Source organism: Nasonia vitripennis (assembly GCF_009193385.2).
Source record: "Nasonia vitripennis strain AsymCx chromosome 3 unlocalized genomic scaffold, Nvit_psr_1.1 chr3_random0004, whole genome shotgun sequence".
Classification (NCBI taxonomy): domain Eukaryota; kingdom Metazoa; phylum Arthropoda; class Insecta; order Hymenoptera; family Pteromalidae; genus Nasonia; species Nasonia vitripennis.
The window spans coordinates 2,323,290-2,395,378 of record NW_022279623.1 but is presented as its reverse complement, the minus strand read 5'-3'; the positions used below and the strand labels follow the sequence as shown (position 1 = coordinate 2,395,378).

The window sequence follows — 72,089 nt, the reverse complement described above, 5'->3', positions numbered from 1 at the left end:
CAGGCATTCAAGAAATAAAGTTCCGGTGTGCGCGCACGATTTTTCTGGGAAGCGATCGCAGTGGGTGTCTCACACCACCTGTATACACACGCATAAGCGGCCCGGAATGCGCACGCGCGCGAGCGATCCTTTCGTCGTGCAGCCACTCTCACTCTCTATCGCTAATTTTCCAAGAAGGTCCACCTCTTATAATCGGCTCGCTCGCTCATTCTTACCTGCGACCCCTGCCGCGCGCGCGGCGGCTTTATCTACGCGTATATACGCGGCGCCTTCTTCATCTCTCTGTCTCTCTCTCTCTCTCTCTCTCTCTCTCTCTCTCTCTCTCTCTCTCCTCTCTCTCTCTCTCGGGCGATGCAAAAGAAAGAGAAATGAATGCACGCACGCGCACGCTCGAGATCCGGAGGCTTTTATCCGGTTTTGTGTGTAACTTCTTTTTTCGGCTATTTTCTTCTAAAGGGATCGGGGCCCGTGCATGAGTCCTCGGAGGAACCGGCGGTTGGGCTTTTTATACGTATATAGTATCCATGCGAGATCTCGCTCGTGCGCCCCTTTTTATAATGCCGCGTAGCGTGACTAAGGAGGAAGGAACTCTAGGGCACTGATTCACGAAGGATTCTACGAGAGGAGGAAGAGGTACAAGTTGTGTGTCGCGGCTATTGTATTGTGCATACGGGATGAATCAAAGGCCTTTTTCTTAATACAACCTTTTGTTTTCGCGTGCGGCGCTGAACGAGTTGTCGTTCTCGTGAATGCGCGAAATTCTAGACCCGCACTTTTATCGGATTCTCTTGTAGATGAAGTGCATTTATCGGGAATAATGCTATTCTACGGTTGGCTAGAAGAGAGTCTAGGAATAATATTTCGAGTTTTTTGCGGATTAGAAAAAACGTGGTTCACTATGTGCGTTTTGTTTCCTGTACTGCCGGGAATAGCAAGGGTCAGAGTACTATAATTTGAATGTAAAAAGGACGGAACGGAACGCCCTTTCTTACTATAAATTTTTTTTTTTAATATTTTGAGAACAAAGTAAAATTTTACAAAATTTATCTTATCTGCGACTATAACTATAGTCTCATCAAAGATCTCATTTTTGTTTGAACAACCAAGCATCCGTCTGCAAGCACATGCTGAGCTTTCGATTTAGCTTAAATGCGGTGACGGTAAAAATCCAGAAAAATAAGAGTCCAAAGAGTGTCGGATTCAGAAGCCGCTTAGCCGGAGAATTCGGCGTTTTTGTAGATTTGGCAAAAGAGCTCAGACATCGCTTATCTCGGCTCTGAAAACAGCATGAGATACCTATTTCTAATATATCTGCAAGATCGGACGCGTCAAACTTCGCACACGCACGTGCGTTATTTTGGACGCCCGACGAGAAAGACGAACGATGGCTCAAAGCCGAGCGAGAGGAAAGAACGTTTCGCGTTTCCGAGAAAATCCGATCCTCTAGACGATTTTTGAGATAGTGCAGAGCGAACGGTTGCGTGTCGCTTTATCGCATCGGCCGTACGTTTCCGCTTCCTCTCAAGCTACACTCGCGCGTATACGTGCGTCCACGCAATACTTACTTCGCGGCCGGTTTCGTCTTTTTGGCCTTATTGTCGCGATCTAGACCAGGGAGGCCTTGACAGTGAACTGAATGTATGGATATGTTTGTGTACATGTGCTTCATGTGGCTTTTTATTGTGTTAAGAGATGTGATAAGGAGTCGATGATGAAAGGGTACATCGATTTGCTGTTCATTTATAAATGATTTGCTGGGTTTGCAGTTTAAGAAAGAAAATTCTTACGATCGTGTCTGTTCGCAACTTTTTTCTTTACGGGTACGATATACCTGGGATGTTTGCATGATCTGAAAATGAATATTAGGCTTATTTATTATACTGTTCACGTACATGTTTTTACCTCGTATTTATTGCCAAAATTGCTTGCAGAATATAATAACAATAATAGTTTCCTTACGAATGTAAATAAGTGCTCAGGTAATACAACGAATACCTGTTGTTCTTATTTCTTTTGATCAGAATCACACTAACAGTGTACTCTGTAAAAAGAACACATTGAAAAAATGAAACACACATCACTGGCTGATGTAATACTCGATTTAATTTCAGAATACGGTTAAAAGTAAGAGAGAAACAATTTGTTGTATGCGTTAGCGTTGCGTAAGCGAATTATTATCATTCATATGTATAAAGAGTGTAGTTACGCATTTTATAAAGTTTTGCATTCCAAGTCGTGTATTTTCACTTTTCAAAAGTTCTGGCATGGAAACATTTTTTTTTCACTCGGTAGAATTTATCTTCGGCATTTTTCGTGAGCACCGCAAGGATAACCGTATTTTTTGATACAGCAAGGCACGAAATCCGGTCCATATTTAACGCCTTGCACGACGAGCACGTTGCGCGGCGAAACTGGAGGACACTTCGGTTTCGGTGGACAAGGTTTTTCCTGTGTACAGTAGACGATATTTGGGCAGCCGCCACACACATAGCAGATTGCTTGATTCTGCGCGTAAACAAACGCAATGTCTTAGACTTGACCCACAATATTCATGGCTGATTATTTTATAACGGATTCGTATAATTGTACAAAATATTACAAACCATTTTTTTTATAATTTTGTTGACGGGGAATTGAAAAACAATCACGTAGAATTTTGATTTTGGAAATTCATTTTGTTGTTGTAACCGCAAATATAATCTATTACATTTGCGAACTTAGTCATAGTTCGTTTACTGTCATTTTTTACATCCAAAATATTCTTTTATGCTCTTCTTTCGCGAATTATTGTAAAAATTTAAAAATTGATCACGTTTCAAAATCGGCTTACGCGATTATTATTATTTACTGTAGCAAGTCTATCACTGATCAACGCACATAAAAAATCGTATTCACTGTTTCAAAGTATGATTAATATTTAAATAACTGTATGATAACCGTTATAAGAGCTTTTTTTAAACTAGCAAGATCAATGCTCGCTCCGCGCGCTCTGCTTTATATTAAACATTTTTATAGGTTAAAAACAAACTATCACGCGCGTCCCGCGTTCAAATTTCATTTTGCATAACTGTTTCTGTCAAAAGCCGAAAATAAGTAATTAAAATTACAGATAAAAAATTAGGTAAAAACAAGATTTAAGTAAAATTATTTCGTTTTTTCGGGTAACCGATTTTTCAGTTTTCAACCGCAAAAGCATCAGTATGTAAGAGGTAGATCCTGCAAGTGGGCGAAAGCCCACAACCTGCATTAACATTCTGCTCGGTTTATTTGTACACGACTGGTGGCAATATTCGGCGGTGTGTACTTATCCAGTCAGAAATGGGCCTTGGCTTCGAAACACAGATTCCGCGACGATGCGCCGGCTACTATTTCTCCTTTCGCACCTTGTTTCTTTATCTTCGCGTGCTCCACGACGTGCTGTTACGAAACGACCAATATCATAAATTGCGCGAGTGGATTTCGTTTCATTTGCTCGGGATAAGCGAGAATCAACTGAAAAGTCATTTTTTAAATTCAGTTCTGTTTGTATTTAATTGCGTACTTTAAATTTGAAGAAAAAACCCTTGCGTAAGCAAGCGATCAGTGATTCACGAAAAAGAAAATCGATGTTCACCGTTTGGTCATCTACCTTTTCTCTCCATCAGAGCCGAACGCATGAAATCAAGTGCAAATTTCAGCAGTGCGTTTAGCAAACCAGTTTGATCAATCGGAACGGAATCTCGAATATCCTCACTTTCATTCTCCTTTCCTTGTTCGATGCGCATTTACAAAAAAATCCCAAAACGTCCGCGTGTGTCGTAAATACGTTACCCAAGTACGCTAAATTAACAGAAATATATTCAACACGAGTTGTGAGAGAGAAGCAGAGAAAAAAGAGAGAGGCGAGAGAGGGGAAAAGTAACAGATGCTTTCGCAACAAACTGGCTACTTGCGACTTTAGTCTGAATCGAACTGTCTTGTGACACTGTCTATTCGGGATATTTTGCTCATAATGTTCTGGGCACAATTGAAAGTTGGTCAAATTTCCATCGTCAAAAAGAAAATTTATTAATTTTAAGAGCTGAGGAAATCATTCGGAATTATTAAAAATCACGTCAATCAAATTAGTTTTGCAGTATTTTAGTACTTTTGCTGTCAAAATACAATACCATACATATTTTACAAGACAGAGCAGAATATAGTTGTTCGGCAAAGGGCGTGAAGGTACATGAGACGCGAAGCGACACGCGGGTATAGCCGCTTATACGCACGCGTGCGTTTTACGTTCACACGGGCGTAAATGAAATTGGGCTCAAGGTTATACACTGCGATGATCCGGCGCCCAAATACCCACTTACATATAATTAAGTCGCATTATTTTTCTTTTTCCATGTAATGTATTGTCGCACACCCGTTGGCAGATCGTGTATTCGCAGGTATTACGAATAACTGGCAGCGATTTCCAGGAAGGCAGGAATAGAGATGAGAATTCGGACGGGTGTATTTTGCAATTTCTCGATGATTCCGCGACATTTTTCGGCCGTCGATTAGATAACGCGCATTTTAATTAGGATGTTCGCCATGCTAATTTAATCGAGCTTTCTTATTTCGAGACACGTATTGATGTGTTTGTTTGTGAAATGGCAATCTTTAATAGTATCTGAAAGTAATTTTTTTTCTGCATGATCAGCTGATTCGCACTCGAATTTTCAAGATCGTACTTTGTACTTATCTTTATCACGGAGAAGCGTACTGCAACGTTGCGTAATCGTTCAATTTTAACATGTCAGATTTTACCGTTTCTCATCCAAGGTTACGAGCTTCATATAATATAAGCAAGCCAAAATTTTCGATCAGAATTTCTGATTGAATTAAAAAAAACAAAACATGCGATTTGAAAGAATTTTAGCATGCACCGTTACGCAACTAAAACACTGTGAATCTGCGCAGTTCAAAAATATATTATACCCAATCAGTATTATTGGAAACACGGTAACTTAACGCCCTTTAAAAATACAATGTTTATAGTTCAAAGACCGCGCAGCATTCCAAAATTGTGTTCACTTTACTTAGAATATGACTCGTCCACCGCATATACATACCGTCACTTTTTTCTCTTTATTTCGCTGCGAGTATACATCTTGCAGAATAAGCATACGTATACGCATCGCGAGTTTATGGCATGTCCATTGAGACGCGAAGCTTCGCTTATCATCCCTTCCAGAAAGTACGTGCACCGGTGTCAAGTTAACGCGTGATAGCCGCCGGACACCACACCTTGTATTAGCTTGTCTACTCGCGAGACGTGTTCCGCGGGGATTACGTAGCCTGGCGCGTGCTTCGCCCTTCTCTGCATTAGTTACTTGTTTATTTTTTTAGAATCGAGAGATGTGTCGCCGGGAAGTGCTGATATCGGTCGATAAGTGTAATACCCACACGCATACCTTGCGCTAAAAGAGAACGAATATTATCACTACTGTTTCGTATAATTTGCTATTGCTTATTCGCTTGCAATGATGAGTAATTTCAGATATCATAACGCGAAGGGGTTTCAAAATTTCCCAAAGCGTAATGAATCAGAGAAGAGTGTCAAAAAAGGACGCGAAAAACAGCGCGTAAGAAAGTGATAAACCGATAAGTGCGCGGGTGCAATGAGCAGCCGTATATCCATTAGCGGGCAATGATGGGAAGCTGTTTTCTCAGTATCTCCTAGTGTGAGGAAAAGAGAGAGAGAGAGAGAGAGAGAGAGAGAGAGAGAGAGAGAGAGAGAGAGAGAGAGAGAGAACCTCCTGTCGTGATCCGTGGTGTCGCTGGCCGCGCTCGAGGTCTCCGCTCGGATTCCAAAGCGTGCGTCACACACGTGCGCCAACGACTTGCGGCTAATAATCGCAGCGACGACGCGCACATACGCATAATACACCGAGAACACGCGCACTTGTGTTGAGATTCCGCAATGGGGTGCGAGACACTGCTAATTCACTATATCGACGTTTTGATACCAGTTGTATTACGCTTGTTTGGCTTTCTCGCTATATTCAGGGGGTAGGAAGGCACTTTTAGGGATTGTGATGGATTCGGCTGCACTTTGAAATTCAAGTTCATGGCAGGGATATGCTGTATGTTTTGGTAAAGTATTGAGGTTTGAAATGAAACGTCAACGAAACTGAATCTGTTTAAGAAAATCGAAAGCTCGTACGCAGAATCTGAGTCATCAATGAATTTACATCGATTATAATGCGGTACCTTACAGTTTATTTTCAAAGCGATTGAGTTGTAGATCAGTACAAATGGAATTTCATAAGATGAATGAGTCATTGCGCAAATGATGCTACAATGCTCATTTCAACTAATTAGGATGCGTTCAAAGAAATTCAGACGATTCGCATAAATTGTTGCAGCTTATACATTGAAGATATTTTCAGTTTATTATTAAATTAATTGGATGAAATTAGATCGTAATGAAAGGCATTTCTACAATGATAAAAGCACTAATTAGCAAAGCGATTTTAGACACAATTAAAATTTGTTAATAACCATTACTTGAATATTTTTAATTGTCCCTTATACAATTGTATATTTCCTTTATTGAAGTAATAAATCGAGGATGACTTTTAGTAAACAAATATATTATAAAGTATCGATAAAGTATTAATACCTATTGTACACGAAATAAAAAGATTAATAGCTAGTGTATAAATATGTAGTGGACAGATTCCGAGACGAAAACAAAAAAACAGCTATTCGGGCTTGTAAAATAAGATACGCTTACCCCCGTCGACAGCATGTCTTCGAGAACTAATGAAAATCTAATTAGAATTTCTGAGAACGGGTTATATTTCGTAATTAGACTATATTTGGACAAGGTCTCTAGCTTTTCGAAATCACCACCAAAGGATTTGCTGTTTTGGCAGTCAGCTCTCATCTCGATGAACATTGTCAACAAAAGCAATTTTTGTAATAAACAGATGCTTGACAAAGTTTTTGCATTATCGTCGGCAAATTATTTAGAAAAATTGAATGTATACTCTGTTACGAAGCTCTGTGTACCACTATGCTGGCTATACGCGAAGTGTGCAAGTATATTCATGTACCTTAACGAGTTGGCACGCTATAATATAGACGTAATTAATTATAGTGAATTTCTTCCATCTAAGAGTGCAGCAACATAAGTACGTCAATTAATTAACCCAGCAGCGATTTCGGTTAATTTATATACAAATAGCTGTTCCTGTTCCAAATCAAACTCGGTTTCAGTTTTTTGAAAATCGCATACCCCGATGTTATTTGTGTGGAGGATTCCGATCGAGAGTCGAGTATATTCGATTTTCTAAAAATATATGAAAAATACCTGTCGATGCCCTCGTTAAATCTCTTAAAAAGTCGAACAAGGCCTTGGGACGCGTGCGCGTGCCGGCTTATCGCCGATCGAAAACAAATACAGCGAAGCGGTGCTTAAATCCCCCGGGCAGACAGTCGGAATAGTGTAACTCACAAAAAACGTTCGCAGAAGAACCCAAAAACGTCACAGCGTGCCGCGGCGACGGGAGTGGGTGGTGGCGTGCGATGACGACAATGATGCATACGAGGAAAGTCTGAAGGTCCAACGGACTAAACGTCGGCACGCGTCGGGAAGGAGGAAGGCTATAGCGTACAGCATATACAGGATTCGAGCGCGCGCACGAGCGCACGAGTCGCGGCTGAGGTCAAACCTCCTGCGCTCTTAGCTGCATCTCTTCTTTGGCGCGACGCACGTCTCTCGCGGTTGCACGTGTGACCCTGCGCCTCTCGCATCGCAGGATCCACCATCGGCCAACCCGTTCGCAGCACGTATGCCTACAGCAAGCAGCGACGAGTCTCGCGGCTCGTCCTTCGTCCTTGAGATTTGTTAACGCCTTTAATGCTATTATATTCTTTCGCCTCCAGCGTTCAGCCAACACGTGGCTTCCGAGCGAACCCTTTTGGAGCGCGCGTGCTGCTGCAGTTGAGCTTATTTTTGCGCGCGGTTCCTTTTTATTTTTTCACTGTTTCTCGACTCCATCCAACCGTTCGTTCTCCGGCAACGTAAACACATTGATTCTCCGATTACATCACCCGAGAGTTAGAAACGCAGAAGGAAACACCAGTGAAGGCACTTTTTTATCCCTCGACCGATCGCTTGGCTCTCTTTGGAAGCGATTTTTAAACATATAGTAGACGCAACGGCTTTTACCTACGACGTAGCGATTCTGGTCAATTCACTTTGGTGGAATGTTATTTAATTTCGCGTGACTATAGTGATATGATGTAAGTGGTATTATCTTTGGGAGAGATTGATGGTGCTGTTGATCCTCTGGAGAATTATTTTACCTTGCATTATATTCTACCTAAATGACTCTTTATTGAACTATACGATCCTGATGGAAGATAGGATTGAAGTAAAATCTGAGCTTTAGTTTTGAATGTCAAAGGGTTGCCTATGACGTGAAGAGCTTCCATTAGTATGGCTATACTCGCAACCAGCAACAAATAATACTTGCATTTTTAGACAAGCTGTTTGAAGCTTAATCTTTCAAATTTTAGCATATGAAACAACTTGCATTTATGGTTTATCGAGTCTATCTTTGCTCATGAATATTGGAAATTGTTAAAACTATTTGAATTATGAGATATATTTGGGTCGTTAGATATTGTTTTTTTTCCGTTGGACATTTTTATTCCATTATTTAATATCATTAGCGCTTTATAGCATAGCTTTTTTCTGTTATTTATAAATTAACGATAACCATAAATGCAAGCTGTTTCATATCATAAAATTTGAAAGATTAAGCTTCAAACAGCTTGTCTAAAAATGCAAGTATTATTCGATCCAGACAAGGTAAGGGTGGGTTATTTATTGCTGGCTGCAAGTATGGCCACACTAATGGAAGCTGTTTACGTCATAGGCAACCCTTTGACATTCAAAACTAAAGCTCAGATTTTACTTCAATCCTATCTTCCATAAAGACGTTCAATAAAGGAAAGAAGGTTGAAATTTCTGCCGTTATTTTGAGAAGATGTCTGAGTAAAACCATACTGGAATCATATGTATATATGGCAATGAAAGAGGTCATAAAACAGCTATAATTAATAGGCAAATATATATATTTGCCTATTAATTATAGCTGTTTATATATTCGCGCCGCTCGCCAAGCCTTAATTTAATTTTCTGTTGAACATGTGTAACATAGTTATTTATTGCGACATAATAGTATATTGTGCAACTAGGGGGGAAAATTGGCTTTTTCTAGCGAGTCTGAAATAACCACTACTCACGTGTTGCACACCGTACTTTTTATGATAAGTGCACGAATAGGCCACTTATCATGCATATGAAAGGAATGGGAAATTCAAGGACTTTTCAAAGTAAAACAATATAATATATTGAAAATTTTGAAAATTTTGAAAATTTTGAAAATTTTGAAAATTTTGAAAATATTTATATAGACACACATCCATCGTATAGGCTGCAGAGTGAGGAAAAAACTACTCCCTTGGGAGGAAAAGATTTTTTCCTGCTGCTAAGACAAACTCGATTTTCCATTCATTTGACATGCATGGAAAGTGGCCTTTTCGTGCACGTATTATGAAAAATTATTTATTATGTAATGTTTTATTGCGCAGGTGTATAATAATTTCATAATAAATATTTTATAACATAAACATGAATAACAAAGGTTTTATGTATTAGCATGCGATCTGAGCATTCTTTGTTCCCGGCCGTGGTGTGTATACGATTTTACATGGCCCAGCGGGCAGACGGGAAATGTCACTTCCCGGCCGATGGCATGTAAATTACTTTACGAAAAATTCAAATTGTTAACCATCTCAAACAACAAATGCGAACCTAAATAATCTTGAAATTCGGAAAATCCTCCACAATGGACCTTCCGACCAGGTAGCGAGGGGGGGGGGGGGGGAGAGTAGTGGGGAAGTGATGAAGGGAACTTTGAGATTTTCAAAAAACACAAAAATGAACGATTTTTACTTTATATGGTGTGAGGTTATGGTGAGGTGGTGGTGGAGGCCAAATGGGGGGGGGGGGGTGGTTAGTGAGAGAGTGAATTTTTAAGATTATAAAAAATAACGTAAAATAAACGAATTTCACGATATTTGAGTATTGCAAAAAAACTATATTACAAATTCCCCCTCTCACTACCCCCCTCCCCTCTGCTTGGCCTAAGTTAAGTAGTTGTATAGGTTCCAAAATATCAACAAATCACAAATTTTTCGATTTTTCGCGATAATTAGCAATTTTTCTCTTTTTTAAAATCCTTATTACTTTTGATCCAAGCGGTCGATTTAAACCATCTGGGGCTCAGGTGGAGCTTTAATTTTAGCAACCAGCCTTTTAAATCGAAGCTTTTTTCTGATACTTTGATCTTAGTAATATACATTTTTTAATACTATAGGAAATCTGAGTGCGCTTCAATTACTCCTCATCAAGTCTTCAATTACATCTTTTCAGAAAGATTTTAAATTTTGCCGCCTGCGGAGGACTAACAGTTTGAAAAGTTTATAGGTTATGTAATGAAATTCGCGTTTCTAAATTCCATAACTATTTTAAGATAGGGTAAAAACAATTCAAAGTAGCTGAATTAAAAACTAAATATAATTATATTTGTTTAATAACTGATAATCCATCTCTTAACATACATTCTTACCATAGAATATAATAAAAAAAGTAAATTATGTATTACAATCAAAATTTGCGCGTTCCTCAATGCAACAAATCATACTGACCAAATACGTTCTCTTAGCAACCAATCAGAATCATCTTATTTATCTCTCACAACCCAGTTCATCATTTTTTAAAGAGAGGAATGCCTCGAGACACTGAGTAGATAAAGTTGAATCGTGGCTAGTTTTCGCTCATTTTCCCCATGTCGATATCCCATCCTGGTAGAATCGGTAACCCATTTAATGATCAGTTTTTGTATGTGAATCTAAGAATCAACTCACCAGCCTGCAAACTAAAGCTTCTGATACTTCGATCCTAATAATACACATTTTTGGATTATGCCTTAAGACACTGAGTGGGTAAAGATTAATGATTTTCACAAAAAGTAACTTATCTCGTTTCGTCTGTTAGCCACAGAGCTAATTAGTCGATGTTGAGCACATTGATTCAATAGATTTTATCTTTTCTAAAACAGAACTGATCGTATTTATAAAATATTTGTTTTGTTAAGACGTTTGATTTTGCAGATCTAGTTTTTTATTACAAAATGAAGAGGAAATTTAATTAGACAGAGAAAGAACATGTAAAAATGTTCAACAAGTCAAAAACCTTTTTTTAAGAATGAGCCGAAGTAATGAAGTACTAGAATTGCTGACAAGTTGTTTTTGCTTCTGCGTCGCGACGTTACGTGTCAAGTTCGCATCGCTATACAAGTATACAGCTGGTGATGACCCAAGTACAAGGAAGAAGAACTATGAATGATATAAGCCAATGCTAAAGTTTCTGAGTAAAAGTTCAATTACCTTTGAATCATATTTCATCAACTTGGACATATCTGATATATTTACGATTTGCGGCAAAATTAAATTAGAGACCTACGATTATTCAAACCTTTATGCAAGAATCTAATTACTTTAATTTACAATTTCGTTATATATATATATATATATATATATATATATATATATATATATATATATATATATATATATATAACGAAATTGTAAATTAAAGGGAATATATATATATATATATATATATATATATTCCCTTACTCGAGTACCTATACGGCATATGGAAAACTCAAATTATATTTTATCCGACATATACTAGAGTTTAGAAAAATAAATGTAGCAGAATTGCATTTCACGGTAATCCAATTCTGCTACATTTATTTTTCTAAACTCTAGTATATGTCGGATAAAATATAATTTGAGTTTTCCATATGCCGTATAGGTACTCGAGTAAGGGAAAAATTCTCAACTATAAAAATATCGATTAACCTCACACTTAGCTAGTCGTCGTATAGAAATCAAAGAATATTAGAAAAGCATGTGATAATATTAGGAAATGGGAAAGAGTTCTATGACCCGTGTTTATCACTCATCATGGTCGTTTATAGACTTGCGGGCATTGACCAATACTTATACGTAGAAACGTTTTGTACGAGCGTTGATATAAGAATCATTTAATCATCGAGTGTAGGAAATAGAAAAGAAGTGTTCCTGTATTATAAATCAAGTGGCGTCAATTTTATGATATCGTTTGAGATCTATATCAACGCAAGGATACAATTTATCGCTCCAAACTTCAATAATAGCAATAATAAAATAGTACATATATTTTCAGTTGCGTTTGAAATCATTGAACGTTCGTCTGCTCGCACTAAGATCAGAAACCCCCACGGCAAAGCAGCATGGTTCATTGAACCATGCTAAAAATGCGCGTATAGCGTGTATGGAAGCGTAAACAACACGCGCGGTTATTTCCCAGGGTTGGTTTTTCTTAAAAATTACTTGTTGACGAGGCCTATGCTTCCTCACGAGGGGTCCTTGCATCCACTATACAGTCATCGCGTCGTAAGGATGCGCTGTTTTGTTTCTAGTCGCGTTACTCCATACACACGGGGAAAGTCCCCGTACAAGCGGGGGGACAACGTCCTTGGGAGCGGAAGCGCTAGGACACGAGGTATGTAGAGAAAGAGAGAATGCGAGACTCGCCTGGACACATCTTCGTGCAGTCTGCGGCTACTGATTGTATTTATGATGCGCATTCCTACTGGTACAGCATCCGGCATATCAAAACGATGAAAGGAAAAAGAGCTAACTCTGACAGCAAGCGTGTATAGACTCAGATAGTTGTAGCTTGAACAGCCCAAGCAGCAGGCCAAACGAGGCTGTTTTGGCACAGATGACACATCGTTAATATAAAGTTCATGGGCACATAACGTTCATGAAAATGTAAAGAGCCTAGGCGCCACCTGTCTTCGATTTTTCATAGACTAGGGAGCCACAAAGTTCAAGCGACGTGAAAAAGGTGCTAGTCTAAAACTCGTTTGCCTTACGTAAGGTAAGTACGCCTGCACTTGAGTTTGGCACGATGTATAGATCGTCAAAACAGGTGATCTGTTTTTCTCCCTGTATTTACAGCAGTTGAATATTATTGAATAATGCATTTACTTTAAAATTAATCTAAGTAAAGATATTTTATTGAATAAAAAAAACCAGCAAGAATTAAAATCGAACAACCCAGTTTTATTAAACTAGAACACAGAAAAGAGATGTTAGCTAGTCAATCGCGTATTTCATACTAATTTTTCTTCGCACTTTCTTTCTTCTTGCGTTACATCGAGCGTTACATAGAAACTAAGAAATAGAAAATATCACGAGTTCAAAGTATTTTATTTTTAAATCTTGAATTTAAAATGTTTTTTTTTTTAATAATCTTACCTTTCTAATATTTTCTGTTTGAAAATTTTACTTCTCATCATAAATCAATGCGTAATTTTCTCATTTCAAATCTTTGTTTCAAAATTTTTACCCTCACCCTTGTACACGTACTATAGATTGTCTCGGTGAATACTTTAAATGCCTCGATACTGAGATGTAACGTAATTTAATTTAATTTAAATTAGCCGAATCAAAGCGTTATCTTTTTCAAATTAAGGCTGAAATTAGTGCTGTAATTAAGTTTCACCCTAGCAGGTGAAGCGTGCACGTAACGACTTAATTGTGTTCGAAAGATAACTCCCGCTGAAAGTGAGTGAGTACATGTTGATGTTCGATGAGTCGTCGAAAGTGTTTCTTATTTTTAATATTATGAAATCAGTTCTATATTTATATTTCCTAAAGTCTTGATTGCCCGCACCGACTGAAGCACGCCACGAAATTTCGGAGCTGATTTTCGGATGTAAACAATAACATTACCTCAAACGATGCGCTTGACGTCACGGTGTCACGAAGCGAAAACTTCCACAATTGTAACTAATTAGTAAAACCCAGTCGTCGTACCCACAGCTCAAATAGCGAGAAGCTAATTTTCTCGACGAATCTCGGGTAAACACACGCTTCCGTACGAGCGCCATACGCCGAAAGTTTCATTGAATGAAAGGGCTCCAGCGTTCGATGACTCTTGAGAGCGACAGAAAAAAAAACATGCAAAGCAGCCCGACTCTCGTAAATATCTAAATTAGCTTGTATAGTGTCTCGAGAGAGACGGCTACACACAGAGAGTCGCAGCGACGAAGTCACAGTATCGCGTATGACATAATTTACACAAAGTTTCAGCGCGTCGGCTACTTTGAGACTCTCTTTCTCGTCGATCGTTTTATGTTAATGACACACGCAGCGGGATTAACGTACCTTTAACCGAGCCTTTAATGAAAAGCCACACATACGGAAAGGCAAATAAAACAGGCGGCGCGAGCTGCCCGACGCGATATCATCAATTTGAATAAAAGAGTAAGTGAGATCGCGCCAGAGAAGAGGCGACGACACGGTGCGCGCGTGGCGAGACGTCACGCTTTTTTAAAAGAGACGAAGGCGTCAAATACCTCATCGGGAAAGAACGACGACACGCGCTCGTAAACTATGACCGGCGTTTTGTCGAGATTTTTCAGCGTACTTATTCGCGGAACGTGTGTGTATACACTCGTTTGAGCCAGTGATGCGTACATTATATATACATATGTACGACGGAGACGAGGAGAGCCGCTAAGAAGCCGAGAGAGCGAGGAAAAAAAGGGAGAGTAAACTTTTGAGCGATGAGGTTCACGACCTCGGGTCAATGTTTCAGAGGCTCCTGCGCGCGCGAGCGCGTGAACACGTTTAAGTGCGCGAAACTACGCGCCGGATTAATGTTTTATTCGAGCAATTATATTGAAGGAGATTCTGATGGCTATCAGGAGTTGCTGTGAGCATTGATCGTAGGATGCGGAGTAGAGAGTTTCAAAAATGAATCTGAAAACTTTGTTTATGGGAAAGTTTTTTTTTTCGTTACCAATTGAGTGATGCGGTATTTTATTCATTTTCTTTCGTCAGCCAAAACGATCGCTGATAGATGGCGCGGATGTGTAAAGTTAAGAGCAGTGATATTTATTTTTACGCACAGTAGATCGAGTATTTTGAGTATATACACAAAACTACTACGTAATAATAGCTTTAGTTTCATAAAAAACACTGCAGAAACGTGTAAAATATACGCAGGCATTAGCGTCTTCCCGCGATGCTCTGTCGCAATTTATATGGAAGTTCAAGCTATGCGACGGCTTTTCCGTCTTTCACATGCAGACATAAGCGTCGGCCGCTACGTTGATCATATAACTGCAGCGACGACTCGAAAGAAAGAAATCAGTCATTGTTAGGCGAAACCCGAGACGAATAGGAAGCGCCGGCGTCGCTTTTTTTCTCTTTCACGCTGCCAATTTACCGAACGCGTTAACATTTTTGCCAGTTTCACTCATTTTACTGCGGACGTTGGTTTAGTTACGAAATCGTCGCGCCGCCGCAACACACGGAGAGCGCGCTGCGCGAACCGAATCCTGAAAGTGCCGAGGAAAATAACAACGACGTAATTATTACGCCGTGTGATGATATGCTTAATGAACCTAAAAAGCATCATGCATGTTAATTACCTTTTCTCATTTTACGAAAAGCGTGATTAAATTCATGTTGTCACATGGTTAAGAATTATTTTAATACGAAGCGAAAATGCACGAATTAGGGTTTTGAAAAATATCGTTGCGAGTGTTTTCAAAGTTAAAATTTAATCCATTAATGTATATATTTTCATCCCTGGAGATGTTAGAATGAATTGAATAGATCTTTTTAAGTACATAGCGACCATCGGTTGCAATAAAGAAAATTTTATAACGCTAATAAAATTTATAACGACCAAAGTCAACCGAGTAAAAATTATGCAACGGAGTGGCATTGTAAATTTTCCTTGCAGTCGTGACACAATAACATTTTTTTGCGATCCCATCAACTTTTCTTATATAGCGACAAAACATCAATATCATCCGTGAAATTAAAACAAATTTTGATTGCAACACTGCGTACGTCAGTTACGTAATGCACCTGAAAAAAATACTTAGCACATAAAAAATCGATCAACATCGATTTGAACCGAACACAACACAGAAAATAAATAATAACGAGTGATACGCAAAGCTCGAAAGTGCATTAAGCAGTGGTGCAGTGATTATCAGAGAGTGCACGCGACTCTCGCGACGATTGGGAGTTGCATCACGACTCGGCTGTGCACACGGTTGCAGCAGAGAATGAGGGACGACGGGGAGTAGATGTACGTGCGGTACACGGGACGTCCGGTGAGCCTCTGCTCCCGCGCGCGATAATTATTAATTAATTAAAATAATAGGCACGACGCAGCGGCGCAGTATAGCAGCAGCGCTTTTGTTTGGCATCGGACAGCTCGCCGGGAGAAAGAGACTGCGTGTTTTATATACAACGCCGCGCGCACAAGACACAACGAGCGAGTATAAGCGAGCTGTGTGCACTTACCGGTCAACGTCCTTTGCGAAGGTTTGGATCGCGCCGCCGGCCGGCGCGCGACTTGCATACCGATTCTCCAGATATGGCACGTATACATATCAGCTGTCTATGCTGCCCGTAATACGTGCCTCTATGCGCGGTGCTACTGCTGCTGCTGTTGCTGCTGCTCCTTCGGGCGGGATCACGCGAATATACCGTCGCAGTCACTATTATTTTTGACCGATCGCATATGAATATAAAGAAATCGGTGAAGAGTTGCGCTGTTCCCCGAATTTTTCATCCGGGGATAACCTGCTGTTTTTGTCTTATGTGCCTCTGATGGCATGTGATTGTTTACTATGCGTGAAATAAGCATTTTTAATAATTTTACTTGAATAAAACGATACAAGTATGTAAGTAATATTAAGAAAATTTACGTTTCACCAATTTTTCTTTATAATATAGTTACAAAGTGATTGCAGATATGAGGTAATTTATTATTGATATCATATCAGTTACTTTTTACATCATATGTCTCTGAAAGACATAAGAATAAACAGTAGAAAACGATCGAACATGGGATCTCCCCTATGTTTTATTTCTCTATCCTTGAAGAAACCTCAAAAAGTGAAAATTGAGATATTATGATAACTAGGGGAGTTTGCATGTTATTGTCGTGGGAATATCGACCACTTGAATACAAAATATGAAGCTAGTAAGTATGTAAGCACAAAGTATTTTTATTTTTAGAACGTGGTTGCAAGTTCAACCTTAACTTAATTTTATATGTGTGGACCGCTATAGAGCGATAGTAATTATGAAAACAAACTAATATTGAACTGGCCCTATTTCGTCACTGTCTAAATAGGTGGCGCCTAGGCGCTTGTCCATTTCGCTTATAACAATATGTGCGTCGAGTCTACACCCAAAAAATGTCCTCTTGGATCAAGAGGAAATAATCTTAATTTAGGAGCCAAAATTAAAATCATTTTGAAGTAAAGGGATTCCGTTTGATTCAATAGGAATCCTTTTGCTTCAAAAAAAATTTTTTTTAGAACAATTTTGAGGCAAAAGGTTTCCTATTGAATCCATTTGAATCAAACGGAATCCCTTTACTTCAAAATGATTTTAATTTTGGGTCCTAAATTAAGATTATTTACTCTTGATCCAAGAGGACATTTTTTTGGGTGTATATATAGTAATGCGCCACCAATGTTACTAAAACTGTTTTGTTTGGTCTACTACTTTGGTCGCTCAAGTATAGACTGCTCAAGACTCTTTTTATACATTAACTTTTAAATTCTTGTGTTTGACCTGGGCTACATTCATACAAAAACTGTACATCACCCTCATCAGCACAACTTACCTTTCTTTTCAATAAGTCAGTCGAATTGTGCCTTTAAGGAGGTACTACCGGTAATATATTGATGGTTCAGAAAATGATAAAATTTGACGTATATAGGTAGATTTTACTATAAAAAAGATTGAGTTAAAGTTTGGTGAAGCTTTTGGAGCCAAAGACAAAAGTTATAAACATTTTGAGTTTCACAAATCCGCACATTTTGCTTTAACTCTTAATTGTATGAGACTGACGGTTCAGAATTTACTCAAAATTTGCAGAACGTTAGTTAAACAACTAACGAATAACTTAAGTGCTTGAAAACGTGGTTTGGAACTTGTGGGCGTAGTAATAAACAAATAAAAAGTCAAAAATGTATACTTAACCTCAAAAAAATGAGTCAAATCAGCTTCCGTGTGAAACTTTTTATTCATAATAATTATGTTAAATAGAATCGCTTATAATGTGAATCTAAAATTATTATTTGTTGTATCTTGACTTATGCAATCTCTATTATTAAGTATATCCCAAAAATAATTAAGAAATAAAACGTGGACTCTGTTTTGGACTAGCTACCTACCGGTAGTACTACTACCTTAAGGTTCATATAGAAATTCAAATGAGATCTAAAACGCAGTAAATCTCATTCGTAATAATCAAATTCAACTTTTTTGATACTTTTTTTATTGTACTTATCTTTAAACCTGTATATAATTCATCATCGGTATGTATCAATGCAGCGAGACGAAATTGATGTTTAGAAAGTTGAAAAAAAAAAATGTAAAAGCGCAAGGATCAGACACAGTGATCAAACATGAAATGGAAGTATTCAGTACGCGTACGGATTGAACAGCAGGTTCGTGTGTCACTTTTACTGTTGTTGGGGTCACTCGAGCATTGACCGCTCGCCAATTTCTGATTGTAACATTATGTACGTCAGTAATACTTGGTACGTTCTTAAACGGTACACTGCGGGCTCATCAGTTTTTACCATTTTGTTTGTGCATTTAGCGTTTTCTTTTTTTAAATCGCCGCCGCCGCGCACGCATCCAATCGATGAGACAATGAAATATTGATCGCTGAACACGTGTCGGATGTCGAAAACGAGATTCTTCGAACTGAAAACTCAGTAATGTAGCACTTTGAAAGAGTTGCATTCGCGCGATTGCACGGGACCGTCTCTTCGACACCAAACTACGTGCGATTTATAAAATAAAATTCCTGATCGCACTTCCTTGCGGATCCAAGGCCCAGTTTCAGCAATGCAATGAATTTTACGGATAATTTCTCAATAATATGCAAAAAGCGTTTAAAATGCCGAAACAGAAAGATAAAAATTGCGGACTGCACTTGTGCGCGCAAAACGTGAGATAATCGTTATCTGATTGTACTTGTTTTTCGAGCTCTACGAGGCAAAAGTTAGAGCCAGACTCAGCTCTATAGGTATACTATTCCGCGATTTAAAAATAAACCAAAGACGCAGGCAAGTGCGTCGACGAAGAGAAAAACGAGACTGAAAAAGGAAAAATGCGCAAATGTAATCGGACAAATAAGTCGTGACAAGAACGTAAATCCTTTATCATTATATTCGCCCGCGGTAGTGGGTCTATCGGCAATCTCATTAGGAATCTCGATTGACGGGTTTACTAGCTCTTATAAGGGGGCGTAGGTGCGAGTTGTTTGACCGGAATTGAGTCTGTGTGTATACTCGTGGACAGACAGCTATCTATCAGCTGCATTTTTCTTTTTTTATAAAATTCTATTTCTTGAATGAGTTCATTAATTAAATCCATAAATATATGAGCGAACCTCTTTTGTATCGAAAAAAAGAGAACGTTCTCGACTGAATTTTTGATGGACGCAATCGAGCTATTGGGAAATACGGCGAATCGATTGTTACACACCGATGCCAGATTACAAACAGCCGAGATCATTTTTTAAGCTAAAGCAGATATCGAGATAATATTCTTTCGCGCATGCGTGTGCGTGTGTGTCTTTGCAATACTGCAAAAAGAATCGGTAGAGTTCATCGACCCAAATTTGTTGCATGACGTGCATACGTAACATTCGAATTTGCATAAAGAAATGCATGATTCATTTCGACAACTACGAGATAACGCTATGTCTATGACTTCTACGCTGACAGCGCAGATTACAAGTGGTAAAGACCGTGATATGCTCAGACACATAGTAATGCGTGGTCGCGAAAATAAGGACTTCATTTTGCGATAACTATATACGCAGTGTTGCTCGTAATAGCACTCGCAGTTCATCACTTTATTAGATCCGTATAATACAGCTGTGACTTTATCGTTCCACTTGTAATCTCGTAACATCCATCAATGCGACGCTAAAAACGCTTCGTCGACTTTCCTCCAAGAAGCATTTCCCGCATACGTCACATACTGCAACGATTAATTATGCTTCTAAAACCAAAAGTACGCGAAACTCTCGCATACAGCGTTAACCGTTTTGCACGACCGAATTCAGTTAGAAGCAGCTACATGCACGTACGGCTCTAAGTCTCTCGTCGGCTGCGCGCCAATTTCTCGTACGTATGCGCGAGGTAAATACATGCATACGAGAGATCGCGGGGAGATCGTTAAAAGCCGTTGTTGTTATTGTCGTCTCCAGGTGCATTGCCCCGCGAACTCTGCCGGTCTCTCTCTCTCTCTCTCTTTCTCGCTCTCCCATGCAGGCTGCGCCGCGTCGTCGCCTTTCTCTCGTCTATAAACGTGTCCGCATACGTGCAAGCGACATTTCGCGTTAGCACACATTGCAGATTTTGAGCCGCGAAATCGTTCGTTCGCTCGATTCCTTATTCTTGCTTGCGTTGCAGTCACCTCTCTCGATGACCCTCGTGGGAACGGGATGCGATAGCGCAGACTTTGAGGATAATGCCCCATTAGGCTTTTCCTTACGCTTCGGTGATAGCAGCTGTGCGCGCTCGATTTGCTGAGTTATTACTATGCTGACTTCGATATCGCATCGCGAATGCTGATTGAGATTGCTTTGCGAGGAAAATTAACGAGCTTGATTAGTAATAACGGTGTTTTAGCAGAATTTTATTTAATTGCAAATTGATTCGCTTCGCGTGAAAATGGTCAATGAACTTTCAATGCTCATCGCGCGAAAATGATCGGAATCGCGATTTGAGATAACGAATTTTGCCGTCGCGACAAGTATGATTTATGTAAGAGATTTTGTCAGTACATAAAAACTGATGAGTTATGTGTCCATACAGTGAAGGTATGTCGGTTTAATTGACGCTTTAAAAAATAAATTTTTATTGCTGGGCAAAAATTATCTGCAATTTTCAAGAAATAAATTGAATCACTTTGGACAATAGCAAACATACCTAAAAATTCGATAAATCCTCATGATTTTTATTTGTCATTGCTCGCGGTTGACGTAAGGTAGGTTAATGAACTTGCGCTACGTGCGCTATCGATGCATACTTTTTTTTAAGTTCCAAGGATCATCGTTACAACAATATTATATCAATAGCAACTTCCAAGTGTGTTCATGTTTGCGGTGTCTTTTATCGTCGTTCTTCAAAGCGAGTTAACTTCGGATAACGTCATAAAGACTTACTTCAATATGTATTCCAATACCAATTGTATTTGTTATTTAAGTTTTTTTTAATATAAAATCAACTAAACACCATCATCTAGTAAAATCGAAGACGCTTGTCGGAGTTAATCACGAGTGACACGAGCGACAAATCGTATAATTACATTGAAAACTAAAGTGCATCTCGTTATCGGAACATCATTCGAAAATCTTTTGCGTCAGCAAATCTTGGTTGAATAACCACGCGCGTCACGTCGCACATAGCATCGCGAGGATAAATAAAGTTTGCGACGAAGATTCCTCCGCAAATTGCGAAAAGATTCGGAAGCTCGGCATAAAATAAAGCCGTAAAACGCAACTCTCGAGGCACACACGCGCGTATAATATATCAGAGGTGAGTAAATAACGCCGTAATTACGGAGTACAGTCGATATCTTTTGCGCCTACTCGACTCGGAGAAGTGGCACTCCTCTCCGAATTTCCAATTTTCTGCAAAGCGTTCATTAGCCTCGCTGCGGAGCTGTATATACCTGCACAGGCTGAGCTCGAGAGAGCGCCGGATATAAGGAGGTCAAAGAATGGCTCAAAGTACGCGCGCATGCGAGCTGAATCGGCCGCGCGCGCACGATAACGCGAGCCGCCCGCAGGCGTTTATATATGTGTGTGCGTGTGTGCGTGTGTGTGCAGCGATGCAGCTTTCAGTATGGGCGCGCGAGCTGCTCACCTGTCGCGATATACTCCCAACTTCGTCAGCCTCGATTCAGTCGCTCTCTGATGGACCGGACCTCGTAAAGTTCCTGTTATAGTTGTACTTTACGGTACCAGCCACGTGTTCCTGATTCGCTCTTTATGTTTTTAATTTTTTATACATCTGCGAAAAAAATTTCCTCCCGGTGTATTATAAGCTCCTGCGGGCGTTTCAATACGAGATTCGTCGTTTCTTTTCTGTGTCTGCGCGTAGTAGTTTTCATACAGTTTTTCCTCGCGGAATCATTCAACGTCAGACTGTCAATTGAGTCCGTAACTTATCCCACATAAATCGAGGTGAGAAAAATCATCCGTGGAATACACCTGATTTGCATAATACACGCACGGAGGAAAAAAGAAGCGTAAAAAAAGCTCTTAATATGCCCATTAAGATCAAGCGGTGTAAAATTAGAATACGACAGACACTTGAGCTTGACGACGCGAGGAGAAAAAAGAAATCAACTCGCAGCGTTTCAGCATGTAATTACGATAACACGAAAAATTCCTTTCCGGTCGTTGTCATTGATCACGCATAGCGCGCTGCGCTTTATATGTTTTTTCTCCCCCTTTTTCCGCGCAGAGAAATACGAGAGAAAGAAAGTCGCATGTATTATATACTACACGCAAACATTTACGCATACTTATAGCTCGAGAGTCGCCAGACTGTCTTGCGCGTTTATACGCCGCACATATAGAGAGAACCGTAAAAACAAACACACGTGCGCGCACATGTGCCGCTGCCTGGAACTGCCTCGTGTGAATGTATATATATAGTTGGATACAGAAAATATAGGAGTCGGTGCAGGCGTAGCAAAACTGCCGCGTGACACTTGGCGAATTTCGCGAAGGGGAGAGAATTCGTTGTACGTGTGTATGTGACATAACGCCGCCGCGCTATTCTACCCTTTCTCAGGTGACTCTCGGTATATAATACTGCGCACGTGTTGAGTTTTCACCGCGAGCGCGACGTGTCGCGCTACTGCGGTATAGGAATGTTTACGAAGCACTCTATACGGGCTGTTTGCGCGGAGAGACTGGAGAAAAAAGTTGTTTGCCTGTGGATATTTTTTATTCGAGCTTCTCGATGTGAATAGTTTTGCAAACTGAAGTGTAAGCGTTATCGGCTGCGGAACGGGTTATGCAATTTATGCGGCGTTGGATAATGTTTGTATGGATTTGGCTTGTTGTGATGACTGACCGCTGCTGTATACGGATATCATATTTTAATCGGCTATGATGCGGAGATACGTGTCGCACGCGGAGCTATCGCTTCTTTTCGACTCGGTTCGCGCTCCATTCTGCGGCGTCTCTTAGCATCAAGTACCGCTCGTTCCACTATACGCGCGCAGCATTGCAGGCTGCAACCTGGCCGAGATTCGGTGCGCTTGTTACGTAATTGACAGCTTCCGCGGCTCTCGTTGTGTACGTTTTTTTTTAACGCGCAATTATCCAGTGCTCACCTCTTGAGCTACGTCGGTAAATCAAAACTCAGCATTCGGTTATCGTTGACTGTATAATGTGTATCGTTCTCAGTGTAGACTTTCGAATCTTAAGCGCAAAATTAGTCGATTCCCTTTAGGTGATGCAATTTTATTACATTTATCCAAGCAAACAGTTGGCAGAGTGTATACAAAATACACTTGATAAGCCTTGCAGAGGTAAACACAGTTACCTATTCGCGAGTTTGACATGGCAAAATGAAAAAAGAAAATTTTATAAACCCAAAGAATATTTAATACTAAAGTAATTGCCATTAATACAATAATTAATAATATACATTATTATGTAATGTTTATAGACTTTAACGTCAGTAACTCTAAGTGCATAAAACTTATGCATACTTATACTATCATACACTTTGGCATTTCGCTTTATATCTAAGACTTTTAGTTTATTTTATAGCGAATTATAGGTTAAAATAGCTTTATTATAGTTATTTTTGTCTCTGACTCTTTTCTTATTTTTTGGAAGTGATGACCCTTTTTTTCTAGTGCCACTCGTTGAACTTTGGTATTGTGTCTTAAGATTAAAATAGTGGATTTTTAGCGCTTAAAATAATTTTTGTTGATAATCTTTCAACTTTTTAGGTGGTGTTAGAAAATATCAACACATTTTTTCTTCTTTCGACGTTTCGGCGATCAATGCCACTCACATCAGGAAAACTGGAGAAATGTTTATTAGATATACAATTATGGAAATGTCAGCAGTACTATAAAAGAATGCGTAGTATTGTATCTTTGTCAGTGTTTCAGTGACAAGGGTGGCTCAGCACTGTTTATATAAATGGGCTCAGTCCACAGTGATAAGAGAAATAAGAAAGTGTGTGTGCGCCACCTATCGTCGACAACGTAGAGCCACGGCGAGTTCAACTAGTTGGGAAGAGGGCCAGTCTAAAACTGCTTTCTTCTACGCAGCTATAGGCTGCACAAGTCGAATTAAGTTCATATCAGACTGGCAACAGTTTTTAACAAAGTTTTTTTAGTGATAAAAGCTTAAAATTTTTTATTTTTAAATAACAATAACAAAACAAGAACACGCTAACAAATCCAGCTTCAGAGCAAAGCCCAGTGTGTGCACCAATAAAATTAAGCGTTCAATTTGCGAGAGCAGCGGAACCGCGCGCACATTACAAAATGCATTCGCACCGCAAAGACCGTCCGTCGCGTCGCAGACTTATATCCAATTTCGAGCACGAGGAGAAAAAAATCACGAAAACATCTCTCTCGGAGGGCATAGAGTTTCGCCTTCGACCGGAGCACGTAATCCCGCATGTATATCGCAGTGCGCACACTCCGGGCCACCCGCGCACGCTCGTAAAAGCCCAATTGTCGCTCGGCGAGGCGTAACACACGCGCGGACACGAGCGAAATTAGTAACCGGCGGCCCCGCACCACGAGAACGAAATCATCGGCTGCAAGCGCCTGTATTGCACGTATCATGTGTGTCGCTCCTAAACACATACACGCACACACCCACACACACACAAACACAGGAGAGCAGAGGAAAGGTGAACGACCGGCAAAGTGGTGTGCCTAAGAGAGCGCTCGCTCGCTTGCGCGCCTTCAATCTCCAGCGCAGCAGCAGCCGCAGTAACAGCAGCAGCAGCAACTCTCCTTTGGTACATACGAGCCGTTGGTGGCATGCTAAAAACCTTGAGCGTGTGGTAGGAGCGAAGGAACGGGCGGCGCGCGCACGCGGTTCACGATGTCGTAGCCGACTGACCGAAAACTCAATTAGCCTCGACACACACACGAGGAAGGGAATTCAAGCCAATTCTAGGCCGTTGAACCCGCAGCACTGCCGTCGCGCTGCCCCCGCGGGTGCAATCGCCGTGGTGTGTCTCGCGAGAGTATATGTGTGCAGGATGCGCCGCTGCGGATTCGCGAGGCGCACCTCTCGTCGCGACCGCGAGTTTTATTACCGATTTTTTGCCGATCTACTGTCGCCCGGATGGGGTGGTAAGTTATTGCTCTTGCGCGATAACTGCAGATGTTACTCAACATATATATGTGTCGAGTCTTTTTCTCAACGATCAGGAAGTAAAGATTTCGTGAGGATTCGTAAAATAAAGGCGCTCGCGCATCCTCCGAAAATCGCTCTAAAACGTGCGCACCGCGTAGGAGATAAGCGGTGCGGATCGTTTACGAGTTTCCTCACGCTCGGTAATCACCTGTTTAGATTCGATTACATCCGTGTTTGCGAACGAGTTTCCGGGAAGACGAGACACGACTAATTCCAGCGCGTATAAAACCCTCGATATCGATGGATCCTCCGCACACATATATTCCAAAGCGAACTGCGCGAAAGCCACAGACGAATCTTGGAACGAGAAGAAAAACGCCGAGCAGGCTCGACGTGTCGTCGCGGAATGTGCGTAACCGGCGTAACGACACACTGCTCGATCAAGCGATTTCCTCTAGAAGAAACGCCAGCTCAGCTGTGCGCAGCGGGACGCGCGGGCAGACGGTCGAGGGGGAAAAAAGAAGAGCGAAAGGATGTCACACGGCTAATAGCCGAAATTGATTTTAGATCGAGCTCGCGCAAGAGTTACATAATTTGACCCATTATTCGGTTACTTGGAAGCCGAGCGAACGTCGGCACGTGCGCTCTCCGAACTTATCGCCTGCTGCTGCATTGTTGTGTGCTGATCGTGTCCCGCACGCGCTCTTTTATTCGCAACGGTCGTTTTGTAATTGGATTTGTATCGGCGAAGAGGAGTAGATATGGGCTAGGGTGATAGATGGGCGGTTGGTGTATAATGACGGGATTCCCGTGTTTCGTTTCATTGTTGCCCGCGCGCTGTCCACTATGATATCGTTGTCGCAATTGCGTTTATTGCTTGGGACATATTTTATACACGATTATCCACGTTGGGCCTATAATTTTCTGTCGCAACATTATCGGATTTTCGTAGTTCGTCAAAGATTGATTTAGCACGTACCTTGCTATGCTTTCACAGAGCGAGCAAACGAACGAACAAACGACCCGTCGACAACGGCGTCCTCTCTTTTTCCCAATCACACCGTTCCTCTCTCGAGTCAATCGGAGAAGTAAATGAGGAAACGGTCTTCAAAGTATTAAATAGCTGGGTGATGCGAGAGGGCCGAAGATTTCGGGCTGCAGCAGAACAGCACCGGCCGACGACACGACACATCGGGCTCTCCGCTCGCAGGTCGGCGACCCATTGCCGTTGGTCAGTGATGCTAACGGCTGCTCTCTTAACTTTTCTTTCTCAGCCAGTTATGCGTGCACGTTATACGCGCGTATGTAAAGCCGCACAGCGGCTTGCGCTTCGGATTTATGGCCTTATGGGCAACGCTGCACACGCACACGCACACGTACGCGTATGTGGAGCGCATGCATAAGCTCGGACATAAGCAGGCGTTGTCTCTCGCGGTCCTTCACCCGAACGCATTATTATCCACGAGTCTCTCTTTCTCTCTCGCACAAGTGCGCGCACGTATGAGGCGGCGAGTAGCACGTGTGCGATATGCATTCAATGAGTCCTGCGCGCCGCATGCTGCCTGCGAGCCCCGCGAGAGAAGCGGGGAGAGAAAATCGCGCGCGCACCACTCTCCTTTGATTGAATTTGCACAGTGTGCGGCTGCGGGGCCGGTTATGCGGTTGAATTCGCGCCTGAGAGAGAGAGAGAGAGAGAGAGAGAGAGAGAGAGAGAGAGAGAGAGAGAGAGAGAAAGACAGACACCCAAAAGTTTGCTTCGATTATCTCTCGGATCGCAGTCGTTTGAATTGTCGACCGTTTTATATACATTATGCGCTCGGGTTACTTCATTGTGATTACGTTTCATCGGCGTGCTGTTGACCCGAGCCTCGAATTTGACAGTCCCTTTTTACGTCGTAATGCGCGTTTTGTGGTTAATTATCATGCAGCAATTGTACGTTTTACGCGAGTTGTTTTGACTCTCTCTCTCTCTCTCTCTCTCTCTCTCTCTCTCACTCTCTGCCAATCGTTTGCGGATAAAAACGGCAATTTTTTGATTAATGCACGTAACACTTATTTTAAGAGAATTATGTTTCATAATGCATTTATCTCATTTTTGTTTTTAGTCTGATTCGATGTCTCGTGTCCTCTAGATTTTAAAGCAGAAACAATATTTACTCGCCGCGGTGCCGGTAAAACATTTTTGGACTTATTGCATCAAGGACAATCGTGCGCATTAAAATGGACTTTAAACTTTGAACGTCCAATTATGATTATTTTTTTATTTCGTATGCACGCACAAGATATTCATGATCTCAATTTACGAATTAAGGTCCAATCAATTATATACAGCGGTGACGTGCGCGCATAATAGCTCTTCCATCTAAGACACGATGTGTCTAACGGCAAAATCTGAATGTCGCGAAAAATTCGTACCGTTAGCTTTTTAGGGTCGTTCGTTTTAATTCACAGACATAAATAGACGTTTACAGTGCTAGGCCATCGCAGAAAATATATCGCTCGGAAGCATATAAAAAGCCGGAAAAAAGAATGATATTCGTTTGAAAAACCTTTAGCTTCGGCGCGACGATCATGATTCGGTAGAAATTTATCAGAGCACACACACACGACTATACGCGCGTAAAAACACCGGTTCTCCAAAATAGGTTCCCGTCTAATGCGTGTAAAAATGAAAAGATGGCGAGAGGAAAAAAATACAGTGGCGAGCAGTCTATCCAGTATTCGACGGTGGCTGCCGGTACGGAGGCTAGTTTAAAAATAAATATGCGTCGGATAATGAAAGATGTCTGGTCTACGACGAATCGCGGGCATTCGGTAAACTTACGCGCGTAAGTTCGTCTGGGCCATCGAGGCTACGGTTTTCAGGGCGAACTCGACCCGATTTCTAACGGGCGATTCAGGCCCGTGTATATAAATGAGCAGAGCAGCAGTAGCAGTAGCAGTAGCAGCAGCAGAAGCAGAAGCAGCAGCAGCAACAGCAGCAGCTCGAGCTGCTGTAAACGTGTGCGCGAGAGAGCGCGCGCGTCAAGAGTGCCGAAAGGAATAACGGGGTCCTGTCCAAAAAAGAGCCCGCGGCTCCCACCGTTATCGGCCGTTAGAAGCAGCGAAACCAGTCGATGAAAAAAAGGCGGAAACGAGAATAACCGGGGCCAAACACAATCGCGAATTCCGCCAGGTGTGAGAGGTGCCGTGATCCGGCCGCGATACGCTACGTATATTAGATTCCCGACTAGGCGCCACCCCTCGCTTAAGCTGTGTGCGTACTCTGTATAGCTATTCTAGCTTCCCATAGTGGCTATAGAGAGCCTCGGCAGGTATGATTCAGCGTGCTGTTGGTTTTACATTTTGATTTGCTTATAATTACGAATTAAATAATTCGAGACAACAGTCGAGAGAGGAGTGTATGTAAAGAATGATAGGGCTGATGGTTGAGCAACATTCAGTCGTACATGCAATTTCGCTTAACTCAACGAGATGGGGCAATCAGGCGTATCCTATATAAACGAGCATGTTTTTATAATTTTATTATTTGAAAACACAGTATGATATATACAACCTATATTTGAGGTTTCTTATGCATTACTTAATTCCGGCTATTAATAAGATTCTTTCACAAACAGCATCGCGTATCTTAGTAGTAGGCGCCTCGAAAAAGATAATATATCAGAAAGACGGTTTAAAGTTCAATGGCAAAAAAGCCTTTGAAAAAAGTTTCCGGCTAGTTTACTCATTGTTTTTGAGCGCAGGTTTACACATTCAGGGTGCATTTTTCACACCCAGTGGGGAGGATGTTAGTAGTTATGCTTGTATCGCAGAATATTCGAGTAAAAACGAAGCAATCAATGAAATTATTTACAAAATACTTATTTACTCTATATCGATACGAATTTTTTCAGACGGAGTTTTGTTATTTTCTTTGCACATCAGCGTGTTTACAGTCTGGTGCAGCCAAGATGCGCTTTATTATTCACCGCGTGCTTGAACGCGGGATTTCCTAATCAATCGATATTATTTACACACACGTTCGTCCTTTGCAGAGGTTAACTCTATTTATTCACAAGAAAAACACTTCAGAGGCAGGAAAGATTTGGTCACATTGACTTCTGGCAAGAATACATTGCACTGGTTTTAACAATTACGCCGCAAAAGAATAATTGAGCATTTGAGGGTACTGCTACCAAATCGTTTTTATTATTATTATTATTATTATTATTTCAAGAGCACAGATACAACTGCGCGCGTGCCAATCGGAACTCTTCCTTGTTATTGAGCGTAATACGACTCGTTTAATCTATTATTAATTCTTTTTTATCGATTGCCCTACAAGTTCATTCTACTTTACGTCTGTTTTGATCGATCCGTTTCAGGCTTAGATCTGCAATATAGAGAAGTGAAGAAGCAGAGTTACTCACCTTCAAAGATATAGTAATAAATTTATTCAAAACGGAAAAAATGCAAGTATTGGGTGAATGTTTCGAGAACCATACATTATAGGCTCGGAAACTAATCGCTAGTTCTGGGGGAAAAGGATAAGCTTCAGCTTGTCCTCCATTGAGGGTATTAGCGGTATTATAATACTTCGGGAAGAAGCCCCACGCCAGATCTAGTGAGAAATGCCTATATACCCAGATATTTGACAGAAGTGATAATTAGGAGATGGGCCGACCTTCCTGTTATTGCTCATCTGGACCGTGTTTGTCGCACGTCTTCGCCCATCATAAAACAAGGGCTGCGCCATCTGAGAAGCTTATACCAATAAATCTTTCGAGTTTGGCTATGATATGGACTCAGCAGCGCATCAGCTTGAAACTTCCCCTCTCGTATTTAGGCAAAATGCTTAAGCCTAAACTTCAACAGTTGTAAACTTATATATTTATGTAATGAACATACTTATTTCTTGTAATAATATATTTTTATTTAGGTTTTACATTATAGAAAAAAATATTATATCATGTAGAAATATGTCTTCGCGAAACATCGGATGGTGCTATTTTTCAAACACGTCATATAAACGAATTAGAAATAAAATTTGTTATGCTAATTCTAAAAATATATTTTAAAATGACCACTTATAAAATTTTAATCATTCGTTGAATAATTAACGAATAGTCTCTACTACTGACTCCGTCGCATACTGCCTTATACAATTTAGTCAGTCAATCAATAGAATTCGCAATATTGCAATACGATTGGGCTTCAACAATTTTTCAAAAACAACGTTCGACACGTGAGCAATATGCATCCGCGTACGAGTCGACGCACGTGAGCGCACGCACACTACAAGTATATATAAGTATACAACAGGCCGTAAAAATCGTCCTCTCAATTTCAGCGAGTTATATGCGCTATCGGTCGCTATACTCGCTCGCGCCTCTACTTATTAACGCGGTCACATCTATCTTTCCCTCTCCAGGATCCTGGTGTCTCATTCTTTAATCATATATATCTCTCTAGTACTCGCGGCTACTGCCGTCTCTTATCCTTTCCCTCCATCATCGCCTCTCGGTTCGTCGAACTCTCCTGGCAGGATTTCTCGATTCAACAGAGATCAATGCGAATTTCGTTCCAGCTCTCCGCGCGAGTCGGCTTATACGTATGTGCGACCCGATGTGCACACGCGCGCATATGCGCGGCCCGTCTACCTTTGGACGCATGTATATTGTAGGTATACAACTGCAGCACCCGCAGCGCGGCCTATGTTCGGCTCGAGCGCATTAGAGAGAATGCAAGGTGTAAGAGAAGGTGCGCTCGCGAGCGAGCGAGTGAGCCGGCGCAATATCGCGTTGGAGGTGGAGTCTCGTGCGGGAATGTAAGCCGTAAGGTAAGCGGCATCCGGGCAATGCCCTCGCATGTAAACAATCAGAAATCGCGCGGACGGTACCTCTCAGAAGTATGATACACTCCTCATGTGGCATGTTTTTTTTTTCTCCTCATTGACGATTGTTATACTATTGTGACATTCAAGTGTTTTCGGACTACCTCATCGCATCTCAGAAATTTTTTAAAATTTTTCTCCTTGATTCGCCGATGAGAGAGTTTTTGAGAGTCGTTTCGCAGCTGTTGCAAAAGTACCGAAAGAATGATTTTAATATTGATGAGGAAGTTTCTAATGCTTATATGGAACTCACTGTATAAATGCACGTATATGTTAGCCATTTTCCAATGGTCTAAAGATAGTTGCCCCCTCTTTCTCTCTTTCTTCGAGGCACGTCTTTCTCTTTGCCTCTAATTTCTTCTATTCACGGGTTGAGCCCAGTTCACTGGGTCACACATCCGATTTCACGTGGTTAGTGCCTGGAATTTTAAATGCGGCGATCCTTAACTGGAAGCAATTTTTTCCATGCCATTGCGTAATTCGGTAGAATTTTAGCATACACGCATACCTATTATTTAAGATGTATTCGCATTCATGTGCCAGAGAACGGATTCCTACTGTCTCTCATATTTATTTATCGAAAGTTTGGTAAACAATTCGAAACTCATACAAATTAATTTGGAAATAAATTTAGAAAGTAACTATGATGGAAAAAAAATTCAAAAAATACATTATTTTTTATATACTCATTGAAAAAATTTTAGATATCGTTTCTAATCTGTTTTGCATTACAAACTAACTCGTGTGTTTGCCCATATAATTTTTAATCGATGTTACCTGAAAATAGTCGATTGGTTATCCTTTTCAAATCATGTTGCAAAATTTGCATTTTGCTCATGCAATAAACTAATGCATAAAATATTGTGCCTTGATTAAAAGAAGCGCGTAAAATCCCGCTTCGGTTGATGAATTTTTTTTTTTAAATATCCGCATATTGCGCACCACTTCGCCACTGAATTTCGTTATTTTAAAAAAACCTGTATAAATCTTTGTAAAAAGAGAAAAAGCTAATCCACATCGAGCTCTGGATTTCCCAAATCGCATTTCTGACAGCCAATAAAAATGACGAACATCGAGCGCGCTGTATGAAGTGAAACTAACGATTTCTATGTAGTTCATTGGATTGAGAAACTGGGTCATACCGATCTCTCATAAACCGGCAGTAAAATAAAAACGTTAGAGATAAAAAAGAAATCGTTATTTAATAAATGCTCAAACGCTCGCGTGCGCTAATAAAACTATAACCATAAACGTACAGTATAAGTCAAATTATCTCGCGGCGTGCGCGTATAAAAAGGAAGGAAAAAAAAAGAAAGAAGCGACTCTCGAAAGATTGAAGGAGTAAAAAAGAATTAGCGCGCTCGTAAATCGTCGGAGAAGCGAATAATGAAATTCAGCACGGCTCCGGCTTAATTTTTAGGTTATTCTCGAATTTTCGAAATCGCCGCTTAATTTTGAATTCCGTGAGGAAACGCGCATACGCATCGTGTTTAGCGTCCATTTGCTAAACATCTGGTATATTTATATACTCGCGCGCGGCTCCTGCGAAGAGAGATCATCGATCGACTAATACGCCGGCGTTTTATTATCCTCCTGGCGTAAGGATTCGATTTCGTAATCGTATGCTCTAGTCCTGTCCGAATCTCTTGCTCGGTAATTTATGCACACACGTGTGCAGTCCCATGGGTTGTTCACGCATGTGTGCGGTATGGCGTTTCGTCGTCGTCGCCGCCGAGCAGCAGCGGCTAGACCTCGCTGGTTCGATGAACCATCAGAGAAATTCTCTTTCGAAGAGTATGCGAATGCGCGAACGCGTTCTCCATGCGGACGGTCATTCACCTCTCCTATAGACCACAGACGTATTGCAGACGCTAAAGCGCGCAATCCCCCCGATGCTACCACCTATCAACTTGTCTTATTCTTCCTCGTCTCCTTATTCGCCTTCTCCTTACTCTTCGTTATCCTTCGTACCTTATTGGCCTTTCTCTAATCGCTTTCCCGTCCTATATTATTTGCGCCTCGTTTGACGGCTTGCGAGGCGCTTGTTTTGCTTCTGGACTGTTTTGCAAAAATTGGTGTGTGCAAAAACACTGGTGTTCTGTACATGACTTGAATTTGATAGCATCTCTATATATATATATATATATTTAGGTTAATAGTTATTAAATTTTTTCAAGAAATTAAAATTTGAAGGATCGTAATTGTACATTCCAAATTGATGATGACGGATGATGTGTATCTTGTTTTAGCTGGTTGACGTTTTAAATAACTACTCGTTTTATGGAATTTGCCAACGGTGGAATCACTTTGCTTTATTCATATGTTTTCAATTACTTTAGATTCAGACGCATGCTTCAAGTCGACTGCGTTATATGTTGATCTAATGCTTCTAAACTCTAGGGACTATTACGCATTACCATGCAGACAGCACATGCATAGGATTTGGCACGTGTAAGAGCACCGAATAGTCATCCAGACGATCTTGAAATTGATAGCATGCAGGAATTGCAAATTGCCTGACTTTTTATTATAGTTCTACGCGTTTACAAGGATTTGAGATCGGGATTTTTGTGATTTTCTGCATGGTTTTGTTTGGTACAACTGTAATTTTTTTTTATTCCCTAGGATAATTTTTATTAAAATTAATATCGCGTTTAACCTATTTTATCAGTATATCAGTAAATAATTAACATCTTACTTTCAATGTGACTCCGGTATGACTTTATGGATATAGTAGTAAGTTGTAGGGGTAAAAATGATTGCTTTGATTGAGTGGTAACTTTCAAACTACTTAGTTGTGATCGCCTTTACTCTGCACATGCTGTTATATCGACTGATTATTTTTAATTCAAAGCCGTGAATTCTTAAAATTTTGCGGCAACATTAAACACGTAACATTTTATCATGTTTGTCAAATTCGTTTAATTTAAAATTCAGAAAAGATACTGCGTAAAAACGCAAATGCATAACACGCATTTATAATTTACGGATTTAAATTGAAGGTCAGTTAAAGAGTAATTGATACGTGTGCCGGTTCACGTGTAAGTTGGATGTGCGTTGATAAAGTCTTATTGGTATCATCATACAGGAAAACAAACAACTTATATCTTAAACTAGGAATGAAGGCGCGCTTCGCGCGCTCTTGATTCTATCTCTGTCTAATAATACTGGTAGAAAATCTACCATAAGTGTTGGTCGGCACACTGAGGTCTGCTAATATTTTATAAGCATGTAACATGTTACTAAATCTCTCAAAACTATTTTTTAATAAATATATTAATAATGCTCAATGTCGTCATCATTGGTTTGAATAGTGAATTTGAAGAAAAGTTCAGTATAAGAGTCAGTGGGTTTGCCTATCATTACAATGCCATTTATTTGTATTATAAAAAAGCTATACAACAAAAATTTTACACAGATACTTACTATGCTACCTAGAAAACATGTAACCTACATGATTATGATTTAACTGTTTTCATTCATATTTTCACATCGAGGCCCATATAAATTTTTAAATTTAGCGTATCAAATTTTGCTTGTAGACAGTCTCGTAGACTCTCATTCGAAAACCAACACGTCTAAAAAGCTCATATTTTGCATGTAGATTTCTTTCGACTACAACACTGATGTGAATGCAAACTCATGCTATACGACTAAATAATTATCATGGGTGATGTAGTCGAACACAAAAGTATTTCAGTTAACGTTGATTCAACTTTAAATATCTTTCCACAATCACAAAAGAAATCTATATGCAAAATATGAGCTCTCTAGACCTGTTAGTTTTCGAATGAGAAAAAATGCAAAAATGGAGAAACAGGTATCGGTCTCAAAATCTCTTACAACTGTTAAACGTCAAAATTATAATTACCTAAAACCTTGACAAAAAGCCAAAACATTTATCACTTTCACCATGTAAAAATATACTAGAAATCAGAAATACAATCTGCTAGAGATAGTAGTTTCTGCGTAACTGGCTATAAGTAAAATTTGACCTGCTCAATTAAAAAATTCGCATGAGCCTGGATGTGAAAATATGAACGAAAACAGTTAAATCAGAATCATCTAGGTTACATATTTCTAGGTAACATAGGAAGTGGCAGTGTCATATTTTAGTTGTCTAGTAGCCTTTTTACAATTCAAAGAGCATTGTATAATGATAGACTTAAACTTACTGACTCGGATACTGAACTTTTCTTTAAATTCACCTCTCAGACCTCACCGAGGGCGACTTTGGGCACAGAGACACAGTATATCTTCAAACTCTTTATTCTTTTAATTGAACTTCTCACTGACATTAAAAAAAAAACTAAATAATATTCACACACTTTATTACTACTTCAATTAGGGTTAGGGTGCCACTTTTCAATACGCATGTTGTAATACTACACACTCTTGGTAATGATTAATTTTTAATAAAATTTCTTGCTATTTATATTACATATATTTTATCTGTTATCAAGGTTTCCACATTTCATTTTAAACACCTCAAACATTTCTACCAGGGTTATGAGTTATGACTGTTTTGAGGGTTATGAATTTAAAGCGCGGTTCTAGTCTCGTTGCCTAGGCAACCAACCAGCAGCCAATCAGAATCACGTATTAAATGCTTCACAACAAAGGCCATCATTTTTTAAAGAGAGGATAATCCGTAAAACACCATTTAAAATCCCAAGGCAATATACAATCTGTAACCAGATTGGTAGTTCGATAAATATTAATAGAAGTCACAGAATATTAAATCATAAAGTACAAAGCAATAATGTAAAGTGTAATCAATTGTTTAATCAAGAGATTAAGTTAAAAGTATTATTTTTTTAATTTGTAGTATAAATAATGCGTTATCATTTTCTTATTATTTTTTGTGATGGGAAAGACCTGTGAAATATTTTTCATATTTTGGTGTAAAGGCGGTATTCATCGATTATACACATTGACCTGGTTTTAATACAACATTGTTTTATTTGATTTCTCAATCTATTGATATTTTTGATATCTTATTTTGCTTCCTCCTAGAGAAAGCTTTGTAATATTAAAATTTTGAGTTTCGTCAAAACTTCTAGAAAATACCATTTGGTGTGTTAGAAGTTCAAATCGTGTTTTTAGAAAATGTCCGTACGGATGTGTGTGTGTATGTATACCGTAATATTTCTGGAAATACTCCGTCAATATCATTAAAATTTGACATGTATGTATATTTTTGGATTCTGAATTCGGGAAAAACATTTATTTTTTATTTTTCTAACTATTTTTTTATGGCCAATTTTTGATTTTTGAAAAAAAAAATTTTGCGTTTTTTTCAATCATCCCATCGTTACAAACAATTCAGCAAATATGCATTTGAAAGAGAATAAAATTACCTACTTTTCCCCGTTTGGTCCTCGAGATCAACCGCTTTGTTCGGCAGATAAAATGAAAAAGGCGTTTTTTTTTTTAAATCCATATCTCTGATACTAAACATCATAACCTCACGAAAAAAATCATGTCGATGGATCACGTATCAAACTATATCTCATTTAAATTTCAAGTTATTTGACTACTTATTTTTTCAGTAAAAAATCGAAAAACTGGAAACAATGAGTTTTTTTTTGTACCTCGATTACGGAAGTAAAAAGGCTTTATTGCACTTGAGATTTTGTGGAAAAAGTAGATATTTTATGTGTCTTGGCTAAGTTCACTGCACAGCTTTCAAACCCCTATGGTTCTTAAGATATCAAGGTTTCAATTTTTTTTTGAAAATTTTTCGATTCCTTATATCTCTAAAATGATGCAGTCAAATGCTTCAAAATTTTATTTGCTGATTCACAAAAAAGCTATTTGCTGCTAAAATTTTAAACGATTTCGTCGAGCGGTTCTCAAGTAAAGAGCTAAAATGTAAAAACTGATTTTTCTCAAAACTTTTTCTTCCTCTTATAGGGGTGTCGTTACACGTCGTTAAAGTCTCTCCCTATGAATTGTCCCTATGCAACATGTTTTGAGAGTAGAATTATACGGCACAATATATATTTGTTTTTTTATAGTAAAATTATACGTAAGTTTTTATAGATTACAATCTTATTCTTTTAATACGATAACTTTATTTTTACAGAGTTATCCTTTCGTCAATCTCTTCTTTTTCGCGATTTTGAGACATTTTGATCGGATTTTTCTGATTATTATATATCTTTTGCTATAAGAAAATTGCTCCTCAGCAAAATAATTAAGCTTTGAAATATTTAAAATATCATTCACATACTGTATTTTAAAACAATATTTTATTTATTGGAACAATAAATTTCGTTGGCGGAAGCTGCGTGCCAATGAATTGGCAGCGGTTTTTCTTTTTTAAGAAGGTTCCTTGTCATTTATTTAAAAAATGATTTATAATAAGTACACGATATATAATGCGGCAGTCATTTCAACGAACTAATGTTTGACATGGCAATTGACTTACTATTCGAGATCATTGAACAGGCTGATCAATGAAGTGTGGCTCTTAGTAAGTATTATCTAAAAAAATATTACTACTTCAAGATTTATATTTACTTTTTATTGCGTTGCTAATAGCTATATCAAAGTATGCTTGGTTGAACTTTATTTTTACCTAAAACACTGCGCATTTAATGTATTGAATACTATACGTGTTTGATATTGACTTGTATGTAGGCAGGAAATTTTCATTTTAAATCCCTGGTAGAAATGTTAACGGTTAATAAGCTAAGTTTTAAGACACTTAGCTAAGTTGTGGTTAACGATTTAACTAAATAAGCATTTAACCGTTATAAATGCATAGATATGACGCATTAACTCATGATAAAACGAAACTTTTGCTTGAAATTTGTCAAATGACTGTTACAATCCAAAAATTGTAGAAAAATACGTTACAATCGTAAAAAATCCAAATATTCGTAATAAGACATATATACGTTTTAATGCCAAAAAAGGGAAAAACAATTTTTAACTTAATAATAATACTGATGTGGCATTATAGATACGCATCACTACAATATTCGCAATATTTTAATTAATTTTTTTACATTAAAATTTGATAAAACTGGCCAATTAAACTTAGCTTTTTAACGAATTTCAACCTTTAATTTTCTATCAGGGATACATTCCGCGCAATTATTATAGAACTACTATATTGCCCGGTGCTCTTGAGAATTTTATGATTGTAAAATGTACATTTTTCTCAATCTATTATGTCGAATATTGCTCCATCGTCATGCATGAAAGTGGGAAAGTCCGTAAAGAAGAAGTGAATCAACGTAGCATTAATCGCAAAAAGGTGATAGCAAATTAATCTCTGATTACCAAGAGAGGACACGAGACTTTAGAGTTATGCTCGTGTAAGTTTCAAGTTCGAGGTTATCTCTGTAAAATGCCTCACACTTCAATTGGCGCGACGCATGATATTCCGATAATTTTCACTGACAATAAAGTAACATTTCTTGGTTTGCACAGTTTGCTTGAGTACCTATATCTTATAATTTTAGTCCTATATATAAGCAAAAGTTGATTAAAGCCATCTTGAATTGTTGATGTTAATTTTAAAAATTCTATATACTTGTACAGTATATTTATAATGCATAGATATCAGTAATTTTCACATATTCTTCAATTAATTTAAAAATATTCTGGTTATAACAGAATGTAGCAATATTAAAAATGTATATCTTGCATTGGAAAAAAATTAGCGCAACAATCCTGTATATCAAGGGGTCCATATTGAACAATCTTCACTCGGTTAGTATTGTGAAAAATAACATCTTTTATTCTTATTTGGCCAGTAAGACAGTTTTTTTTATCGGATTTCATATTGTACTACAGTACTACGATTCAGTAGAAGATGTGTTGGAGTTTTTGTTGAAACTTAGTTTTAGTATTTTGAAATATTATTCAGTTCTATTTTATTGTAGCTGGGAAAACCCAAGAACAGATGCCGTGCCGAGTCCGTCGCCGAACTCGGCAGCGCATCTGCCCGTTTTATAATGATAAGCTTCTCGGAGACGCGGTCTGTTTGTTGCCTACGAAAAATACGTGCAACAAACACGGCAATGAGGGATTAAAAAGGAGCGCGCACTTCGCTGAGTGCGCGCTCTTTATGATACCCAGGTGAGCGGCGGGGGCTATTAAGAAGGGTCCGTCCGCTCACGCTTGACCGCGTCGTCGCGTACCTGGATATCGGCAGCGTCCCTCCTGCGATCAGCCGTAGGACCGCGTCACCGAGGCATTGTAATACCCTCAGCGGAGGATAGCCGTTAGTTCTAACCGAATCGAGCAAGCGAGTCGAACGCTTCACTGACATCTGACTACGCTGTCATACTTGTATTAATTTCTTGCTCTTTTTTTGTATTAATAAATATATTCACCGTGAGAAGTTATACCCTGCTTGATTTTTATTTTCAACAAGATGCATACAGAAAATACGAGGATATTGAGAAGTTGACTTTTGACTCTGTTCAACGAGCTACAGAATTTTTCTTTTGAATAGTCGACGAACTTCAAATATTGCATTTTAAACACGTGGTGGTCCATATTGGATGCATCTCTTCTACTCTTTGAATAATTATTCTATAAGAATCCTAGCGAAATCTCATGCCATGGGCGCGTGATGAGTACATAAGCTCAAAAAGCTCTTAAGACCTATTATCATCAATCCTATTCGATTCAAATTTTGAGCAGTTTTATTGTGTTTATTCGTTTAAAAATCGATTTGCGCGCGTGCCACGTGCGCTCGCGCCGCAAAAACATCTTCGCCAGTAGCCGGCGAGTATGACGACGATCCCACGTGGTCATTATCACAGCCGCACGCATTCTCCGAAATGTTTTTCATGGCCACCAAGGTCAGAAGGATGAATAGGAGAGGAGGGGAGATTTTAAAGAGCAAACGAGATATACGTAGTGAGAAGACGTGTGCATGCGTGCGCGCATACTACGTGTAATCTGGAATCACGCCGGTATAATTATATTAGTCTCCCGGGTACAACACCACTTGAAAATCTGTCATAGCAACATGTGCTTGGGCTTTGTTTTCGTTCAGGATTTTGACCTTATGAATTGAAAATCGTCGTGCCCCGCGATATCGTGATCGTTGCTTTTTACAAGGAGCGTGCGTTGTACTATATCATAGTAGGAAGAATTAGCGATAAAGTTAAGTTGGATCATTATTTCATTAATAGATTTTACGCAATGATTTAGGTAGCTGATAACACCTTTCGTGCGAGTTCCGTAGTTTCTGCTCGTTCGCCTTTAATCTTATACATAATACGGCTTTAATGAGTAAAACTACGTAATGGACAGGTGTTGATTCAAGTCCTCGCGCACTCGTCAAATGAAGCATATTTGCATGACGTTCTGAAATTCTTATCTGTGATCCAAGTCTGTAACCGTATGCGGGAAGCCAAAGATAAAAGTGTTGAAAAAGTAACCAACAATCATTAGCGCGCTAAAATACGATCGGTAGAATGAATGTCGCAGGAATTCATTCACCATATGATGCACATGAGATTAGAGAAAATAGATATTCATTGTCTTTAGTACGTAGAACAAAATACGACAATTCATCGCGCAACTATGCAGAATATTGAACGAAGTATCTGACAATGGCATGGATCGACAGACAGAGATCGTACATATAGCTTGGAGTGACGTATTGTCTTATTGAAATTTTTACGTCACAACTAAACGCGCCGCATATGTATCTCAATCTCAGTGATACTCGTGGTGTCGGCCGTCGGTCATTGACGGGTAGTATTCAAGTTCGGGATTTCCTTGCTCGCTCCCCTTCTTTTCCTTTTGTTTGTTGACAGTCTTTCGCGTCTATTTCTTTTTCTTCTTCTTCTTTTTCTTCTTCTTCTTCTTCTCCTTCTTCTTCTCCCCTATTTTTTATTATCGTTTCTTCCATTCGACTTGTTTTGATTGCGATTATTTGTATGTATACTCGTACCTTGTTTGTTTCTCGGATTTTCAATTGAGTGACTCGCGAGTAATTCTACTTGGCGATTGAAAATTTCCCATGAATGTTTGGGGTATTTTATATTTGAATTGTTTGGCGTTGTATCGTACACAAGAGATTGATATCACTCGTATACTACTGATGATTTTTCTTGATAATTATTTTTCTATATGCATTTTGAGTACCTCATTGCAAAGTACTCGGCGATTCTGTTTTTTTTTTTCAACGAGAAAGAAAAACCTGTGATCCGTAATGAAATCATGCATACAATAATGATCCCGAGAATTCGCGTTATCTTAATGCAGATTGTCTGACACTGACACACGAACTTTGTACTTTCTTTAATTCGAGCTCGCATAAACGCACATTCCTGCAAGGAGTTGAATCACCTTATACGTGACGGAACGATGCAAAAGATGAATGCATTCATTGCTGGAAACATTTCCAAACGAGTTTACCTGTCGGGAGCTTAAACTTTAATAATAAGCGTTGCTCGTACATGTTTTCGCGTTAGAATTATTGATGCATCGGGGAAATAGATAAGTAGCAATAATTTGTTATTTCACATCGGGCGTTATTTCATCCGATTGTTGAGAACGACCGCTTTATGAGAGCGCGAGATCGCTGGCCTTAACACGAATGATCTCCTCAATGTCAGTGTTTTCGTCACGCGCGCGCGCGCTCGAGACGGCGCTACGAAATACACCCAACACCTACGGGAAGGAAGGAGCTCGGCCGAGAGATGGATGTACTGTAATTTGGTTACTTGCTCCATTGCCTTACAACGTCAGTTGCACAAGTTACTGATGGCGCGCGCTATAGCTATGCGGCGGCGCGCTTATACGATGCCGGACTGTAAAGTGGCCGATCCACAATACAGAGGCGTGAGCTGATTTTTATTTGGACACGAGCGCTGTACGGTATACTCAAATTTTATGGTTATCGGCTCTATTTACCAACGTAATGCCTGTCGCAACTTTCGTTAAATAAGGCGAACTCGCTGCAGCGGTGAATCGTCAATTCATGTGCTTCTTCTATTCGCACTTTTGTGTACAGATCCGATATTTTGTTTTTTTTTTTTAAAGTCTCGGAATGCTGAGAATTCTCCAATCTGTGCGAACACATTGGAACGGCCGAAAGATTTGCCCGATAGCTGCGCGTTGATTAGTATACGCTCCGGACAATTATCAGTTACGAGCATATCCGTCATTTTTAAGTGATTAATTGCGAGCGGCTGTCAGTGACCCTTCATTACGGTCTAGCCGCGTTGGATCGCGCGCTGGTATCAATTCATTTAATTTGTCGAGTGATATCGTGGGTGCCTCGTACATATACGGAGACATGTGCGTGGTAGGAAGAAAAAGAAAGAGACGAGATCTGCTGTACTCGATTGCCGATATCGGGTCCCTTATTTTTTAAATTATAAAGGAGAATTCGGGCATCGCGTAGATGATGCGTTTACGCTTTTAGACGCTGAATCATTGTTTCGCTACACTGAAAAAATTTGCAGTAAGTCAGCGAGTTCAATGGATTTCAATTTAATTTTCTATAAGCACACAACGATACCTCCGTATCAACGGAATCGAGCATCGATACTTTTTCACCTACTGCATGCATGCCATTCACGTAGAAAGAAAATGCTTTGCATAAGCTATATAGTTGATAATCATAATAATTATACCGTGTACACCGCAATTTGCATGCGATTACATCGTCGGTACATACAATCTCTCGCTATAATAAGCTTTGTTATGATTCCATTCGCGCGCGTAAAATGTTTATCGAACGTATGAGCTGATGATGAACGCCTGTCATCAAAAGAATGCATAATGCTTATATGCGTACGAGTATAAGTGTCATCGTTACAGTTTCCGCAACTCGTTCGGTTCGTTGCGTAAAGATAAATTGACTGAGTTGTTTCAGCGATGAGAAGAAAGATAAAAGAATGTTTCATCGTGTCGACACTGCGACAGAGCGTAACCCAATCAAAGCTAGCGCGCCGAGAGTTCGCGTTTGAAATTTAGGCGTGCATCTCTTTGGCAATAGGAAACGGCGGCAAGACGGAATCTCATTATTTCAACATCCGAGAAAAACCCGTCTGGCCGTCACTTCAACGCACAAAGCTGTTCAATAATTCGTCACAAGGTACACCGCATGGAGGCTTCATCAATATTCAGCATCGGAACAGCTATGAAAGCAAATCGTGCGTTTAACCGAGTGCCTGAAAGAGAGAAAAAACACACTCCTGCTGCTACTGCACTGTATAGAGACAAGTGTACAGCAACTCGAGGAGAAATGATACGGAGGAAAAGGAGAGAAAAGAGAGGAGCTCCTGTCGCCTCGGCGTCCAGCCGGCAAGTGCTGCGGCGGCTCTCCCCGCGGGCCCCCTCCTCCCGGGTCGTCGGGCCCCCTTTAATGATCCCGATTCCGTCTTTCCCACCGCGCAGGGTATTCACGTCTCTCCCACCTGTCGACTCTTTCTCTCTCTCTCTCTCTCTCTCTCTCTCTTTCTCTCTCTTTCCCAGCGCGGGTAAAATCCGCGTGGAGCTCGACCAACGAAACGGTGCGCCGGGGGTCCGCCCTCGCAGCCCCTCTCTCTTTCTGTGTCTCGGTGGCGGGACTCCCCCACGCGACGACGTCAGCGCTCCGCAATCCGCCAGCAGCAGGCGGCGGGCTTGCGAGAGAGCGTAGCACTGCACGAGCCTGCGTACGCATACACACTGAGCGCCGGGCGAAAGAGAGTGAGTCGCGACAGTCCCGCATCGAGTTCTCGGGTCCTATCTCAAAGTGCCCCACTCCTCGAGCGGCGGCTCGAAGCTGCGGCGGCGGCGGTGGCCGGCTCGGGGATCTGCAGAGGCACGAGCGCCGCCGCCGGCTGATGAGTCACTATATAAGACAGGCAAGGACAAGAAGGTGTATGTTAGTACACACTAAATCCTCTGGTAGCTCGCACGCGCCGGCTATCCATACCGAGAGAGTGAGAGAGCAGGCGAGGCGAGCACAACGCAGCATCAGAGTTTACGCGTACTTTGTACACGCTACACATCGTTGCTGCTCGTTGTTTTTTTTCCGTTCATTTCTTCTCGTCTCCTCGGTGAGCAAGTGCGGCGCTTCTCTTGTCAAGCTCGCTCGAAGCTTTAGCGCCTATGAGACGGAGCACACGAGTCGTCGCAGTTGACTCGAGACTTTGAAAATCGGTATCGCGCCAGGCATCTCAGTGTCGCTACAAGTTCGATCGTCTATCGACGAGATTGAGGAAAGAAAGCAGCACGGATCGGCACAGTAGCTAAGATGTTCGTCGAACACGGAATCCAGTGGCTGTACGCGGCAATCGGCGGCACTCGCGCCGACGCCTTCCACACCCTTCTGGTGTTCTTCGGGGTGCTGGTGGCGGTGCGGCTGGTGCAGTGGTACCGGCAGCTGCGCTCGTTGCCCCCGGGGCCCTGGGGTCTGCCGCTCTTCGGCTACCTGCCCTTCATGAACGGCGTCGACATGCACCTCCGCTTCGGTGAACTGGCCAAGAAGTACGGCTCGATGTTCTCCGCGAGACTGGGCACCCAGCTGGTCGTCGTGCTCAGCGACTACAGGATCATCCGGGAGACCTTCAGACGCGAGGAGTTCACCGGCAGGCCCCACACCGAGTTTATCAACATACTGGGTGGATACGGTGAGTCTCGCAGACCTCTTTATAGAACGCGCCAAAGCTGCGCGCACGTGCACGCCGAGAGCTGCGTGCGCCTGCCGATTTCGACGCGGGGGGTGCGCACTTGCGCGAAAAGTTTATCGGGGAGACTTCGACCTCCTTTCGGGCCGGCTCTGTTGAGTAATGACTGGAATTTCTTTTTTCTCTCTCTCTCTCTCTCTCTCTCTCTCTCTCTCTCTTTCTCTGCTCTTTACGACGGATGAAGGTGTAGACTTTTAGTACCTTTTCGCTTACTGCGCGCTTGAACTTTCACTGTTTAAGGCTCGATACGTAATCCGAGTTATACTTTGCCTCGAATTTAACGTCATTTTTATGCGCGCACCGAGAGATACGCCCGTTTACATAAATAAAGCCGCATTAATTGGCTCTTGCCAAATTTGAGAAAACGCGCTTGAATTAAAGATTCCAATCGGTATCTCTCGTTGCGTTATTCACGAAATCGTGCATATACCGCGTGCATTAATTTGAAATCGGTGCGTATGCGCAGACGAGCGCGTCGCTCGAAAATTTGCAATTTGTTGACATAAAATCGTTTTGCAATCGGTTGACTCGCCGAGAACATTGAACTGCGTCAGCAGTGAAAAGCAACCGGCGATGCAATTGGTTCGTTGAATCGGCGGCGATCCCTCGAATTCAATGCCAAAATTCTCGTGAACAAGAATGCGAACTCTTATCGTCGTCGCGTTCACGCGCGTGCGCGCGCGCCGACTTAGTCACTGATATACTCGAGGATCAACGCTCGCCCGAGTTCAAGTGCCGATCCCTTCCGCCTGTCTTTGGCGCACGCGTTATGTTTCTCTCGCTATCTCAGTGTTTTCGCGGCGCGGCGTTGCAATTATCTTCGCAAAGTTTTCGAGTCTAAGTACAAAGTGAAATCTCTCTCGCTGATAAGTTTCGAGTGGTTGAGCGATGAACTTCGACTGCAAAATCGTCAAAAAAAAAAAAAATAAATAAAAGGCGGGACCGTAGTTCATGTAGAATGTACCCTCGTGTTGCAGGAATCATAAACTCCGAAGGCGCCCTGTGGAAAGACCAAAGAAGATTCATCCACGAGAAGTTACGCAACTTCGGTATGACCTACAGAGGAACCGGCAAAAAAGTCATGGAGTCGACGATCATGGTAAGTTCGGTCCTCTGCATTGAGTTGCAAAACAGCGTCAGGTGTTTAACCGAAAAATTTGCCCCGGTCATTGCAGAAGGAAGTCGACCTTTTCATCCGAGGCCTGGAGGTGAAGGAAGGCGCCCCGACCAGCGTCTCCTTCTCGCTCGGCATGTCGATCACGAACGTTATCTGCTCGATCATCATGGGCGTGCGGTTCAAGCACGGCGACAGCCGCTTCAAGCGCTTCATGAGCCTGATCGAGGAGGGCTTCAAGCTTTTCGGCCGGCTGAGCTTTGTCAACTACATCCCCATGTTCCGCTACCTTCCCTGGCTGCAATCGGTGAAGACCAAGCTGAGCGCCAACCGCGAGGAGATGGCCGACTTCTTCCAAGAGACCGTCGACCAGCACAAGGCCACCTTCGACGAGAACAACATACGCGACCTCGTCGACACCTACTTGCTCGAGATCGAGAAAGCCAAGGCCGAGGGCCGCGAGGACAAGCTCTTTCAAGGAAAGAATCACGGTACGTCGCTTTTCTTTTTCGTCGCTCAAGCCGAGTTTTCCTCTGCCGGCGAGTACAGCAAATCTCACGCGCATTTTCCCTCGCTCCTTTTACAGATCGTCAGCTGCAGCAGATCCTGGGAGATCTGTTCTCCGCAGGTATGGAGACCGTCAAGACGACCCTCGAGTGGGCCGTGATCCTGATGCTTCACCATCCGGAAGCCGCCCGCGCCGTCCAGGAAGAGCTCGACCAGGTGGTCGGCAGACAGCGCATGCCTTCCCTCGAGGACCTGCCCTTCCTACCGATCACCGAGGCCACGATCCTTGAAGTTCTCCGCAGGACGAGCATCGTGCCGCTCGGCACCACCCACGCCACGACTCGGTAAGTTGATGTTCAATACGCGTGCACTTAGCAGCCGTTCACCCGGGATGTTTATTAATAGAATGCGCGCGAGGTTCATGGCTGTACAGATCGCGCGCACCAGCTGATGTTAATGAGCCGTAATGTTAATTATAACGAGTTTTCATCGCGCCTCAACGGCTCGTATCGGCTTTTATAAATATTCCGCTCTCTTGAGCTGTATAACGAGATTACCCTCAAATTGTCGAAAGGGAATGAGAGGAAAGACGGGTTATCGCGAGCCAAATTTAGTAAAGTCAACACGAAGAAAGGGTCACTTGCGCGCGCGAGAGAAAGTCGAATTTTGAATAATCGGCGCTCGGCTACAGTTGCACCTGCGCTGCAGCGAGCATAAAGACGCGCGCGCGGTGTGCAGTGCGGAAAAACAGGATTAAAGGGAAAAGGAGTTCGCAGCCGGCCGGCCGCGAGCGTAGCTTTAAATATATCGCGCGCGGAAGCGGGCACAGCGCATTCAAAAAGAGAAGAGGAAAAAAAGCGCCGAGCCGTCGTCGAAAATCTTACATAGCCAATTAAAACAACTAAAGAGAAAGTCATCCGGGCGCAAATTTTTGAATCCGATCGCTCGCCGGGTATAACGGTCGAATAATTGCCGCCGCTGCCGAGTGAAAAAAAAGGAAAGAGAGAAAAAGAAACTCGAGCGCTCTTCGTATAGTTACACATTTTCTCCCGCCCCCCCTCTCTCTCTCTCTCTCTCTCTCTCTCTGCGCGTACCCTGCAGCGGAGTCTCGTTCCGCTCGTCTTCTGGTGTGTAACCATAATGGAGCAAATGTGTAAGTATAGGTGTTTGCGCGAGCGCGTGTGTGAGTCGTCGGTTGGCGAAGAGACCGTTCACAACGGTGCTCCGCTCGCGCGCCGCACACCGCATTGAATAAAAGTGAAAGTCCACTTGGCACTGCCGCTTTTCGGGACGGGCCCACCTTCGATTTCGAGGTCGATGACACACGCAGCGCTTACGGGCCTCTCGGCGCGCCGCTCGTATACGCGAGAAACCGAAGGGAAGTGCAGGAAAATGACGATCAAAGCTGCGAGATATCGGAGTATTTTCTCGTGGAATCAATTGCGGGCATTTCGCAATCGGCCGAAAATAAACAAAGGCACGAGCGCGCGCGTGCAAGCCTCCATTGATCGGAAAGGGACGAGTTTCTCTCGTTTGGCGGGAAAGAGCGTGACACGTGCTTCGCCTCGAGGTCCCCTCCCACGGGAAAAAGGAAGGTGTCCCTTGAGTCCGTAGCCTCGTTTTCTTTGTATCGCTCTCTCGTTACAGGCCTTTTTCTTAATTTCCACGCGAGCGCATTCACCTGTCGGGCCCCAGGCACACACACACACACACACACACTTACGCGGGTGCGCCGAGGAGTATCGATCGGCTCTCTGTCAAACGTTACATAAATCTGGCAAACGTGTTTGCCGAATTGCATAATTTTTTTTATGTAATGTTATCCGCTCGACACCGTTGTCGCGTAGTTCATCAGCACAGTTGCATTATTCCGAAATGATTTTTGTTTCGCTGCATCATAATACACTGCAGCAGCAGCAGCATTGATGGACAAATATTAAGCAACTGCACTGTATTGATAAAAGAACGCTTTCAAACTCGCGTAAACACGTCGCTGATTAAGCCGGAGTGCACACACACACACTGTCTTGACCTGATAAACCCATGCACTCGACACGTCCGAAAATACACCGCAAACAGATTAGCTCCGAATATCAATAATCGATTCAGTGACTCTCTCCTCTACACGTACGCATACCGCAGTCAATAGTAAATTAGCGACGATGCGGGTAATCTCTCGTTTTCTCCGAAATATCGAACGATTTTTATCAAAGTACAATACAACGACGACAACTAACCAAAGCTCTTTTTCATTCTCTGCTTGCAGCGAGGTCAATCTGAACGGCTTCACGATCCCATCGGGCTCACAGGTGGTCCCCCTGCTGCACGCGGTTCATATGGACGAGGAGCTCTGGGAAGAGCCAGCCAAGTTCCAGCCGAGCCGCTTCCTCACAGCCGAGGGCAAGGTCCACAAGCCCGAGTACTTCATGCCCTTCGGAGTCGGCAGGCGCATGTGCCTCGGCGACGTACTCGCCCGCATGGAGCTTTTCCTCTTCTTCTCGACTCTGCTGCACACGTTCGACTTCCGACTGCCCGAGGGCGCCTGTCTGCCCAGTCTCAAGGGTAACGCCGGCGTCACCGTCACCCCCGACCCCTTCAGGGTCTGCTTGATCAGGAGGGATAGGGACGTGCCGCTGAGGAGCGCCGGATCCAAGTAGAAGAATCGATCTGAGCTCGCCCGTTTTTCTTTAGTTTCTCAATGAGAAACGAGCGAGTTTATGTTTTAAAAGTAAGCACGGTTGCCGTTCCTATTTCGCTCCGAGCGAGCGAGACGAAAGCGCAGACTTATTCTCTCGAGTGTGCGAGGTTTTTTTTTCTTTTCCGATTTGCGTTTGGATTGTATACGACGAGATAGCGGCGCGATTGCTACAGTTTTTTTTTAATTATCTTGCGGTGAGCTTCGAATTCTCAAGCTTGCCGATTATATTGGACTGACCGGAGCTTTCGCGTCTGGCTTGGTGAGAAACATACAATTTTGAGTTGACATGCGACAATTGCGAACGAAAGAGAAAAACGGCCTGAAACGACAATGTTCAATGCAAAGCAATGCAAAAGTGAATTTCCGCCTATATCTCGCTCAGAAATCTATTAAGATTAGGGAGCGATCGAAGCCATCAGTCATTAAGCTTCGAGCTGCTTGAAACAATTTTTTAGAAAGTATAATACGAAGAAGGCGATAGGAAAAAAATATAATATCCAAAGTAGAGCGAGAGCGAGGTGAAATTCACTTCGTTCATGAGGGCGCGATGCGCGCCGAGCTTCGAGGACGGAATCTCCCTTATTTTTTAGGGTCCTCGATTGGAAAAACACGTGGATTCCCTCCTCTTCCTCGGCCGCGACTTTAGAGTACAAAAATAAAAAGAAGACAAGAAAAAATCGAAGCCTCGGAAGGTTTGAAGAGCTCTGCATGTGTTCTTAAGACCAATTTTTTTTTTTTTTTTTGCAACCCGTGTCGATTATTCTTTGTATATGTTTGTTTGTTTTTAATATTATATAGATATATCCCGCCGCCATAATATTTATTTATGTAAAAAGACAACACCGCTTCGCGACAGCAGCTTTTTTAATTTATTCCCCACAGCCTAGCTATAACCGACAGTTACCGGCAATAGTTTTCTCTCTTTATTGTTTAATTATCATCACTATTATAATCCATGGTTTTTGACCGTTATGTTGTAATCTCGTTTAACTGCAACCCAACAGAAGAGTCCTTGTACTCTCGTCAAGCATCATAATATATTACATCAGTTTTGTTCAAAAAGAAAAGCAGATTACAGATCCGTAGAGAGAGCTGCACGCAGAGGGTGGCTTCGCCGTAGAGTTCCTTTTATACTTGTATGTACATACGACCACTTAATATGCTAATATGCTAATTGTAAGTGTCTATTCTTTAGGATAACGCGTGCCTGAATTGTGATTGCGAGCTTGTTTTATACCTTGTGTATCTGTGAAAAAGAGCTGTATACGACTATTAGTTATTTATAGTGACGTACAGAGGAGAGCGAGAAGAAAGAAAAAAAAGGAAAGATCAAGCGATTGTTTACCAATAAGATCGTCGTCGATTTATACATTTACACGGACGATTGTCGACGCGCGATCGTTATAGCTCAGCTTGCAATAGAAGCGTTCTATGGATTTTTCTAGTCCATGATCTTTTCTCAAACTTGTTGTTGATTTTTTTCTTTCTTTTTTCTCTCTTCCTTCGATTCGAATGCTGATGAGTGCACGCATGTGTGAGTCCGTTTATGATGTGCGATCGTCAGATCGAGCCGAATGCCGCCGCACTGTGTTCACCTGTCGACCGCGAATTCATGTGTCGTAAGCCGTACGATTTAATATTGAAACATCTTTTTTTACAAAATGACAAAATAATAATAAAAATTACTTATTGAAAAATATGCCTTCTTATTGCAACTGCTTACACCATCATACCTCATCTTCCCACTGTACTTGAAAAATAATACATTTTCACGGGGGTTAGCAGTAAAAGCGACTTTCCTATACCGATCGTTACAACGAAGAGCCTTCGCCCTCGTTCCAGTGAGTCTGCGGTTGACTCTTTCTCGTGGGCCAGCCAAAAGAGAGTCGTTCTTATGGCCTATAGCTTTCTCTTCGCAGCCGCGGTCCGCGCACCGCATTTTCGGCAGTCCGAAAGTCTCTCACTCCGTCTATCTTTTCTTCTGTGCACACGAACACACATACACATTCGAGGCCCAAAAAACAACTCAGCGTCTAACGTTCGAGTGGGACGGCCGTTACCAGTTACGATAGAGAGATCGGATTTCGCGTCTGGCACATCGCATTTTTTATTTGAATAGCGTTTCTTTACTTTTTTCCGGAGGTACGCAAAGTCGACTGTGAAATTTCAATTTACGGTTTTTACATCCACGGACGGGAAAATTCGCTTCTAATCTTTCGTACCTTAAGCAACGTTCAAATGAGTACTTATATCGACGAATCAGCGGACGATCGAGCGTTGCCAAATCGGCGAGACACATTTTCGTCCGCAGGAAGGCCGTTACAAAATGATACATTACAAAATGATATGATGCTCTTGGCAAATCTCGCGAGAATTTGGCAAACCACGGTATAACGAGCTAATAGTCCCGGTCCGGTTCAGATGTATACTTGCGAAATCCTGTACGATGCATGGAATAGTTTCTGAGCCGCCAGATCAATCAGGCCCGCGGAATCGATGACCTGCGATATCGGCTATCAAAGCTCTCGCGTCGTTGTCGCCTCTCTAAACTCTATACCCGCCTGTAACGTCGCCTTCGGACACGTATGAGTCTGCTTACATAAGAGAAACTCACCTGCTCGTGAATTTCTAACGAAATATCGCCTCGGCAAAGAGTTAGTCTAACCCATAGGGTTAATGACACGAAAGTCAAGTGGCCCCAAACCACGCGAGAGCTTACGTAAGGTCTTAGCTTGCGGTCCGCTTGCCTGTGACACTATACTTGTGGCGCACGCGAGAAAGAGACGCACTTTATACTGTAGAAGCTGCACGCGTTCTAGTACTACATGTGTTTCCTGAAATTAGCACGCGTTTTGTATTGTGAAATTGGCAGACGACCGGGGAGAAAACGCGCAGATGTTCCTTCGTGTGGACTTGAGGATAGCTTTTATTCGACCGTTCTCGGTGAGAGTTGCAAAAAATGCTATGAAATGCACTTTTTTCTTGAAACTAATCTTGAACTAACTGTTGTATCTAAACGTTTAAAAACGAGTTAGGTTCAAAGGGCAAATTCGAAGCTGAGTTGCCATCCAAAAGCTATTCTCGAAATTTTGATAATTAATTAAAAAAAAAAAAAAATACAACCCTGTTTGTATCAACAACGGAAGTGTTTTTTGTTTAAACAATATTTGCAATATTCTGGTATTTTGTAAACCTATTTCAGAATAGTATAACTAAACAGCGTTAATTAAAGAGTTTAAAAAAAAATTTGCAGTAATATACTTCCTTTGTGTGCTTCAAGAGAACCACAGCTATCATTTTCGGCAGTAGGTGAACGGTACTGCGTAATATTTCGATCAAGGCTGCTACTCTACAAGAGCCGAGTCCATTGTGTAACCCACCCAACATATGTTGCTCAGGTACCTTAAATTCAACTTGCTCCATCGATGAACGCGCGCATCGCAACTTTCATGCACAATGACTGCTTTACATGCTTGTATAATATTTTTCTCTTAAATACAGTAAAGTGTTTCGTTTTTCGTAATACTTACCTAATGCAACGCTCAAAAATCAATTTTATCATGCATCAGAAATATTAATATTTTACATGCAAAGATGCGAATTTTATACCATTGTTTTTCACTGTAGTGTGTCAGTAACTTGAGAGAGAGGTATGCGCGCACGAAAAGAAGAAAGGCAAGAGGAAGCAAAAGAAAGATGGATACGCTCGAAGGAAGAATAAGGTGACATGAACATGTGAAACTGCTAATGAGGAAAAAAGGTATTGCAGGATGTTGAACGCTGATCGCAAAATAATGAGGTTGTACGAATGAAAAAGCTTTGAAACTTTTTATTACATTTAAACAAATTTTATAAAATATTTAATTGCACTTATGTAGCTATAATTATAGACATTATTTGATTAAGGCCCTCACTTACGATTACAAGTATAAGATCTACGATAAAAACTTTTTGTAAAATTATTTTGTATGTATTCCTGTACCCCTTTACGCTGTTAAAATAGAACTTTTCATGTTGCGCAGTCTTTGTTCTATAAAATAATACTGCTTGTATTGCATTCAGTAACGTGAAAAGATCAATAAACTGCATACGGCGTACAGCATAAAAATTTACGAAAGATAATTTAAAACCACGTCGATCACACCAACTCTGGCGTTAAATTTCATAAGTGATAAGGTATCAACGACGAGACTTAAATAACAGAGTCTGCGGTTTTGGCACTAAAGTGATACCGCAGTCTCCTTCTAAGTCGACGGTCTGACCGGGTGGCGCTGATAGCTTCAATCGATGCAGAATGCGTGCAGCAAAAAGAATCAGTATCATTCGAGCGAGTTCATCGCCCACACACATCCTCTTACCTTGAAAAAAAGCGAATATTGATCTTATTGTTAGGAATGTTTAATGAGGTTAAAGTCCGATAATAATTTTGTTGCCGTCGAAGGTGATAAAAACATTTTAGCAAGTGATGGCTGATACTCATTTAGATAACATTATCTAATTATTCATTTATTAAACGCAATATCGTAGGATTGAAAAGCAATTTTTGTTCTATGGCACCATTGAAACTCACCATTCTGGAAGGGTAGAAAGGCAGCTGGCTTGGCAAGACCACCGTCTTCCGCTATGAATCTTTGAGGTTTGAAGGCACGTGGATCCGACCAGTACAGAGGGTTCAAATGGATTGCCCACTGGAAAGGTACAATCATGCTGCCCTTGGGAACGTCATAATCTCCGATGTGTGTATCCTGTGTGAATATAATTTTAATTTTAAAAAGATACGGTGCAGAATTATCATGCACATGAAAATCCGTAATAGCAAAGAGAAAATCAATAAAAATAATAATCAATGATATAAGTTTAAGCAAGAACTGACCTCAGTTGTGCCATGGGGAATCCCAATAGGTACGACACTCCTAAGGCGCTGAACTTCCATGATAGCTGCTTCCAGTCGAGGCATGGATGGTCTATCTTCCAAATTCGGCTCCTTTTCTCCAACTACATTAGAAATCTCTTCTTGGATTTTGGCCTTAAAAAGATTGGATAGTATTAAAACGCGTTAAAGATATTTGGAACTGCTCAAATTCCTTGCTCAAAAATTGCTGATTATACGCTTTTATTGGTTTTCTCTTCTGACAATCAATCCATTTATTTTATATGCGATAAATATTAACTCAAAATTTTACTTAAAATTCAATTCGATATTTAAATGTACAAATTGTTCAGCATAATTAATTTCCGGTTTGCTCACTTATATAGCGATAGTTGTGGAGTATTTATGAGTACATAACTCTCACCTGCTCGTCAGGGAAAGCAGCCATGAAAAGCAGGAACCAGCGAAGTGTCGTCAAAGTGGTATCAACTCCAGCGCCGTAAAGATCGGCCAAAAGGTAAAAGCATTGGGTCTCGGTAAAAGAAGCAAGAGGCTCTCCATTTGCCATGCGTCGTTTCATTTCCTCGTCATATGTCGCTAAAAAGCTGTTCATTTCAGTTGGAAATTTTCTGTGGTCTTCCAGTATCTTCCGGTAGTGTTGGTGCGTCTTATTTTGTCCGTCCACAATGAGCTGTATTGTATTCCCATAACGGGGCAAGAATCTTAACACCAAATAACAACCGTTGTTCATTGTGAAAATAAAAAATGTGCATTGGTGTCTTGAATATTTGAAAAGATTCTTTCGGAAGTTTGAATGTTTATTTTTAATAAAAACAACTATATAATGTTATTCAACAAAAACTTAAAACATTGAAATTGGTGCAAGGTATTCTACATTCAGAGCTTGGCAGAGTAAATTGTAATTCCGTAATTGCCTACCTGAGAAATGGCAAAAAGTTTAATGGTCCCGAGACGCCTATGTGTTTAACCCCTTCTTCTTGAATATGTTGGAACCACTTCCAAAGCTCGTCGTCTTCATCGTAAACTTTGCCAAATACAATACCATTCATGAGGTTTCCTATGCAATGGTGCAAAATACTGTGGGAGTCTAATCCTTCGGCTCCCCTTGAACGTGCTTCGAGTTTCTAAGAAATAAAACAAGCCGCATTAATATAGTTGCATTGTATCGTCCGTATCTCGGCTCATTGTATCTAACCTCGACTGCTTCGTCAACAGTCACGAGTATCTTCTTTTCCAGCTGATCCCTCTTGGGACTGGGAAACTTGACCATACCAAAGTTCTTGAGACAAGCAGATACGAATTTCCGTTGATCCCTCCAGAGTTCACCCTCCGATGCAATCAGACCTGGAGCAGAAAATCAAGACATGTCTTTCATCGCTCTCCTCGCGGTTTTTCCTCATTGCAATCTAGCGGCGTATACTTTTCTCACGTTCTCCGCATGCGTTATAAAAGTAGAGCCAAGTGTGTTTATATATACGGTTCGCTGCGACGTTCCTTTCACTCAATACGCAGCTCCAATGCAGTGAGGAAAATCTAGATGAACGAATCAATGAACTTTCCTGGCTCGCTCGCGAAATTCTTCGCGCTATAAGTTATTGGACACCACAGAGCCACGCTAAGTCATACCGGGAGGAATCGTTACAATACAGATGCAACAAGAGACAAAGCCGGCCCGACGCGAAAGAGAAAGAGGGAAAGAGTGCAATGACAATAATACACGAGGAGGAAAGGGGGAAGGAAAAAGGCCGTCGACTCGAATGCGTCGCACACGCTTGGCTCGTGCGGCGCACGATGTGTTCGCAGAGAGCCCGTGTACGTATACATTGGGAAAAAAAGCGAAAGGATTACTGTCATTCCGCTTAAGTAGGCGCAGCCACTGAACTCACCGAAGGATAATCCACGATTGAATAAACAATGATTCTCCGCGCCTATGCCGCGCACGCGCGCTCGAGCGTCTCGGACGTGCGCATTTAGCGAGCCGCGGGCGTTCGTTCACGCGCGCAAGCGCCTGTGTTCTATATCGCGAGTGTTGTCATCTGCTGCGGTGCTTTGGTCCGAGAGATCGTCTCGGTCTTCCCGATGGTATTTTTAAAAATGAAGCCATCCGACGACGGCAAGTCGTCGATATGATCGTGAACGAATCGAGAATCGACGAGGTCGTTGTTATTGCGCTTTTGGCTGGGATATACCTACTCCATTCGGGAAGAGATTTCGTTGGGATGATCGTGCACCAATGATAATGGATTGGTCGTAACTTTCATATTCATTCGCGTATATTGTATTTTTAAATATCAAAGCTCACAAGCTCTTATCACTTCTGATAAGGTGTGAACGATTGACATCAATACTTATAAAGTGGGGAAAAGAGATTGATACTTCTAATAATTACATCTTTTTGTGCTCATTTATTGCCTCGTGATAAATGAACGAAATTTATCACGATTCAATTAACTTGGCGTATCTATATCATTCACACTCGATTAGTTCATATCGTCAGATGTCGCAGTATGAATTGTATTATTTTTTTTGCGCTTTCATTACGAACAGAGTGATTGTTAGAAATTACTCGTCGTTCGTACGTTCGGATGCATGCTATGCTCCGAACTCTATGAGGAAAAAAGAGACCATACACGTATACCAGAAAACGCCGAAAGCAAATTTTTCCGATTATACCACCTTAAAATAAGTTGAACTTCAACGACCTCTCCGCACACGCATTGGAATGAAGTAGTTGACCATCGAATCTAGGTATTTGACATCTGGGGTCTTTACCCTATGCATATTGCGCGAGAATTTATATGCAGCCAAAGCGCATAAATAATTAATCTGCATAAGTTTGAGGCTACAACCGACAAAGGCCTCTATAATTCCGTTGAATTTTATCACCTGCACGAATCCCAGGAGCAAAAGGAAAATGATCGAGCGCGCGGCTTTTTGTCTCCGTACATACATTAGCCGGTCCGAACCAGATACACGTGTTGCGGCTCTCGATATCATTCATCTCGAGGTCGAAGCTTGAATCAAGAAGAAAGGAGGCGTAAAGGACGAGAGAGGAGACTCTGCTCCGCTGCGCGATGATCTTCTGAAAGGCGCGCGCTTGAAAAAAGCTACGACTGAGAAATTTGCCTGTGTGTGTGTGTGTGTATTATACCTGTTTACGTACACACACTCCGCGAGCCGTCGTGTGCTTACGCGAGAGTTTTTTCTTTGCAGGTCCGCAAAGTATGCCGAGAAAGCGAATACCAAGGCCACTGTGATTACCCACTGAATTATACGCACAGCTGCTGTTTGCGCGCGCGAGTGTTCTCGCTTCTGCCGTGTAATAAATTTCGCGGGTCCACGAAATTGAATTTCGCGCGCCAAAATGAGCGAGGAACAAAGCAAAAAATCTGCCGGAACATACGTGCTGCGCGAAGATTGCAAATCATCGCGATGGCTTATCAGCTCGTGGATTCCGCCGAGCCAAAGGCCAACGACGAATTCAAAATCGCGTGCTAATTCCCGATACTTTCATCTGAATTTTTAATTTTGGTACACTATTCTGTAATCGATTACCGTCATGGTTTATGTATTTCCGAATATGAAACAATGCATTATTTTGAATCGTACACGCAAACAACGGCCAGATGCATCGTAACCGCTCGCTCCACGACTGCTCTGGTTATCGTTATTATTATATGCAGCAAGTATTAAACTATGTAATTTCTCATTATATGGATAACGCATATAAATAGGGTACTCGCAATATCTCCATTATGCATACGCATCGAGTCAAAAACGATCTTTTCCTTTTCGTTATCGCGAATTCATATATTTTAAAGTTATCAACGTAATTATTTAAAATTTCACATAATTCACGATGTTTCGCGATATCGGAGGCTTTGTAATGCGTAGTCGTCATTCTTTTGTAATTTCACTCGCAACAGTTTTCGTGACGATATCTGAAGTCGTCTAATAGGAGACTCAGAGGGCCTAACTATGGAAGACCTGCCGGCAAGTGTCTATCGTAGAGATCACCCGCGCGTTAAAAACGCCTCGTAATTAGTAATTACTCGCAGCCGATCGGCTCTCTTTATCTGTTGCCGAGTAGATCGCTTTTTCATCGCGGCGCGAAGAGGCCGTCGGCCCGTCCTTGCAAAACTAACTGTAATTCTCTCCACGGATGCAGAGCATAACGACCGGGACCGGGACCGCGAAGCCGCGCGGGACGACTTCCTTCAAGGAGATCGATGAAAGTGAGAGTCCTTCGGAGATCGGCTACTTCACTCGGTCGCCGCACTGTGTCGCGCGTCATTATGCTCATCTCTCTCTCTCTCTCTCTCTCTCTCTTTCTCTCTCTCTCTCTCTCTCTCTCTCTCTCTTTCTCTCTCTCTCTCTTTCTCTCTCTCTCTCTCTCTCTCTCTCTCTCTCTCTCTCTCGTCCTTCCCATAAATTCAAGCGTTTTTTCTTGCATTCGTCTGGAATAATTAATTCGCGTGTGCGCGCGAGCGGGATTGAAAAAAAATTGATTGAATCTTCTGGCGGCAGCACACGCGCGGCATCTGCATTTGCATCTGCTTTGAACTCGAGTGCGGTATACTACGGCAAAAAACTTTGACTATCCTGAAATTTAGGAACTGAATGCCGCTCTCTCGCGCAGGTCAATTTGTGAGTCGGATTCTTCTCGGATATACACATTCGTATACGAAAGTAAAACTTTTGACTAAATTGATGACTAAAGGATAAATTTTTTCTATAGTTAAAAAAGGCCCTCAAGGCCGAAAGATTATACTCCCGTGTTTTTCTGCGGGAGAATAATTTGATTCATGACAATTTCGACGCGGATATCTATATTTGGTCGACCATTTTTCAGAGTATTTCCGTCAAATTAAACGCGACGATCAGCGCGAATGATCGATATACCGATCCACGAGCATCGGATATACGCGCATCCGTGCACCTGTTATTCAATCCAACATCCGAGTTATTGTATAGTTTAGGTGCGAGTCGCTCTCGGACTGTCAGAGTCTCGAACTCGCGGACTCTTGCGCAATTGCACACGGCGACAAGTGACGCCTTTGCTCGCGGTAGCTATCAACGAGCCAGCGTATACACAAGACACAGAACGAGCGCACACGCGCGCGATCTCGATCTAGCGAGCCAATGCCGCGACGTGTGTCTATGTATACATAGCGTCTTACTCTCTCGGCGCTCTTTTTCTTTATTTTATTTCTCTCGCCTCAATCAAGACGCGTGTTTATTGGTGAATGACACATGCCGCGGCCGTCAGGGCCGTTTCTATACTGTCGTGCGCGCGCGAGCGAGCTTATACACCGCGCATTGTAGTCGGTGCAACTCGAGCGCAAAAATCCTTTATCCGACCTTTCTTACCCGATGACTGATGAAAGTTTGCCTTTTTTGCAAAGAGCTCCGCTGTTTTATTTCTAACACCAGCTGCGGACATGCGAGTGACTTTTCCATCTGGACGGATGTATGGGCGAATATATATATGCGCATCGCGAATGCAGCTGCTGCGTTGAGAGATCGTTTTGCTAATTCTGATGGCATGGATTAAACGCGAATATTTTATTCGGATATGATTCAATTTTTAAGTATGCAATTGAAGCGTCTTGGCGGCATTGCGATCTTCCCTATACTTCGCTCAATCAACGACTCGTCGTAAGCACTTGTTTACGAAGTTTCACGATATTTATTATTACTTATTTTTTGCCATTTGTCAAGATAAATATGCGACGATGCGCGTTGTCAGGAATGATCTTAATCATTGAGTACGATTCCATCTACTATTGAGTGTCACATATTTCTGTATGAATTGAATTTTCTAATTTTTGTCGTTTTAGAGGAAAATTTCATCGCACTAGCTAAAACCGGACTGGTTTTGAAAAAAAATATTGCGTAATTCTAAATGGTAAAATAAATGCTACTTAAAAAGGGCACACGTGCACTTACGGTGAACAGTAGATTTGGATTTGATTTTAAAAGATTAATTATACGTCCTAGCTATTTTAGACTGCATTCTGTCAAAAGTTTATGTTGTTCTCTTTTTTTACCCATAAACCAGATCCTAAGGCTTTCTCAGTATTTACCTTCCAAATATGCGAATTTTAATGTATTAATTATGCACAGCCGGACAAAGAGCGTTTTCGAGTCACACATATTTCACGATACAGAAGTGGTTGATACCTTCAGCCACAACCCCTTGACTATTTTCAATAAAAAGTAAGAGTCCCGAAAGCCAGCTCAGAATCTGTAATAAATAATACCTACACAATATCTAATCTTGAATTTTGATCTAGTATAAATATTTTGAAATCCCATAGAAAGATCAGAGGTAAGCCAATATGAGCGGTGCAGATGTATCATTTAGTAATGATACATTCGCGCAGAGGCAAAAAGATAATCATATCTCGCACATGACAAAGAATTGCCTACTTTCAGGTTCAATGCTATATACTCTTGCTTTCGATCGCTGCTTCCAAGAAGTATTTATTAATAGAGAAGGTGCTGACTTGACGACACGCGAGCCTTTGAATATTGAATCCACAGATCATTGCCTCGATTGACTGTGTCTGCGTAGCTTTGTGCACGGAATTTTAGATTAGCTCAGTCGAAGGATCGAATTGTGGTTTTATAACCCAATTATAATTTTTCATGCCTTCAGCGTGAAAAGTATTATCATGCAATTTGCGTCACTTGTATTACACGAGTAACTGGGACTGATTCGAATACTTAAAATTTCTTTCATGTTTGAAAAATATTCTGCATACATCAGCATGTATTCGACAGTGGTAATTAATTTTTTATGTTGATAGCGAATTCTAAATAATTCATTTTTGGCCGAAATTTCGCCTTTAAAATGTATACGCATGTATATTAAAATTAAAGAAAGAAACAAAAAATTTACGATAGAAAATCAAATGCGAATCAATATAACGTTTATTCTTGAACGACCGTGAACTGTAAACACAACGCAGTTTTTGCAGCGAACGGTACTGTGGCAGATTGTGTGAGAATGCGAGAAATTGCATAAAATATTCATGATTTTAACGCTTGGATGCTTGGTGAGAATTGAAAAACAAATCATTTGATTAGACATTTGCTATAATGTGCCACAATTTTGAAATAATAGCTAACAATCATTTTATATTGTTAAATTTTAATTAAGAATCAGCGAACCGTGTCCACTCCTATCGCCAAATTGTATTAAACATAAGTTGAGTAATTGATTAAATAAAATAAGATTATATCTTAACTGTATATTAAGGGTCTGTAAAAAGTATTGTCAGACAATAGTACATTGTGCAACAAGGGGAGAAAATAAGCTATGTCAAGCGTAGGTGAGGTGTTCAGCACGAGTCGGAGTCGAGGGCGCCAAAGTGCTGAAAAAACCTCACCCGAGTCTGACATAGCTTTTATTCCCGTGTTGCACACCGTGTTTTTTTCAACAGGGGCATGAAAGGGACTTTTTTTATGCGTTAAAGTTGGGTAAGAGATCGTGCCTTTCAAGCGGTGCACAAAAAATTTGAGAAATTGGAAAAATGTGAGAAATTTGAAAAATTTGAGTAATTTTAAAAAATTAAAAAATTAAAGAAAATTTTAGAGATTTGAAAAACATGTATTAACAGAGGGGAGAAAATAATTTTCTCCCCGCTTGAGCTTAAACTTTTTCTAAAACGCTTGGAATGGACGATTTTCGGTTGGGAAAACGTTTAATAAACGTATATTGGCACCCGGGTATTAAGTAAACTTGAATTTGTGGAACTCTAATTTATTGTGCATAGAATATTAATAATATCAGTGTTAAAATGTAAGTATAAGTTTTTGGTTGCCTCAAATTTTGTTATAATTCCATTGTGAGATGAAATTTTCAGATGTGCAAAACTGTCACATACTCCTATATCTCCGAGTCTACAGTGAATGTTTAAAATTATAAAAAAGTAGCATTGAAAATCCTGCCTTCCCATTCTGGCGGCAAAGGCGTGTCGTCAGTCCCCACTCTTCCTTAAGAGCAAAGGAAGAAGGGATTTGAGATGCTGAGAGAGTGGTGGAACTGTGGAAGAAGGAGATAAACGCTTCGATTTTTCGGCTGCTATGTAACTATGCAGGGGAGGAGGAGATGGCGATCAGGTGGGGAAACGATCTACGATGCATGCACGTATCGCGGAGGTAAGTGTGAAAGAACGAGAGAACCGAAGAACCCTGACCACTGTCAGTCGCTGCTACGGCCGACTCGCGAGAGGATGTATGTGCAGCGCATGCTGTTGATAGAACGATCCTTGTGATGTTCTTATACAGATTTTTTTCTTATCGACTGTATAATATATTCATTTTACGGGCGAATATGCATAAAAGCCATCAATTGTTCTAAATGATCATTAAACTTTGATAGGTTTATCATTATCTATTAAACAGGATTAGTTACCAAAGTTATAGAAATCTCCCGGTACGAGGGACATTCTCCCCTGCATAAACTTCGTTTGTAAAGAAAAAGCGCAAAAAAGAGAGAACAAGAAAGAGGCAGTGCACAAGACCAGAAGAAATGAAATTGCAGCTCCTTTCTTGCGCGCTGCCTCCGGAACCTTTTTAAACTGGTACTGATAGTGAATAAGATGAATGGAGAAATCACGCGGCCGTTGACTCGACGTGGCTCCTCGTAAACATTACCACACTCATAAACATAAGCGTACACTCTATTGCACGTGCCTAGAGCACACCTATTATTACGGCATCTCTTTTTTTCTATTTCTCACGCATATACTTACTACGTTTATGATAAACGCTACTCGTTCGTTTACACGCGCAGAGTACTATTGTCAGTTAGTATCCTCCTTTTCAAAATGTACTTTTTGTCAATTATATTCTGTAAATAAATTGCGTCACGCCTAGGACTACTCATTTAAACAAACACATTTGCATCCGTTTATGATTTAAAAATAAATATTTCGAATTGGTTAAAGCGACGCGACCACCATTTTTGACGAAGAGTTATAAAGTAAGCGAAACCGGAAAGAGAAAACGTAAGTTGACATGGCAAGCTTGGAACAGCCACTGCTTGAAGAGATGCAGCACAGGATAAAAGCTTTCAAAACGTAACACCGATCGTGTGTGGTACACTTAACTCCAAAACGAAACTGTTATTCGGTTTTCTTTCTCTCGAATTCTCGTTTATTGCATATGGTTACGGCATGGCTCTCGGAGTATCTTGTTATCGTAAAATATTAACATTTTGCGAAAAGTAAACTATGTATTTGACCTAGAAACCTTTAAAATCATTTATTCTACAAGTTTTATAACTCGAGTTGATATAAAACTTGCGGAACGCTTAATAAAAATAAAATACCTCAATATTAATGTTTTATTTTTAATTGGCCATGTGCGTTAATTCAGTGCAAGTTCTTGCGTATACCAGGTATAGTAGTGAATTCTGCATTTCAAAGGAATAGCTCGCGTGCTGGCCGCTAAGTACGTAATGCCATGTTTGAATACGGTGTCTCAAAATTATACTATCATTAAAAGGATTATCGAAGATTTTCTTCAATTACTGTAATTTTACGCTACTTCGCGCAGCTATAGTTCTTCAGACGTGAAGTTCAATAAAAAATTATTCATTCTGTTTTGTGCAAATCAAAAAAGCAGTTTTTTAAAGAAATTTTATCAAGTCTACGACAATATTGTTCAGAATGAAGAAGACGTAAGCTTAAAAAATATTCAACGATAAGGTCGTTAGGACAGAAAGATAATGCGATCGAGCATAGTCTTGCTTTCTTCTTGTGCGTAAATTAGCGTCTATGAGATCTAACTGGCCAATTGAGCAGGACTCTAACGGGTTCCCGAAATTCTCTGTTCGCGTTGACGACCTAGTTTTTCGTTCTCTCCTTTTCTCTCTCTCTCTCTCTCTCTCTCTCTCTCTCTCTCTCTCTCTTTCTCTTGTAATATCTTTTTTCGGAACACCAACTAAGACCAGGCTATATAATGCGATCCGGCAGGTATTTTCGTTTAGTAGGTTAGTCGGCCCCCGACGCAGACTTCGTTAGAGGAACCGTTACATCCTTATACATCGGGCGAGACCGCCCTTCCATTGTGAGCGCCTCCGCGTCCGTTCCATTATTGTTCGTTTCGCGGATCAAGGCGAGAACCAAAGAGAAAGACAGAGATATAGCGAGAGAGAGAGAGAGAGAGAGAGAGAGACAGAGAGACCAAGAGAGAAAGACAAAATGTACCGTGAAAACGGGACGTGCGCTGCTGTTCTGCTCCTGCCATCTCGGCTGGGCTTTGTGCAGGGTCCAATTTACGAAAGATGTTTGCTCTGCCTCTTTGCACGACTTTACGACTTTTCAGAATTTTAAAGAAATTCAACTTGTTCACTAAAGCTTCAACTTTACGGTTACGTTGTTTTATTTGAAAAAATGTATAAATGTATGTTTTTTTTGCATAAAAGAATTGTAGTAGCAAATAGTTCTGCTGATTATAGCATATAATCATGTACGTATAATAGCGGAATTTAAAATAAAAATATAGTAAAACATACAGTTGAAATGTAACTAATTACATTTGCCTGGTGATAATATTCACAATACAGATTCATTAATTTCGAAATTTTAGCCCTGGTAGAAAATTGGCTGGATGATCTGGCCGCGAAACTATCTTTTAGGCAGTTCTGAAAACATTTTCTGCGCAGAAATTTTCGGCGAGAAGTTAATTCTAAAAAGAGCCCCTAACCTTAAATTATAAAAGTGTACATCCTACAATAAATAAAAACTTCGTAAATATTGATAGAAATGATTTTGTTATTCAGGGGTTTTCGAGATCGCTGAATACGAACATCGAGACGGCAACACTCTCCGAGGTACCTGGGGCCCAGGGTGGGCAGTATCAACGTCGTCTCCTAGAGTTTCACGGAAAATTAACAACATATTTCGTCGAGACACTATACTCGGGGGTTTTCGAGGTCGCTGAATACGAATATCTTGACGGCCATACTCTCCGAGGTACCTGGTGCCCAGGGTGGCCAGTATCAAGGTCGTCTCCTAGAGTTCCACGTAAAATTAACGACAAATTTCGTCAAGACTCGTTGATTAGGGATTTTCGAGGTCGCAGAACACGAATATCGTAACTGCAACGCTCCCCGAGGTACCTGGTGCCTGGGGTGGCCAGTATCAACGTCGTACCCGAGAGTTTCACGGAAAATTAAAAACATGATTTGTCGAAACTCATTACTTTGTGGTTTTCGAGGTCGCTGAACACGAATGTAGCGACGGCAACACTCCCCGAGATACCTGGTGCCCAGGGTAGGCAGTATCAACGTCGTCTCATAGAGTTTTGTGGGAATTTGATAGTAATTGAGTTAAATACGTTCCTCAGGGATTTTTTTGGCCACGGAACATGGATATGGTGTTCTACTTAAAACAATTCTAGGAGACGACGTTGATACTGTCTATCCTGGGCATCAGGTACCCCAAAAGACCTTGCTATATTTGTATTCAGCAACTTCGAAAACCCCGGAGTAACGAGTCTCAACCAAATATGTTGTTAATTTCTCGTGAAACTCTAGGGGACGACGTTAATTATGGCCACCCTGGACACCAGGTACCTCAGAGAGCGTTGCCGTCGCTATATTCATGTGCAGCGTCCTCGAAAAGCGCAAAGTAATGAGTTTCGACAAATCATGTTTTTAATTTTCTGTAAAACTCTCGGGGATAATGTTGATACTGGCCATCCTGGTCGCCAGGTACTTCGGGGAGCGTTGCCGTTACGATATTCGAGCGACCTCAAAAACCCCCAATCAGCGAGTCTCGGCGAAATATGTTATTAAATTTCCATGAAACTCCAGGAGACAACATTGATACTACCTACCCTGGGCACCAGGTACCTCGGGAAGCGTTGCCGTCGCTACATTCGTGTTCAGCGACCTCAAAAACCCCTAATCAGCGAGTCTTGACAAAATATATTATTAATTTTCCGTGAAACTGTAGGAGACGACGTTGATACTGGCCACCCTGGGCACCAGGTACCTTGGGGAGCGTTGCCGTTACGATATTTGTGTTCTGCGACCTCGAAAACCCCTAATCAACGAGTTTCGACTAATTATGTTTCAAATTCTATCGAAACTCCAGGAGAAAACTGGTTTTAATTAATGTATAACCTCAAAATGCTTACTATTATTTTGATCGCCACCAGATTCTGGCCGAGTACCGTCGCCACTGGGAGTAGATTTTGCCCAGATTCTCCAAGATATTCTTTTATGCCACCCAGCATAAAATTCGCTAGATTCTGCGCAGATATGGGACAAATTTTCTACAAGGGAGATTTTGTAAACAATAAAGGACTTTAACAATTTCGAAAAAATTATTAGTATATAAGCGATATTGCGAGACTGAAAGCGGACAACGTATGAGGATATACCAATTACTTCACCTGTGTTCTAAATTATGTTTCTATATCATAACCTCGCAGTCAATGACCACTTCACGGATGATTGACGAACAAAATTAACCAGCATCGACTGCCTTGTAAATCAGTAATCGCGGCCTATCTATTCTTATTTGAATTTTTTATTCAGAAAGCGTAATTTTTAGTGATTGTACTTTTTGAAAACGGGAGTCATAAGACATATACAATTATACACTGCTATGGCTTTTTTTTAATTTTTCAAAAATTTCAAATGTGTCTACAAAATAATTATTCGCGTTAAAAATAAATACAAAATACTAAAGATTCAGATTGTTCCAGGATGTCCGATAAAGAAGTTTTAAAAATAATAAAGATCAGGCCTATAATTGCTACGGTTTTCAAATGTATAACAGTTATTGGCCAAGGAGCATCCTAAATTAAAAAGAAATAAAGTTCCCACAAAGTACTTACCGTATCCTTTCATAATGCCGTGGGTGAGATAAAGCGGCGCTCTGCCAGAGAAGGTATCCTTGGCGAATAGCTGGCGAACAAGCTTGGGATCGGAAAGGAGGACCGTATAGACCGATCCCATGTACAAGCCGCACACAGGCCCATGCTCCCAAGCAATTTTGGCAAGGCTCTCGTGCGGTGTCTTAGGGTTTATCGAGAGTAGGTTGCCAATTATAGGAAGACCGCGAGGACCAGGTGGTAGCCGTTTCTTGCTTCGTCCTAAGTAGACGATCAGTAGTACGAAGGTGACAGCAAGTAGTCCATATAGCGCCAACATTTTCTGCGCTATTTGAATTTGTTCTGTTGGATGAAAAGAAAATGAAATCGAATTCATGAATTAGAAGATAAGAATTATAATTTATTACAGTATTAAGGGGACACCACATCAGTTATATAGATATACTAACCGTGTTAAATTGACGCGCTCTTTTGCTCTCAACTTTTAGAAAAACAGCTGTACATAGAAGTCTGAAAAAATTACCGGTTATAATTTTTCATACTGTAGGATATTACGGGGTGATTGCATAAATGAGTCTCGTGTATATTTAAGGAATGTCAAATATATTTAAAACTATAAGATACATCGTCGCTATGTCTTTACTCTGGTCAGTTTACATCCGCACTCTACGGCGTCTCGCTTACATCTCCTCGCTCTCGGGGCTGCTGGTCAGCGCCACGGCTATACCTGCCCTTCCATTTACCCTCATTCACCCTCTCTCGTAAGTCACTCGCTCTCTGGCCCTCAGCTGGCCCCCGCATCTTGCACACGTGTCAACCATACTCTTAGACTCTCCCGCTCAACTGTCGCTCGCGCTTGTAAACCAATAAAAAGGTTCGCTCGGTTCTCGCTCATAACCTCTCGCTCGGAGCACTCCGTTTATGGTTTAATCCGTCGCTCGCTTTATGGTTTGATCCATCGCTCGCTCTTATCCTCACGCTTTATGGTTTGATCCATCGCTCGCTCTTATCCTCACGCTTCACATATCTCTGTCTCTCTCTGTCTCTCTCTCTCTCTCTCTCTCTCTCTCTCTCTCTCTCTCTCTCTCTCTCTCTCTCTCTCTCTCTCTACACATGCATCTATCACCTCCACAATACCGTCTTTGCGCGGAAGCGCGAAAGCGAAGCGGTAGTATATCTATATAAATGGTGTGGTGGCCCCTTAAATCTTTATTTAATATTCATCATACTTTTAACTTTGTTTTGTATTATTTAGTTACAATACAGGGAGATTTTAGTAAGAAAAATAACTTTGAGAAAAAGTATAAAAATTTGCTGAATAGCAAATCCCAGCAATGATTCTGTTTAATCACCCGCTCACACATCACGATTCGCACCGATTCATCAGTCGTGGTGTAGAATCGTGAAAGCGAAAGTTATATGTCTGTCTGTCCTAAGCGAAATCTTTTTAACACTTCGGAAATTATAACCTTAAAAACATCTTTCTCTCTTTGTACCTAGACTTGAAATTTATTAATATGAACAAAATAATTAAAAAATATGTTGATCAAACCTTTTTCTAATCTCCAATTTTCTCAACGGCTGCAGATTCTTATTAATGTTATTATATTAAATAAATGTCAAGTCTGCAAACGGTCAGTTCACTGGTTACCAGCGGACGCTACAGCCGGCGATGATATACCTCAGCGCTACACGATCCTGTGGTGTAGAATGTAAATAGAATACTTTTATAACGCGGGAAGTTTAAATTTCCATTTCGTTAGGCGATTATTTTTTCCAAAGAATATTGTGCAAAGCAAACTAGTGGTAGTAAATTCTAACTTTTATTGCAAACGAACGGATTATTGTATGTCTTTCAGTCTGAAGAACAGCACGACGACTGATATAAAGTGACTACGTATGAAACGTGCTCAACTCTGTTTTGATCTTAGATTACCGCGATACTTTGAATACCAGATTCCTACGTTTGTAATACGTAGTAGTGGCGAATAAATAGTTCACAGAGTCAGATGCAGAGTTAAGATTGTCATGAGTCAGAAAAATAAACCTCGGAGAGCATTAAGCTGCGTCCATTTTGAGTAAAAATCAAAATATTGAACTTGTGTTCACATTTATCTAAAACTTACCAAACCCTAACAAATCTATGCATTTAGCTATACTTCCAGTGTTTTGCGCATATATGATAAAATCGATACTGTAAAAGATTAAGGTCCTTCGATTAAGTTTTTTGCAACATACCTAAACTTGACGAAATTTCTTTTCTGTTCATAAATTTATTTATTAAAACAATTTATCAAATTGAAAAAAAGAAATTAAAAAGCTAATGGATCAATGCTGATTTTAAAATGAACTTTCTAAATTCAATTGTTTTGGAATGCAGCTTAACTTTCTAAATTATTCAATAATATAAAAAAGCTATATAATCGATCTTCAGGAATATAAACGACTTCTCCTGCTCAACAGCATAGATGACCAAAAACTTTCCTCAGGCGACATACAAATAACATGCACGACCTGTACGAGAAAGGTATAGAGCACGGAAAATTTTAAATTCCATTACGAAAGATACAGCCTTACACCGTTTAGAAGTCACACGTTTTGTTCATACGTCTTGCAGATGCACATAATGAGAAAATTCTCCATGTACTTAAAAGGTTTACACAACAATCGGTCTCTGCGCTGTTTTGGCTTCAGGCGCACATAACGCGTTTCCGACACAAGCCGTGCATTATCGAAGGATTAGCATAATTTCAGCGGCGATCCTTGGCCATTCCTGGAACAATCAATAATAAAAAAAAAACGGCCCTAAAAGCACGCCAGACACAGCACGAAAGAGAGAACTGCAAGTATTCGAGCAGGTCAAAGTCTTCGTTTCCTAGAATGCCAACGCGTGTCTGTGCACAAGCGCGTGCAGCCGAGGATCTGCTGGGATGCAGTAAAAGATCGTCTGGATAGCGGCGATCGAAAGTGAAATTTAATTTTAGGTTCAAGGAGGTTCATCGACGAGGTATACGCGTGAATGGTGGCTGAAGTCATTTTTATGACGCATTAACATCGTCGAAAAACCTCTTTTATAAATAACCCCGATGATGATCTTGGATGATTTAATTTGCGTATCAATGCATGATAAATATAATTAATTGCCTGTTTGATTGGTAGAAAGATGCACTAAATATGCTATAAATAAAAACTACTGCTAAATTATTTAGCAGATTGCTTCCTCAAAGAGATTTTAGATTAGGCATGTTTTTGATAGTAATCTCTTTCATGAATTAATCCTTTATAATTGAGGTAAGGCTGTGAGAGAATTATTTAAAAACATTTCGGAATGGGACGTTCGACGTTTCGACGCATAGTAGCTGATTTTCAATTACTTGTCACTTTGTACAATGGTATCTATATTTTCAACGGACAAAAGCTTAAGTTAAAGGTATTTTCATTTCTTTTATTAACTTCCCTGGTAGAAATGAGTCTAAGAACAGGCTAGTAACTGGCCAGTTCTTAGGATTTAACTTAGTTACTACCTAATAAATGGCCAGTTCTTAGGGTCATTTCTACCAGGGTTTTATTATAACTATATTGAACAAATCAGGAAAATATGTTTCAATGGTATCGTAAATAAAGTTTTTAAGCCCAAGCGTCCTTTAATTTGTTTTAAATAAAAAATTGTTTGATGACACAAAACAGTATAATAATTGCGTCTAGAGCATGTCTAGAAGTAAAAGCAATATCATAACTTAATAAGAATTGAAGATACGAATAGTTCTGTAGAAATATGCATTTAAGAAAAAAATATTTTCTCACGTTTTAGTAGATATTTATCTACGTATCAAAAATACGCATAGCATTACATAATGAATCCAAACGTTTTTATATATATTATTTTTAGTATGTGATTATATTGCTTATTAAAAAATCGTCAATTGTTGGGTTATTGGGTAATTGTGATGAATTCACTAATAAAATTACGATTCTCTTACGTAAGCATGTTATGAATTACAAAGTAGTAATAGTATATTACGATACGTGTGACCTAGGTAGCTGATTATTGCACGGCGTGTATTAGCGCCCGAGCGCAGCGAGGGTGATGAAATGCCGTGCCCTAATGGGCTACTTAGTTCACAAGTATCATATAGAATTTTATAGACAGCTGCTTAAATCCGCCAAGTCACGCCTATCCGTGATCTAAGCAGTCCATTATTGTACCGTGAGGTTAGCGCACGAGCGTAGCGAGTGCGATATACACGGTGCAATAATGGACTACTTAGGCCACGGATGGGCGTGACTTAAACGCGGATTTAAGTCACACTGTGCTATAAAACTAAATACGTCGCACTTGCTCTTATCCCTAGTAGCCCTCGGTTACGTCCGGAACAGATGGAATCTCGTTCGTGGACTACGAGTCAAGTGGGACAGGAAGATGGCGAAAAAGAGTAAGACGAGGACACATGAAACGCAGACTAAATGGCAGTAGTCTCGTGAATGCAAAAATGACAGAAACGAAGACAAGACGAGAAAACTAAAAGATGGCACTTCTTATAGAAAGGGAGCACTGCCCGAAATAAGAATATAAGAAGCACTTTTGGCAGTGTGGAAGTTTTTGAAGACTTCAGACAGAAAATGACTACTCGGCTTCAAATCTACAAATAAAGTCCCAACAAAGCAGACTGGCCCTTTTCCCACGTCCGTGTCTTTAGCCAGCGCCGATAGGTGGTGCAGAGGCGTTTTTCTATTTCTATTTACGATTAAAGTCTGTAAATAAATTCCATAACCGGCCAATCAATCAATAAGGATGAAACGTCTCTCTAATTGAAGAAAATAATTGTTTTAAAAAATAACAAAACTGCATTGTTGCAAAGCTTGCAAAGTTTCTGACATGTACAATTACTAAATTTTTATAAATATGCCTATTCAAATT

General features: G+C 40.8%; 2 protein-coding genes and 1 long non-coding RNA gene across 8 annotated transcripts; 1 reads left to right on the top strand and 2 right to left on the bottom strand.

The window, feature by feature from the left end:
* Positions 1-2,080: 2,080 nt before the first annotated feature.
* Positions 2,081-3,043, bottom strand: LOC103316156. Its single transcript, XR_004226984.2, has 2 exons — positions 2,604-3,043; positions 2,081-2,505 (listed from the first exon to the last, which is right to left on the bottom strand). It is a non-coding gene; the product is annotated as an uncharacterized LOC103316156 (long non-coding RNA).
* Positions 3,044-44,244: 41,201 nt separating this feature from the next.
* LOC100116261 (cytochrome P450 18a1) lies at positions 44,245-51,119 on the top strand. The gene is made up of 5 exons (XM_001600748.5): positions 44,245-45,046; positions 46,081-46,202; positions 46,279-46,708; positions 46,804-47,068; positions 48,991-51,119. The coding sequence occupies exons 1-5, from the start codon at positions 44,671-44,673 to the stop codon at positions 49,379-49,381; spliced, it is 1,584 nt and encodes a 527-aa protein (XP_001600798.2). The 5' UTR covers positions 44,245-44,670; the 3' UTR covers positions 49,382-51,119.
* A 2,116-nt stretch (positions 51,120-53,235) lies between these two features.
* On the bottom strand, positions 53,236-69,047 carry LOC100116226 (cytochrome P450 306a1). 6 transcript variants are annotated; one of them, XM_008216135.3, is made up of 10 exons: positions 68,724-69,047; positions 67,621-67,681; positions 67,175-67,513; positions 66,470-66,607; positions 55,509-55,657; positions 55,232-55,437; positions 54,717-55,014; positions 54,296-54,448; positions 53,993-54,167; positions 53,236-53,780 (listed from the first exon to the last, which is right to left on the bottom strand). In XM_008216135.3, exons 3-10 carry the CDS (start codon positions 67,488-67,490, stop codon positions 53,602-53,604), a joined length of 1,614 nt encoding a protein of 537 aa, XP_008214357.1. In that variant the 5' UTR covers positions 67,491-67,513; positions 67,621-67,681; positions 68,724-69,047; the 3' UTR covers positions 53,236-53,601. The 6 variants fall into 6 exon arrangements, with proteins under 6 accessions (XP_008214357.1, XP_031781543.1, XP_001600763.1 ...); XM_031925683.1 differs by having other exon boundaries at positions 66,470-66,583; XM_001600713.5 differs by lacking the exon at positions 66,470-66,607.
* Between the last annotated feature and the right edge of the window lie 3,042 nt (positions 69,048-72,089).

What these genes read in the sequence shown, in the direction of transcription:
- LOC100116261 (XM_001600748.5), top strand. Translation starts at nt 44,671, where the DNA reads ATGTTCGTCGAACACGGAATCCAGTGGCTGTACGCGGCAATCGGCGGC. An exon ending in CAACATACTGGGTGGATACG is followed by an intron (nt 45,047 to 46,080) that starts GTGAGTCTCGCA and finishes CTCGTGTTGCAG; the next exon opens with GAATCATAAACTCCGAAGGC. An exon ending in CTTTCAAGGAAAGAATCACG is followed by an intron (nt 46,709 to 46,803) that starts GTACGTCGCTTT and finishes CTCCTTTTACAG; the next exon opens with ATCGTCAGCTGCAGCAGATC.
- LOC100116226 (XM_008216135.3), bottom strand. Translation starts at nt 67,490, where the DNA reads ATGTTGGCGCTATATGGACTACTTGCTGTCACCTTCGTACTACTGATC. An exon ending in TGGTGGCGATCAAAATAATA is followed by an intron (nt 55,658 to 66,469) that starts GTAAGCATTTTG and finishes TTTCTGCTCCAG; the next exon opens with GTCTGATTGCATCGGAGGGT. An exon ending in TTCCCCATGGCACAACTGAG is followed by an intron (nt 54,168 to 54,295) that starts GTCAGTTCTTGC and finishes ATATTCACACAG; the next exon opens with GATACACACATCGGAGATTA.